The sequence below is a fragment of the Schistocerca gregaria genome, chromosome 6 (assembly GCF_023897955.1).
Source record: "Schistocerca gregaria isolate iqSchGreg1 chromosome 6, iqSchGreg1.2, whole genome shotgun sequence".
Classification (NCBI taxonomy): domain Eukaryota; kingdom Metazoa; phylum Arthropoda; class Insecta; order Orthoptera; family Acrididae; genus Schistocerca; species Schistocerca gregaria.
In genome coordinates, this window is record NC_064925.1 from 25,360,120 (window position 1) to 25,432,208 (window position 72,089).

Consider the following 72,089-nt stretch of genomic DNA (forward strand, 5'->3'; position numbering starts at 1 on the left):
CACATTCCTCCAAAAAAGTAATGTCTCAAACAGTCTACGCTTTGATCGTTCCCTGGAAGACCAGTAGTAGTTTCCGATGCAAATCTGGAGGCATTCTGTAATCTGTATACTATCGGAGTGTTAATGAGACACAGAAATTGCATCGGGATTGAATACAACAGTCACCATGCGCACATTCCTCCATGGGAGTAATGTCCCAAACAGTCTACGCTTTGATCGTTCCCTGGAAGACCAGTAGTAGTTTCCGATGCATATCTGGAGGCATTCTGTATTCTGTGGACTATCAGAGTGTTGATGAAACACAGAAATTGCATCGGGATTGAATACAACAGTCACCATGCGCACTTTCCTCCATGGGAGTAATGTCCCAAACAGTCTACGCTTTGATCGTTCCCTGGAAGACCAGTAGTAGTTTCCGATGCACATCGGGAGACATTCTGTAATCTGTGGACTTTCGGAGTGTTGATTAAACACAAAAATTGCATCGGGATTGAATACAACAATCACGATGCGCACTTTCCTCCATGGGAGTAATGTTTCATAGAGTTTACGATTTGATCGTTCCCTGGAAGGCCAGTAGCAGTTTCCGATGCACTTCTGGAGGCATTCTGTAATCTGTGGACTATCAGAGTGTTGATGAAACATAGAAATTGCATCGGGATTGAATACAACAATCACCATGAGCACATTCCTGCATAAAAGTAATGTCTCAAACAGTCTACGCTTTGATCGTACCCTGGAAGACCAACAGTAGTTTCCGATGTACATCTGGAGGCATTGTGTATTCTGTTTACTATCAGAGTGTTGATGAAACACAGAAATTGCATCGGGATTGAATACAACAGTCACCATGCGCACTTTCCGCCATGGGAGTAATGTCTGAAGGAGTTTACGATTTGATCGTTCCCTGGAAGACCAGTAGTAGTTTCCGATGCACATCTGGAGGTATTCTGTAATCTGTGGACTATCAGAGTGTTGATGAAACACAGAAATTGCATCGGGGTTGAATACAACAGTCACCATGCGCACTTTCCTCCACGCTAGTAATGTCTCAAACAGTCTGCGCTTTTATCGTTCCCTGGAAGACCAGTAGTAGTTTCCGATGAAAATCTGGAGGCATTCTGTAACCTGTGGACTATCAGAGTGTTGATGAAACATAGAAATTGCATCGGGATTGAATACAACAATCACCATGAGCACATTCCTGCATAAAAGTAATGTCTCAAACAGTCTACGCTTTAATCGTTCCCTGGAAGACCACTAGTAGTTTCCGATGCACATCTCGTGACATTCTGTAATCTGTGGACTATCAGAGGGTTGATGAGACACAGAAATTGCATCGGGATTGAATACAACAGTCACCATGCACACTTTCCACCATGGGAGTAATGTCCCAAACAGTCTACGCTTTGATCGTTCCCTGGAAGACCAGTAGTAGTTTCCGACGCATATCTGGAGGCATTCGGTATTCTGTGGACTATCAGAGTGTTGATGAAACACATAAATTGCATCGGGATTGAATACAACAGTCACCATGCGCACTTTCCTCCATGGGAGTAATGTCCCAAACAGTCTACGCTTTGATCGTTCCCTGGAAGACCAGTAGTAGTTTCCGATGCACATCGGGAGACATTCTGTAATCTGTGGACTTTCAGAGTGTTGATTAAACACAAAAATTGCATCGGGATTGAATACAACAATCACGATGCGCACTTTCCTCCATGGGAGTAATGTTTCATAGAGTTTACGATTTGATCGTTCCCTGGAAGGCCAGTAGCAGTTTCCGATGCACTTCTGGAGGCATTCTGTAATCTGTGGACTATCAGAGTGTTGATGAAACATAGAAATTGCATCGGGATTGAATACAACAATCACCATGAGCACATTCCTGCATAAAAGTAATGTCTCAAACAGTCTACGCTTTGATCGTACCCTGGAAGACCAACAGTAGTTTCCGATGTACATCTGGAGGCATTGTGTATTCTGTTTACTATCAGAGTGTTGATGAAACACAGAAATTGCATCGGGATTGAATACAACAGTCACCATGCGCACTTTCCTCCATGGGAGTAATGTCTCAAGGAGTTTACGATTTGATCGTTCCCTGGAAGACCAGTAGTAGTTTCCGATGCACATCTGGAGGCATTCTGTAATCTGTGGACTATCAGAGTGTTGATGAAACACAGAAATTGCATCGGGGTTGAATACAACAGTCACCATGCGCATTTTCCTCCACGCTAGTAATGTCTCAAACAGTCTGCGCTTTTATCGTTCCCTGGAAGACCAGTAGTAGTTTCCGATGAAAATCTGGAGGCATTCTGTAAGCTGTGGACTATCAGAGTGTTGATGAAACATAGAAATTGCATCGGGATTGAATACAACAATCACCATGAGCACATTCCTGCATAAAAGTAATGTCTCAAACAGTCTACGCTTTAATCGTTCCCTGGAAGACCAGTAGTAGTTTCCGATGCACATCTCGTGACATTCTGTAATCTGTGGACTATCAGAGGGTTGATGAGACACAGAAATTGCATCGGGATTGAATACAACAGTCACCATGCACACTTTCCACCATGGGAGTAATGTCCCAAACAGTCTACGCTTTGATCGTTCCCTGGAAGACCAGTAGTAGTTTCCGACGCATATCTGGAGGCATTCGGTATTCTGTGGACTATCAGAGTGTTGATGAAACACAGAAATTGCATCGGGATTGAATACAACAGTCACCATGCGCACTTTCCTCCACGCTAGTAATGTCTCAAAGAGTCTGCGCTTTTATCGTTCCCTGGAAGACCAGTAGTAGTTTCCGATGCACATCTGGAGGCTTTCTGTAATCTGTGGATTATCAGAGTGTTGATGAAACACAGAAATTGCATCGGGGTTGAATACAACAGTTACCATGCGCACTTTCCTCCATGGGAGTAATTCTCAAACAGTCTACTCTTTGATCGTTCCTGGGAAGACCAGTAGTAGTTTCCGATGCCCATTTCATGGCATTCTGTAGTCTGTGGACTATGAGAGTGTTGATGAAACACAGTAATTGCATCGGGATTGAATACAACAGTCACCATTTGCACTTTCCTCCATGGGAGTAATGTCCCAAACAGTCTACGCTTTGATCGTTCCCTGGAAGACCAGTAGTAGTTTCCGATGCACATCGGGAGGCATTCTGTAATCTGTTGACTTTCAGAGTGTTGATTAAACACAGAAATTGCATCGGGATTGAATACAACAGTCACCATGCGCACTTTCCTCCATGGGAGTAATGTTTCATAGGGTTTACGCTTTAATCGTTCCCTGGAAGGCCAGTAGCAGTTTCCAATGCACATCTGGAGGCATTCTGTAATCTGTGGACTATCAGAGTGTTGATGAAACACAGAAATTGCATCGGGGTTGAATACAACAGTTACCATGCGCACTTTCCTCCATGGGAGTTATTCTCAAACAGTCTACTCTTTGATCGTTCCCGGGAAGACCAGTAGTAGTTTCCAATGCCCATTTCATGGCATTCTGTAATCTCTGGACTATGAGAGTGTTGATGAAACACAGTAATTGCATCGGGATTGAATACAACAGTCACCATTTGCACTTTCCTCCATGGGAGTAATGTCCCAAACAGTCAACGCTTTGATCGTTCCCTGGAAGACCAGTAGTAGTTTCCGATGCACATCGGGAGGCATTCTGTAATCTGTGGACTTTCAGAGTGTTGATTAAACACAGAAAATGCATCGGGATTGATTACAACAGCTACCATGCGCACTTTCCTCCATGGGAGTAATGTCTTAAAAAGTTTACGCTTTGATCGTTCCCTGAAAGACCAGTAGTAGTTTCCGATGCACATCTGGAGGCATTCTGTAATCTGAGGACTATCAGAGTGTTGATGAAACACAGAAATTGCATCGGGAATGAATACAACAGTCTCCATGCGCAATTTCCTCCATGGGAGTAACGTCTTAAACAGTCTACGCTTTGATCGTTCCCTGGAAGACAAGAAGTAGTTTCAATTGCACATCTGGAGGCATTCTGTAATCTGTGGACTATCAGAGTGTTGATGAAACACAGAAATTGCATCGGGATTGAATACAACAGTCTCCATGCGCACTTTACTCCATGGGAGTAATGTCTCTAACAGTCTACGCTTTGATCGTTCCCGGGAAGACCAGTAGTAGTTTCCGATGCACATCTCGTGGCATTCTGTAATCTGTGGACTATCAGAGTGTTGATGAAACACAGAAATTGCATCGGGATTGAATACAACAGTCACCATGCGCACTTTCCTCCATGGGAGTAATGTCCCAAACAGTCTACGCTTTGATCGTTCCCTGGAAGTCCAGTAGTAGTTTCCGATTAACAACTGGAGGCATTCTTTAATCTGTGGACTATCAGAGTGTTGATGAAAAACAGAAATTGCATCGGGATTGAATACAACTGTCACCATGCGCACTTTCCTCCATGGGAGTAATGTTTCAAATAGTTCACGCTTTGATCGTTCCCTGGAAGACCAGTAGCAGTTTCCGATGCACATCTGGAGGCATTCTGTAATCTGAGGACTATCAGAGTGTTGATGAAACACAGAAATTGCATCGGGATTGAATACAACTGTCTCCATGCGCAATTTCCTCCATGGGAGTAACGTCTTAAACAGTCTACGCTTTGATCGTTCCCTGGAAGACCAGAAGTAGTTTCAATTGCACATCTGGAGGCATTCTGTAATCTGTGGACTATCAGAGTGTTGATGAAACACAGAAATTGCATCGGGATTGAATACAACAGTCTCCATGCGCACTTTACTCCATGGGAGTAATGTCTCTAACAGTCTACGCTTTGATCGTTCCCGGGAAGACCAGTAGTAGTTTCCGATGCACATCTCGTGGCATTCTGTAATCTGTGGACTATCAGAGTGTTGATGAAACACAGAAATTGCATCGGGATTGAAAACAACATTCACCATGCGCACTTTCCTCCAAGGTTGTAATTCTCAAACAGTCTATGATTTGATCGTTCCCTGGAAGACCAGTAGTAGTTATCGATGCACATCTGGTGCCATGCTGTAACCTGTGGACTATCAGAGTGTTGATGAAACACAGAAATAGCATCTGGATTGAATACAACAGTCACCATCCGCACTTTCCTCCATGGGAGTAATGTCTGAAACAGTCTACGGTTTGATCGTTCCCTGGAAGACCAGTAGTAGATTCCGATGCACCACGGGAGGCATTCTGTAATCTGTGGACTATCAGAGTGTTGATGAAACACAGAAATTGCATTGGGATTGAATACAACAGTCACCATGCGCACTTCCTCCATGGGAGTAATGTCCCAAACAGTCTACGTTTTGATCGTTCCCTGGAAGACCAATAGTAGTTTCCGATGCACATCGCGAGGCATTCTGTAATCTGTGGACTATCAGAGTGTTGATGAAACACAGAAATTGCATCGGGGTTGAATACAACAGTCACCATGCGCACTTTCCTCCACGCTAGTAATGTCTCAAACAGTCTGCGCTTTTATCGTTCCCTGGAAGACCAGTAGTAGTTTCCGATGAACATCTGGAGGCATTCTGTAACCTGTGGACTATCAGAGTGTTGATGAAACACAGAAATTGCGTCGGGATTGAATACAACAGTCACCATGCGCACTTTCCTCCTCGCTAGTAATGTCTCAAAGAGTCTGCGCTTTTATCGTTCCCTGGAAGACCAGTAGTAGTTTCCGATGAACATCTGGAGGCATACTGTAACCTGTTGACTATCAGAGTGTTGATGAAACATAGAAATTGCATCGGGATTGAATACAACAGGCACATGAGCACATTCCTGCATAAAAGTAATGTCTCAAACAGACAACGCTTTGATCGTTCCCTGGAAGACCAGTAGTAGTTTCCGATGCACATCTCGTGGCATTCTGTAATCTGTGGTCTATCAGGGTGTTGATGAGACACAGAATTTGCATCGGGATTGAATACAACAGTCTCCATGCGTACTTTCCTCCAAGCTAGTAATGTCTCAAACAGTCTGCGCTTTTATCGTTCCCTGGAAGACCAGTAGTAGTTTCCGATGCACATCTGGAGGCTTTCTGTAATCTGTGGATTATCAGAGTGTTGATGAAACACAGAAATTGCATTGGGGTTGAATACAACAGTTACCATGCGCACTTTCCTATATGGGAGTAATTCTCAAACAGTCTACTCTTTGATCGTTCCCGGGAAGACCAGTAGTAGTTTCCGATGCACATCTCATGGCATTCTGTAATCTGTGGACTATGAGAGTGTTGATGAAACACAGTAATTGCATCGGGATTGAATATAACAGTCACCATTTGCACTTTCCTCCATGGGAGTAATGTCCCAAACAGTCTACGCTTTGATCGTTCCCTGGAAGACCAGTAGTAGTTTCCGATGCACATCGGGAGGCATTCTGTAATCTGTGGACTTTCAGAGTGTTGATTAAACACAGAAATTGCATCGGGATTGAATACAACAGTCACCATGCGCACTTTCCTCCATGGGAGTAATGTTTCATAGGGTTTACGCTTTAATCGTTCCCTGGAAGGCCAGTAGCAGTTTCCAATGCACATCTGGAGGCATTCTGTAATCTGTGGACTATCAGAGTGTTGATGAAACATAGAAATTGCATCTGGATTGAATACAACAGTCAACATGAAAACATTCCTGCATAAAAGTAATGTCTCAAACAGTCTACGCTTTGATCGTTCCCCGGAAGACCAATAGTAGTTTCCGATGCACATCTGGAGGCATTCTGTAATCTGTGGACTATCAGAGTGTTGATGAAACACAGAAATTGCATCGGGGTTGAATACAACAGTTACCATGCGCACTTTCCTCCATGGGAGTAATTCTCAAACAGTCTACTCTTTGATCGTTCCCAGGAAGACCAGTAGCAGTTTCCAAAGCACATCTCATGGCATTCTGTAATCTGTGGACTATCAGAGTGTTGATGAAACACAGAAAATGCATCGGGATTGATTACAACAGCTACCATGCGCACTTTCCTCCATGGGAGTAATGTCTCAAGGAGTTTACGATTTGATCGTTCCCTGGAAGACCAGTAGTAGTTTCCGATGCACATCTGGAGGCATTCTGTAATCTGTGGACTATCAGAGTGTTGATGAAACACAGATATTGCATCGGGGTTGAATACAACAGTCACCATGCGCACTTTCCTCCACGCTAGTAATGTCTCAAACAGTCTGCGCTTTTATCGTTCCCTGGAAGACCAGTAGTAGTTTCCGATGAACATCTGGAGGCATTCTGTAACCTGTGGACTATCAGAGTGTTGATGAAACATAGAAATTGCATCGGGATTGAATACAACAATCACCATGAGCACATTCCTGCATAAAAGTAATGTCTCAAACAGTCTACGCTTTAATCGTTCCCTGGAAGACCAGTAGTAGTTTCCGATGCACATCTCATGACATTCTGTAATCTGTGGACTATCAGAGGGTTGATGAGACACAGAAATTGCATTGGGATTGAATACAACGGTCACCATGCACACTTTCCACCATGGGAGTAATGTCCCAAACAGTCTACGCTTTGATCGTTCCCTGGAAGACCAGTAGTAGTTTCCGACGCATATCTGGAGGCATTCGGTATTCTGTGGACTATCAGAGTGTTGATGAAACACAGAAATTGCATCGGGATTGAATACAACAGTCACCATGCGCACTTTCCTCCACGCTAGTAATGTCTCAAAGAGTCTGCGCTTTTATCGTTCCCTGGAAGACCAGTAGTAGTTTCCGATGAACATCTGGAGGCATACTGTAACCTGTTGACTATCAGAGTGTTGATGAAACATAGAAATTGCATCGGGATTGAATACAACAGTCACATGAGCACATTCCTGCATAAAAGTAATGTCTCAAACAGTCAACGCTTTGATCGTTCCCTGGAAGACCAGTAGTAGTTTCCGATGCACATCTCGTGGCATTCTGTAATCTGTGGTCTATCAGGGTGTTGATGAGACACAGAATTTGCATCGGGATTGAATACAACAGTCTCCATGCGTACTTTCCTCCACGCTAGTAATGTCTCAAACAGTCTGCGCTTTTATCGTTCCCTGGAAGACCAGTAGTAGTTTCCGATGCACATCTGGAGGCTTTCTGTAGTCTGTGGATTATCAGAGTGTTGATGAAACACAGAAATTGCATCGGGGTTGAATACAACAGTTACCATGCGCACTTTCCTCCATGGGAGTAATTCTCAAACAGTCTACTCTTTGATCGTTCCCGGGAAGACCAGTAGTAGTTTCCGATGCCCATTTCATGGCATTCTGTAATCTGTGGACTATGAGAGTGTTGATGAAACACAGTAATTGCATCGGTATTGAATACAACAGTCACCATTTGCACTTTCCTCCATGGGAGTAATGTCCCAAACAGTCTACGCTTTGATCGTTCCCTGGAAGACCAGTAGTAGTTTCCGATGCACATCGGGAGGCATTCTGTAATCTGAGGACTATCAGAGTGTTGATGAAACACAGAAATTGCATCGGGATTGAATACAACAGTCTCCATGCGCACTTTACTCCATGGGAGTAATGTCTCTAACAGTCTACGCTTTGATCGTTCCCGGGAAGACCAGTAGTAGTTTCCGATGCACATCTCATGGCATTCTGTAATCTGTGGACTATCAGAGTGTTGATGAAACACAGAAAATGCATCGGGATTGATTACAACAGCTACCATGCGCACTTTCCTCCATGGGAGTAATGTCTTAAAAAGTTTACGCTTTGATCGTTCCCTGAAAGACCAGTAGTAGTTTCCGATGCACATCTAGAGGCATTCTGTAATCTGAGGACTATCAGAGTGTTGATGAAACACAGAAATTGCATCGGGATTGAATACAACAGTCTCCATGCGCAATTTCCTCCATGGGAGTAACGTCTTAAACAGTCTACGCTTTGATCGTTCCCTGGAAGACCAGAAGTAGTTTCAATTGCACATCTGGAGGCATTCTGTAATCTGTGGACTATCAGAGTGTTGATGAAACACAGAAATTGCATCGGGATTGAAGACAACAGTCTCCATGCGCACTTTACTCCATGGGAGTAATGTCTCTAACGGTCTACGCTTTGATCGTTCCCGGGAAGACCAGTAGTAGTTTCCGATGCACATCTCGTGGCATTCTGTAATCTGTGGACTATCAGAGTGTTGATGAAACACAGAAATTGCATCGGGATTGAATACAACAGTCACCATGCGCACTTTCCTCCATGGGAGTAATGTCCCAAACAGTCTACGCTTTGATCGTTCCCTGCAAGACCAGTAGTAGTTTCCGATTAACATCTGGAGGCATTCTTTAATCTGTGGACTATCAGAGTGTTGATGAAAAACAGAAATTGCATCGGGATTGAATACATCTGTCACCATGCGCACTTTCCTCCATGGGAGTAATGTTTCAAATAGTTCACGCTTTGATCTTTCCCTGGAAGACCAGTAGCAGTTTCCGATGCACATCTGGAGGCATTCTGTAATCTGTGTACTATCAGAGTGTTGATGAAACACAGAAATTGCATCGGGATTGAATACAACAGTACCCATAGGCACATTCATCCATAAAAGTAATGTCTCAAACAGTCTACGCTTTGATCGTTCCCTGGAAGACCAGTAGTAGTTTCCGATGCTCATCTGGAGGCATTCTGTAATCTGTGGAGTATCATAGTGTTGATGAAACACAGAAATTGCATCGGGATTGAATACAACATTCACCATGCGCACTTTCCTCGATGGGAGTAATGTCTCTAACAGTCTACGCTTTGATCGTTCCCTGGAAGACCAGTAGTAGTTTCCGATGCACATCTGGAGGCTTTCTGTAATCTGTGGACTATCAGAGTGTTGATGAAACACAGAAATTGCATCGGGATTGAAAACAACATTCACCATGCGCACTTTCCTCCAAGGTTGTAATTCTCAAACAGTCTATGATTTGATCGTTCCCTGGAAGACCAGTAGTAGTTATCGATGCACATCTGGTGCCATGCTGTAACCTGTGGACTATCAGAGTGTTGATGAAACACAGAAATAGAATCTGGATTGAATACAACAGTCACCATCCGCACTTTCCTCCATGGGAGTAATGTCTGAAACAGTCTACGGTTTGATCGTTCCCTGGAAGACCAGTAGTAGTTTCCGATGCACCACGGGAGGCATTCTGTAATCTGTGGACTATCAGAGTGTTGATGAAACACAGAAATTGCATTGGGATTGGATACAACACTCACCATGCGCACTTTCCTCCATGGGAGTAATGTCCCAAACAGTCTACGTTTTGATCGTTCCCTGGAAGACCAATAGTAGTTTCCGATGCACATCGCGAGGCATTCTGTAATCTGTGGACTATCAGAGTGTTGATGAAACACAGAAATTGCATCGGGGTTGAATACAACAGTCACCATGCGCACTTCCCTCCACGCTAGTAATGTCTCAAACAGTCTGCGCTTTTATCGTTCCCTGGAAGACCAGTAGTAGTTTCCGATGAACATCTGGAGGCATTCTGTAACCTGTGGACTATCAGAGTGTTGATGAAACATAGAAATTGCATCGGGATTGAATACAACAATCACCATGAGCACATTCCTGCATAAAAGTAATGTCTCAAACAGTCTACGCTTTAATCGTTCCGTGGAAGACCAGTAGTAGTTTCCGATGCACATCTCGTGGCATTCTGTAATCTGTGGACTATCAGAGGGTTGATGAGACACAGAAATTGCATCGGGATTGAATACAACAGTCACCATGCACACTTTCCACCATGGTAGTAATGTCCCAAACAGTCTACGCTTTGATCGTTCCCTGGAAGACCAGTAGTAGTTTCCGACGCATATCTGGAGGCATTCGGTATTCTGTGGACTACCAGAGTGTTGATGAAACACAGAAATTGCGTCGGGATTGAATACAACAGTCACCATGCGCACTTTCCTCCTCGCTAGTAATGTCTCAAAGAGTCTGCGCTTTTATCGTTCCCAGGAAGACCAGTAGTAGTTTAAGATGAACATCTGGAGGCATACTGTAACCTGTTGACTATCAGAGTGTTGATGAAACATAGAAATTGCATCGGGATTGAATACAACAGTCACATGAGCACATTCCTGCATAAAAGTAATGTCTCAAACAGTCAACGCTTTGATCGTTCCCTGGAAGACCAGTAGTAGTTTCCGATGCACATCTCGTGGCATTCTGTAATCTGTGGTCTATCAGGGTGTTGATGAGACACAGAATTTGCATCGGGGTTGAATACAACAGTCTACATACGTACTTTCCTCCAAGCTAGTAATGTCTCAAACAGTCTGCGCTTTTATCGTTCCCTGGAAGACCAGTAGTAGTTTCCGATGCACATCTGGAGGCTTTCTGTAATCTGCGGATTATCAGAGTGTTGATGAAACACAGAAATTGCATCGGGGTTGAATACAACAGTTACCATGCGCACTTTCCTCCATGTGAGTAATTCTCAAACAGTCTACTCTTTGATCGTTCCCGGGAAGACCAGTAGTAGTTTCCGATGCACATCTCATGGCATTCTGTAATCTGTGGACTATGAGAGTGTTGATGAAACACAGTAATTGCATCGGGATTGAATATAACAGTCACCTTTTGCACTTTCCTCCATGGGAGTAATGTCCCAAGCAGTCTACGCTTTGATCGTTCCCTGGAAGACCAGTAGTAGTTTCCGATGCACATCGGGAGGCATTCTGTAATCTGTGGACTTTGAGAGTGTTGATTAAACACAGAAATTGCATCGGGATTGAATACAACAGTCACCATGCGCACTTTCCTCCATGGGAGTAATGTTTCATAGGGTTTACGCTTTAATCGTGCCCTGGAAGGCCAGTAGCAGTTTCCAATGCACATCTGGAGGCATTCTGTAATCTGAGGACTATCAGAGTGTTGATGAAACACAGAAATTGCATCGGGATTGAATACAACAGTCTCCATGCGCAGTTTACTCCATGGGAGTAATGTCTCTAACAGTCTACGCTTTGATCGTTCCCCGGAAGACCAATAGTAGTTTCCGATGCACATCTGGAGGCATTCTGTAATCTGTGGACTATCAGAGTGTTGATGAAACACAGAAATTGCATCGGGGTTGAATACAACAGTTACCATGCGCACTTTCCTCCATGGGAGTAATTCTCAAACAGTCTACTCTTTGATCGTTCCCAGGAAGACCAGTAGCAGTTTCCGAAGCACATCTCATGGCATTCTGTAATCTGTGGACTATCAGAGTGTTGATGAAACACAGAAAATGCATGGGGATTGATTACAACAGCTACCATGCGCACTTTCCTCCATGGGAGTAATGTCTTAAAAAGTTTACGCTTTGATCGTTCCCTGAAAGACCAGTAGTAGTTTCCGATGCACATCTGGAGGCATTCTGTAATCTGAGGACTATCAGAGTGTTGATGAAACACAGAAATTGCATCGGGATTGAATACAACAGTCTCCATGCGCAATTTCCTCCATGGGAGTAACGTCTTAAACAGTCTACGCTTTGATCGTTCCCTGGAAGAACAGAAGTAGTTTCAATTGCACATCTGGAGGCATTCTGTAATCTGTGAACTATCAGAGTGTTGATGAAACACAGAAATTGCATCGGGATTGAATACAACAGTCACCATGCGCACTTTACTCCATGGGAGTAATGTCACTAACAGTCTACGCTTTGATCTTTCCCGGGAAGACCAGTAGTAGTTTCCGATGCACATCTCGTGGCATTCTGTAATCTGTGGACTATCAGAGTGTTGATGAAACACAGAAATTGCATCGGGATTGAATACAACAGTCACCATGCGCACTTTCCTCCTTGGGAGTAATGTCCCAAACAGTCTACGCTTTGATCGTTCCCTGGAAGACCAGTAGTAGTTTCCGATTAACATCTGGTGGCATTCTTTAATCTGTGTACTATCAGAGTGTTGATGAAACACAGAAATTGCATCGGGATTGAATACAACAGTACCAATAAGCACATTCCTCCATAAAAGTAATGTCTCAAACAGTCTACGCTTTGATCGTTCCCTGGAAGACCAGTAGTAGTTTCCGATGCTCATCTGAAGGTATTCTGTAATCTCTGGAGTATTATAGTGTTGATGAAACACAGAAATTGCATCGGGATTGAATACAACATTCACCATGCGCACTTTCCTCGATGGGAGTAATGTCTCTAACAGTCCACGCTTTGATCGTTCCCTGGGAGACCAGTAGTAGTTTCCGATGCACATCTGGAGGCTTTCTGTAATCTGTGGACTATCAGAGTGTTGATGAAACACAGAAATTGCATCGGGATTGAAAACAACATTTACCATGCGCACTTTCCTCCAAGGTTGTAATTCTCAAACGGTCTATGATTTGATCGTTCCCTGGAAGACCAGTAGTAGTTATCGATGCACATCTGGTGCCATGCTGTAACCTGTGGACTATCAGAGTGTTGATGAAACACAGAAATTGCATTGGGATTGAATACAACAGTCACCATGCGCACTTTCCTCCATGGGAGTAATGTCCCAAACAGTCTACGTTTTGATCGTTCCCTGGAAGACCAGTAGTAGTTTCCGATGCACATCGCGAGGCATTCTGTAATCTGTGGACTATCAGAGTGTTGATGAAACACAGAAATTGCATCGGGGTTGAATACAACAGTCACCATGCGCACTTCCCTCCACGCTAGTAATGTCTCAAACAGTCTGCGCTTTTATCGTTCCCTGGAAGACCAGTAGTAGTTTCCGATGAACATCTGGAGGCATTCTGTAATGTGTGGACTATCAGAGTGTTGATGAAACACAGATATTGCATCGGGATTGAATACAACTCTCACCATGCGCACTTTACTCCATGGGAGTAATGTCTCTAACAGTCTACGCTTTGATCGTTCCCGGGAAGACCAGTAGTAGTATTTGATGCACATCTCGTGGCATTCTGTAATCTGTGGACTATCAGAGTGTTGATGAAACACAGAAATTGCATCGGGATTGAATACAACAGTCACCATGCGCACTTTCCTCCATGGGAGTAATGTCCCAAACAGTCTACGCTTTGATCGTTCCCTGGAAGACCAGTAGTACTTTCCGATTAACATCTGGAGGCATTCTGTAATCTGTGGACTATCAGAGTGTTAATGAAACACAGAAATTGCATCGGGGTTGAATACAACAGTTACCATGCGCACTTTCCTCCATGGGAGTAATTCTCAAACAGTCTACTCTTTGATCGTTCCCAGGAAGACCAGTAGCAGTTTCCGAAGCACATCTCATGGCATTCTGTAATCTGTGGACTATCAGAGTGTTGATGAAACACAGAAAATGCATCGGGATTGATTACAACAGCTACCATGCGCACTTTCCTCCATGGGAGTAATGTCTCAAGGAGTTTACGATTTGATCGTTCCCTGGAAGACCAGTAGTAGTTTCCGATGCACATCTGGAGGCATTCTGTAATCTGTGGACTATCAGAGTGTTGATGAAACACAGATATTGCATCGGGGTTGAATACAACAGTCACCATGCGCACTTTCCTCCACGCTAGTAATGTCTCAAACAGTCTGCGCTTTTATCGTTCCCTGGAAGACCAGTAGTAGTTTCCGATGAACATCTGGAGGCATTCTGTAACCTGTGGACTATCAGAGTGTTGATGAAACATAGAAATTGCATCGGGATTGAATACAACAATCACCATGAGCACATTCCTGCATAAAAGTAATGTCTCAAACAGTCTACGCTTTAATCGTTCCCTGGAAGACCAGTAGTAGTTTCCGATGCACATCTCATGACATTCTGTAATCTGTGGACTATCAGAGGGTTGATGAGACACAGAAATTGCATTGGGATTGAATACAACGGTCACCATGCACACTTTCCACCATGGGAGTAATGTCCCAAACAGTCTACGCTTTGATCGTTCCCTGGAAGACCAGTAGTAGTTTCCGACGCATATCTGGAGGCATTCGGTATTCTGTGGACTATCAGAGTGTTGATGAAACACAGAAATTGCATCGGGATTGAATACAACAGTCACCATGCGCACTTTCCTCCACGCTAGTAATGTCTCAAAGAGTCTGCGCTTTTATCGTTCCCTGGAAGACCAGTAGTAGTTTCCGATGAACATCTGGAGGCATACTGTAACCTGTTGACTATCAGAGTGTTGATGAAACATAGAAATTGCATCGGGATTGAATACAACAGTCACATGAGCACATTCCTGCATAAAAGTAATGTCTCAAACAGTCAACGCTTTGATCGTTCCCTGGAAGACCAGTAGTAGTTTCCGATGCACATCTCGTGGCATTCTGTAATCTGTGGTCTATCAGGGTGTTGATGAGACACAGAATTTGCATCGGGATTGAATACAACAGTCACCATGCGCACTTTCCTCCATGGGAGTAATGTCCCAAACAGTCTACGCTTTGATCGTTCCCTGGAAGACCAGTAGTAGTTTCCGATGCACATCTGGAGGCTTTCTGTAGTCTGTGGATTATCAGAGTGTTGATGAAACACAGAAATTGCATCGGGGTTGAATACAACAGTTACCATGCGCACTTTCCTCCATGGGAGTAATTCTCAAACAGTCTACTCTTTGATCGTTCCCGGGAAGACCAGTAGTAGTTTCCGATGCCCATTTCATGGCATTCTGTAATCTGTGGACTATGAGAGTGTTGATGAAACACAGTAATTGCATCGGTATTGAATACAACAGTCACCATTTGCACTTTCCTCCATGGGAGTAATGTCCCAAACAGTCTACGCTTTGATCGTTCCCTGGAAGACCAGTAGTAGTTTCCGATGCACATCGGGAGGCATTCTGTAATCTGAGGACTATCAGAGTGTTGATGAAACACAGAAATTGCATCGGGATTGAATACAACAGTCTCCATGCGCACTTTACTCCATGGGAGTAATGTCTCTAACAGTCTACGCTTTGATCGTTCCCGGGAAGACCAGTAGTAGTTTCCGATGCACATCTCATGGCATTCTGTAATCTGTGGACTATCAGAGTGTTGATGAAACACAGAAAATGCATCGGGATTGATTACAACAGCTACCATGCGCACTTTCCTCCATGGGAGTAATGTCTTAAAAAGTTTACGCTTTGATCGTTCCCTGAAAGACCAGTAGTAGTTTCCGATGCACATCTAGAGGCATTCTGTAATCTGAGGACTATCAGAGTGTTGATGAAACACAGAAATTGCATCGGGATTGAATACAACAGTCTCCATGCGCAATTTCCTCCATGGGAGTAACGTCTTAAACAGTCTACGCTTTGATCGTTCCCTGGAAGACCAGAAGTAGTTTCAATTGCACATCTGGAGGCATTCTGTAATCTGTGGACTATCAGAGTGTTGATGAAACACAGAAATTGCATCGGGATTGAAGACAACAGTCTCCATGCGCACTTTACTCCATGGGAGTAATGTCTCTAACAGTCTACGCTTTGATCGTTCCCGGGAAGACCAGTAGTAGTTTCCGATGCACATCTCGTGGCATTCTGTAATCTGTGGACTATCAGAGTGTTGATGAAACACAGAAATTGCATCGGGATTGAATACAACAGTCACCATGCGCACTTTCCTCCATGGGAGTAATGTCCCAAACAGTCTACGCTTTGATCGTTCCCTGCAAGACCAGTAGTAGTTTCCGATTAACATCTGGAGGCATTCTTTAATCTGTGGACTATCAAAGTGTTGATGAAAAACAGAAATTGCATCGGGATTGAATACATCTGTCACCATGCGCACTTTCCTCCATGGGAGTAATGTTTCAAATAGTTCACGCTTTGATCTTTCCCTGGAAGACCAGTAGCAGTTTCCGATGCACATCTGGAGGCATTCTGTAATCTGTGTACTATCAGAGTGTTGATGAAACACAGAAATTGCATCGGGATTGAATACAACAGTACCCATAAGCACATTCCTCCATAAAAGTAATGTCTCAAACAGTCTACGCTTTGATCGTTCCCTGGAAGACCAGTAGTAGTTTCCGATGCTCATCTGGAGGCATTCTGTAATCTGTGGAGTATCATAGTGTTGATGAAACACAGAAATTGCATCGGGATTGAATACAACATTCACCATGCGCACTTTCCTCGATGGGAGTAATGTCTCTAACAGTCTACGCTTTGATCGTTCCCTGGAAGACCAGTAGTAGTTTCCGATGCACATCTGGAGGCTTTCTGTAATCTGTGGACTATCAGAGTGTTGATGAAACACAGAAATTGCATCGGGATTGAAAACAACATTCACCATGCGCACTTTCCTCCAAGGTTGTAATTCTCAAACAGTCTATGATTTGATCGTTCCCTGGAAGACCAGTAGTAGTTATCGATGCACATCTGGTGCCATGCTGTAACCTGTGGACTATCAGAGTGTTGATGAAACACAGAAATAGAATCTGGATTGAATACAACAGTCACCATCCGCACTTTCCTCCATGGGAGTAATGTCTGAAACAGTCTACGGTTTGATCGTTCCCTGGAAGACCAGTAGTAGTTTCCGATGCACCACGGGAGGCATTCTGTAATCTGTGGACTATCAGAGTGTTGATGAAACACAGAAATTGCATTGGGATTGGATACAACACTCACCATGCGCACTTTCCTCCATGGGAGTAATGTCCCAAACAGTCTACGTTTTGATCGTTCCCTGGAAGACCAATAGTAGTTTCCGATGCACATCGCGAGGCATTCTGTAATCTGTGGACTATCAGAGTGTTGATGAAACACAGAAATTGCATCGGGGTTGAATACAACAGTCACCATGCGCACTTCCCTCCACGCTAGTAATGTCTCAAACAGTCTGCGCTTTTATCGTTCCCTGGAAGACCAGTAGTAGTTTCCGATGAACATCTGGAGGCATTCTGTAACCTGTGGACTATCAGAGTGTTGATGAAACATAGAAATTGCATCGGGATTGAATACAACAATCACCATGAGCACATTCCTGCATAAAAGTAATGTCTCAAACAGTCTACGCTTTAATCGTTCCGTGGAAGACCAGTAGTAGTTTCCGATGCACATCTCGTGGCATTCTGTAATCTGTGGACTATCAGAGGGTTGATGAGACACAGAAATTGCATCGGGATTGAATACAACAGTCACCATGCACACTTTCCACCATGGTAGTAATGTCCCAAACAGTCTACGCTTTGATCGTTCCCTGGAAGACCAGTAGTAGTTTCCGACGCATATCTGGAGGCATTCGGTATTCTGTGGACTACCAGAGTGTTGATGAAACACAGAAATTGCGTCGGGATTGAATACAACAGTCACCATGCGCACTTTCCTCCTCGCTAGTAATGTCTCAAAGAGTCTGCGCTTTTATCGTTCCCTGGAAGACCAGTAGTAGTTTAAGATGAACATCTGGAGGCATACTGTAACCTGTTGACTATCAGAGTGTTGATGAAACATAGAAATTGCATCGGGATTGAATACAACAGTCACATGAGCACATTCCTGCATAAAAGTAATGTCTCAAACAGTCAACGCTTTGATCGTTCCCTGGAAGACCAGTAGTAGTTTCCGATGCACATCTCGTGGCATTCTGTAATCTGTGGTCTATCAGGGTGTTGATGAGACACAGAATTTGCATCGGGGTTGAATACAACAGTCTCCATACGTACTTTCCTCCAAGCTAGTAATGTCTCAAACAGTCTGCGCTTTTATCGTTCCCTGGAAGACCAGTAGTAGTTTCCGATGCACATCTGGAGGCTTTCTGTAATCTGCGGATTATCAGAGTGTTGATGAAACACAGAAATTGCATCGGGGTTGAATACAACAGTTACCATGCGCACTTTCCTCCATGGGAGTAATTCTCAAACAGTCTACTCTTTGATCGTTCCCGGGAAGACCAGTAGTAGTTTCCGATGCACATCTCATGGCATTCTGTAATCTGTGGACTATGAGAGTGTTGATGAAACACAGTAATTGCATCGGGATTGAATATAACAGTCACCTTTTGCACTTTCCTCCATGGGAGTAATGTCCCAAGCAGTCTACGCTTTGATCGTTCCCTGGAAGACCAGTAGTAGTTTCCGATGCACATCGGGAGGCATTCTGTAATCTGTGGACTTTGAGAGTGTTGATTAAACACAGAAATTGCATCGGGATTGAATACAACAGTCACCATGCGCACTTTCCTCCATGGGAGTAATGTTTCATAGGGTTTACGCTTTAATCGTGCCCTGGAAGGCCAGTAGCAGTTTCCAATGCACATCTGGAGGCATTCTGTAATCTGAGGACTATCAGAGTGTTGATGAAACACAGAAATTGCATCGGGATTGAATACAACAGTCTCCATGCGCAGTTTACTCCATGGGAGTAATGTCTCTAACAGTCTACGCTTTGATCGTTCCCCGGAAGACCAATAGTAGTTTCCGATGCACATCTGGAGGCATTCTGTAATCTGTGGACTATCAGAGTGTTGATGAAACACAGAAATTGCATCGGGGTTGAATACAACAGTTACCATGCGCACTTTCCTCCATGGGAGTAATTCTCAAACAGTCTACTCTTTGATCGTTCCCAGGAAGACCAGTAGCAGTTTCCGAAGCACATCTCATGGCATTCTGTAATCTGTGGACTATCAGAGTGTTGATGAAACACAGAAAATGCATGGGGATTGATTACAACAGCTACCATGCGCACTTTCCTCCATGGGAGTAATGTCTTAAAAAGTTTACGCTTTGATCGTTCCCTGAAAGACCAGTAGTAGTTTCCGATGCACATCTGGAGGCATTCTGTAATCTGAGGACTATCAGAGTGTTGATGAAACACAGAAATTGCATCGGGATTGAATACAACAGTCTCCATGCGCAATTTCCTCCATGGGAGTAACGTCTTAAACAGTCTACGCTTTGATCGTTCCCTGGAAGAACAGAAGTAGTTTCAATTGCACATCTGGAGGCATTCTGTAATCTGTGAACTATCAGAGTGTTGATGAAACACAGAAATTGCATCGGGATTGAATACAACAGTCACCATGCGCACTTTACTCCATGGGAGTAATGTCACTAACAGTCTACGCTTTGATCTTTCCCGGGAAGACCAGTAGTAGTTTCCGATGCACATCTCGTGGCATTCTGTAATCTGTGGACTATCAGAGTGTTGATGAAACACAGAAATTGCATCGGGATTGAATACAACAGTCACCATGCGCACTTTCCTCCTTGGGAGTAATGTCCCAAACAGTCTACGCTTTGATCGTTCCCTGGAAGACCAGTAGTAGTTTCCGATTAACATCTGGTGGCATTCTTTAATCTGTGTACTATCAGAGTGTTGATGAAACACAGAAATTGCATCGGGATTGAATACAACAGTACCAATAAGCACATTCCTCCATAAAAGTAATGTCTCAAACAGTCTACGCTTTGATCGTTCCCTGGAAGACCAGTAGTAGTTTCCGATGCTCATCTGAAGGCATTCTGTAATCTCTGGAGTATCATAGTGTTGATGAAACACAGAAATTGCATCGGGATTGAATACAACATTCACCATGCGCACTTTCCTCGATGGGAGTAATGTCTCTAACAGTCCACGCTTTGATCGTTCCCTGGGAGACCAGTAGTAGTTTCCGATGCACATCTGGAGGCTTTCTGTAATCTGTGGACTATCAGAGTGTTGATGAAACACAGAAATTGCATCGGGATTGAAAACAACATTTACCATGCGCACTTTCCTCCAAGGTTGTAATTCTCAAACGGTCTATGATTTGATCGTTCCCTGGAAGACCAGTAGTAGTTATCGATGCACATCTGGTGCCATGCTGTAACCTGTGGACTATCAGAGTGTTGATGAAACACAGAAATTGCATTGGGATTGAATACAACAGTCACCATGCGCACTTTCCTCCATGGGAGTAATGTCCCAAACAGTCTACGTTTTGATCGTTCCCTGGAAGACCAGTAGTAGTTTCCGATGCACATCGCGAGGCATTCTGTAATCTGTGGACTATCAGAGTGTTGATGAAACACAGATATTGCATCGGGATTGAATACAACAGTCTCCATGCGCAGTTTCCTCTATGGGAGTAATGTCTTAAACAGCCTACGCTTTGATCGTTCCCTGGAAGACCAGAAGTAGTTTCAATTGCACATGTGGAGGCATTCTGTAATGTGTGGACTATCAGAGTGTTGATGAAACACAGATATTGCATCGGGATTGAATACAACTCTCACCATGCGCACTTTACTCCATGGGAGTAATGTCTCTAACAGTCTACGCTTTGATCGTTCCCGGGAAGACCAGTAGTAGTATTTGATGCACATCTCGTGGCATTCTGTAATCTGTGGACTATCAGAGTGTTGATGAAACACAGAAATTGCATCGGGATTGAATACAACAGTCACCATGCGCACTTTCCTCCATGGGAGTAATGTCCCAAACAGTCTACGCTTTGATCGTTCCCTGGAAGACCAGTAGTACTTTCCGATTAACATCTGGAGGCATTCTGTAATCTGTGGACTATCAGAGTGTTAATGAAACACAGAAATTGCATCGGGATTGAATACAACAGTCACCATGCGCACTTTCCTCCATGGGAGTAATGTTTCTAATAGTTCACGCTTTGATCGTTCCCTGGAAGACCAATAGCAGTTTCCGATGCTCATCTGGAGGCATTCTGTAATCTGTGTACTATCAGAGTGTTGATGAAACACAGAAATTGCGTCGGGATTGAATACAACAGTACCCATAAGCACATACCTCCATAAAATTAATGTCTCAAACAGTCTGCGCTTTGATCGTTCCCTGGAAGACCAGTAGTAGTTTCCGATGCACATCTGGAGGCTTTCTGTAATCTGTGGACTATCAGAGTGTTGATGAAACACAGAAATTGCATCGGGATTGAATACAACAGTCACCATGCGCACTTTCCTCCATGGGAGTAATTCTCAAACAGTCTACGCTTTGATCGTTCCCTGGAAGACCAGTAGTAGTTTCCGATGCACATCTGGTGGCATTCTGTAATCTGTGGACTATCAGAGTGTTGATGAAACACAGAAATTGCTTCGGGATTAAATACAACGGTCACCATGCGCACTTTCCTCCACGCGAGGTATGTCTCAAACAGTCGACGCTTTGATCGTTCCCTGGAAGACCAGTAGTAGTTTCCGATGCACATATGGTGGCATTCAGTAATCTGTGGACTATCAGAGTGTTGCTGAAACACAGAAATTGCATCGGGATTGAATACAACAGTCATCATGCGCACTTTCCTCCATGGGAGAAATGTCTCAAACAGTCTACGCTTTGATCGTTCCCTGGAACACCAGTTGTAGTTTCCGATGCACATCTGGAGGCATTCTGTAATCTGTGGAGTATCAGAGTGTTGATGAAACACAGAAATTGCATCGGGATTGAAAACAACATTCACCATGCGCACTTTCCTCCAAGGGAGTAATTCTCAAACAGTCTATGATTTGATCAATCCCTGGAAGACCAGTAGTAGTTTCCGATGCACATCTGTTGCCATTCTGTAATCTGTGGACTATCAGAGTGTTGATGAAACACAGAAATTGCATCGGGAATGAATACAACAGTCACCATGCGCTCTTTCCTCCACGGGAGATATGTCTCAAACAGTCTATGGTTTGATCGTTGACTGGAAGACTAGTAGTAGTTTCCGATGCACATCTGGTGGCAATCTGTAATCTGTGGACTATCAGAGTGTTGATGAAACACAGAAATTGCATCGGGATTGAATACGACAGTCACCATGCGCATTTTCCTCCATGGGAGTAATGTCCCAAACAGTCTACGTTTTGATCGTTCCCTGGAAGACCAGTAGTAGTTTCCGATGCACATCGCGATTCATTCTGTAATCTGTGGACTAACAGAGTGTTGATGAAACACAGAAATTGCATCGGGATTGAATACAACAGTCACCATGCGCACTTTCCTCCATGGGAGTAATGTTTCATAGAGTTTACGCTTTGATCGTTCCCTGGAAGACCAGTAGTAGTTTCCGATGCAAATCGCGAGGCATTCTGTAATCTGTGGACTATCAGAGTGTTGATGAAACACAGAAATTGCATCGGGATTGAATACAACAGTATCCATGCGCAGTTTCCTTCATGGGAGTAATGTCTGAAACAGTCTACGTTTTGATCGTTCCCTGGAAGACCAGTAGTAGTTTCCGATGCACATCTGGAGGCTTTCTGTAATCTGTGGACTATCAGAGTGTTGATGAAACACAGAAATTGCATCGGGATTGAAAACAACATTCACCATGCGCACTTTCCTCCATTGGAGTAATGTCCCAAACAGTCTACGATTTGATCGTTCCCTGGAAGACAAGTAGTAAATTCCGATTAACATCTGGAGGCATTCTGTAATCTGTGGAGTATCAGAGTGTTGATGAAACACAGAAATTGCATCGGGTTTTGAATACCACAGTTACATTGCGCACTTTCCTCCATGGGAGTAATGTCTCTAACAGTCTACGCTTTGATCGTTCCCCAGAAGACAAGTAGTAGTTTCCGATGCACATCTGGAAACTTTCTGTAATCTGTGGACTATCAGAGTGTTGATGAAACACAGAAATTGCATCGGGATTGAGTACAACAGTCACCATGCGCACTTTCATCCACGGGAGATATGTCTCAAACAGTCGACGTTTTGATCTTTCCCTGGAAGACCAGTAGTAGTTTCCGATGCACATCAGGTGGCATTCTGTAATCTATGGACTATCAGAGTGTTGATGAAACAAAGAAATTGCATCGGGATTGAATACAACAGTCACCATGCGCACTTTCCTCCATGGCAGTAATGTCTCAAACAGTCTACGCTTTGATCGTTCCCTGGAAGACCAGTAGTAGTTTCCGATGCACATCTGGAGGCATTCTGTAATCTGTGGAGTATCAGAGTGTTGATGAAACACAGATATTGCATCGGGATTGAATAGAACATTTACCATGCGCACTTTTCTCCATGGGAGTGATGTCTGAAACAGTCTACGCTTTGATCGTTCCCTGGAAGACCAGTAGTGGTTTCCGATGCACATCTGGAGGCTTTCTGTAATCTGTGGACTATCAGAGTGTTGATGAAACACAGAAATTTCATGGGATTGAAAACAACATTCACCATGCGCACTTTCCTCCATTGGAGTAATGTCCCAAACAGTCTACGTTTTGATCGTTCCCTGGAAGACCAGTAGTAGTTTCCGATTAACATCTCGAGGCATTCTGTAATCTGTGGACTATCAGAGTGTTGATGAAACACAGAAATTGCATCGGGATTGAGTACAACAGTCACCATGCGTACTTTCCTCCACGGGAGATATGTCTCAAACAGTCGACGTTTTGATCGTTCCCTGGAAGACCAGTAGTAGTTTCCGATGCACATCTGGTGGCATTCTGTAATCTATGGACTATCAGAGTGTTGATGAAACAAAGAAATTGCATCGGGATTGAATACAACAGTCACCATGCGCACTTTCCTCCATGGTAGTAATGTCTCAAACAGTCTACGATTTGATCGTTCCCTGGAAGACCAGTAGTAGTTTCCGATTAACATCTCGAGGTATTCTGTAATCTGTGGACTATCAGAGTGTTGATGAAATACAGAAATTGCATCGGGATTGAATACAACAGTCACCATGCGCACTTCCTCCATGGGAGTAATGTTTCAAAGAGTCCACGGTTTGATCGTTCCCTGGAAGACAAGTAGTAGTTTCCGATGCACATCTGGAGGCATTGTGTAATCTGTGTACTATCAGAGTGTTGATGAAACACAGAAGTTGCATCGGGATTGAATACAACAGTCACCATGAGCTCAGTCCTCCATAAAAGTAATGTCTCAATCAGTATACGCTTTGATCGTCCCCTGGAAGACCAGTAGTAGTTTCCGATGCACATCTGGAGGCATTCTGTAATCTGTGGACTATTAGAGTGTTGATGAAACACAGAAATTGCATCGGGATTGAATACAACAACCACCATGCGCACTTTCCTCCATGGGAGAAATGTCTCAAACAGTCTACGCTTTGATCGTTCCTGGAAAATCAGTAGTAGTTTTCGATGCACATCTTTAGGCATTCTGTATTCTGTGGACTATCAGAGTGTTGATGAATCACAGAAATTGCATCGGGATTGAATACAACAGTCACCATGCGCACTTTCCTCCATGGGAGTAATGGCTCAAACAGTCTACGCTTCGATCGTTCCCTGGAAGACCAGTAGTAGTTTCCGATGCACATCTGGAGGCATTCTGTAATCTGTGGACTATCAGAGTGTTGATGAAACACAGAAATTGCATCGGGGTTGAATACAACAGTCACCATGCGCACTTTCCTCCACTCTAGTAATGGCTCAAACAGTCTGCGCTTTTATCGTTCCCTGGAAGACCAGTAGTAGTTTCCGATGAACATCTGGAGGCATTCTGTAACCTGTGGACTATCAGAGTGTTGATGAAACATAGAAATTGCATCGGGATTGAATACAACAATCACCATGAGCACATTCCTGCATAAAAGTAATGTCTCAAACAGTCTACGCTTTAATCGTTCCGTGGAAGACCAGTAGTAGTTTCCGATGCACATCTCGTGGCATTCTGTAATCTGTGGACTATCAGAGGGTTGATGAGACACAGAAATTGCATCGGGATTGACTACAACAGTCACCATGCACACTTTCCACCATGGTAGTAATGTCCCAAACAGTCTACGCTTTGATCGTTCCCTGGAAGACCAGTAGTAGTTTCCGACGCATATCTGGAGGCATTCGGTATTCTGTGGACTACCAGAGTGTTGATGAAACACAGAAATTGCGTCGGGATTGAATACAACAGTCACCATGCGCACTTTCCTCCTCGCTAGTAATGTCTCAAAGAGTCTGCGCTTTTATCGTTCCCTGGAAGACCAGTAGTAGTTTAAGATGAACATCTGGATTCATACTGTAACCTGTTGACTATCAGAGTGTTGATGAAACATAGAAATTGCATCGGGATTGAATACAACAGTCACATGAGCACATTCCTGCATAAAAGTAATGTCTCAAACAGTCAACGCTTTGATCGTTCCCTGGAAGACCAATAGTAGTTTCCGATGCACATCTCGTGGCATTCTGTAATCTGTGGTCTATCAGGGTGTTGATGAGACACAGAATTTGCATCGGGGTTGAATACAACAGTCTCCATGCGTACTTTCCTCCAAGCTAGTAATGTCTCAAACAGTCTGCGCTTTTATCGTTCCCTGGAAGACCAGTAGTAGTTTCCGATGCACATCTGGAGGCTTTCTGTAATCTGTGGATTATCAGAGTGTTGATGAACCACAGAAATTGCATCGGGGTTGAATACAACAGTTACCATGCGCACTTTCCTCCATGGGAGTAATTCTCAAACAGTCTACTCTTTGATCGTTCCCGGGAAGACCAGTAGTAGTTTCCGATGCACATCTCATGGCATTCTGTAATCTGTGGACTATGAGAGTGTTGATGAAACACAGTAATTGCATCGGGATTGAATATAACAGTCACCATTTGCACTTTCCTCCATGGGAGTAATGTCCCAAGCAGTCTACGCTTTGATCGTTCCCTGGAAGACCAGTAGTAGTTTCCGATGCACATCGGGAGGCATTCTGTAATCTGTGGACTTTCAGAGTGTTGATTAAACACAGAAATTGCATCGGGATTGAATACAACAGTCACCATGCGCACTTTCCTCCATGGGAGTAATGTTTCATAGGGTTTACGCTTTAATCGTTCCCTGGAAGGCCAGTAGCAGTTTCCAATGCACATCTGGAGGCATTCTGTAATCTGTGGACTATCAGAGTGTTGATGAAACACAGAAATTGCATCGGGATTGAGTACAACAGTCACCATGCGTACTTTCCTCCACGGGAGATATGTCTCAAACAGTCGACGTTTTGATCGTTCCCTGGAAGACCAGTAGTAGTTTCCGATGCACATCTGGTGGCATTCTGTAATCTATGGTCTATCAGAGTGTTGATGAAACAAAGAAATTGCATCGGGATTGAATACAACAGTCACCATGCGCACTTTCCTCCATGGTAGTAATATCTCAAACAGTCTACGATTTGATCGTTCCCTGGAAGACCAGTAGAAGTTTCCGATGCACATGTGGAGACATTCTGTAATCTGTGGAGTATCAGAGTGTTGATGAAACACAGATATTGCATCGGGATTGAATAGAACATTTACCATGCGCACTTTTCTCCATGGGAGTGATGTCTGAAACAGTCTACGCTTTGATCGTTCCCTGGAAGACCAGTAGTGGTTTCCGATGCACATCTGGAGGCTTTCTGTAATCTGTGGACTATCAGAGTGTTGATGAAACACAGAAATTGCATCGGGATTGAAAACAACATTCACCATGCGCACTTTCCTCCATTGGAGTAATGTCCTAAACAGTCTACGTTTTGATCGTTCCCTGGAAGACCAGTAGTAGTTTCCGATTAACATCTCGAGGTATTCTGTAATCTGTGGACTATCAGAGTGTTGATGAAATACAGAAATTGCATCGGGATTGAATACAACAGTCACCATGCGCACTTCCTCCATGGGAGTAATGTTTCAAAGAGTCCACGGTTTGATCGTTCCCTGGAAGACAAGTAGTAGTTTCCGATGCACATCTGGAGGCATTGTGTAATCTGTGTACTATCAGAGTGTTGATGAAACACAGAAGTTGCATCGGGATTGAATACAACAGTCACCATGAGCACAGTCCTCCATAAAAGTAATGTCTCAATCAGTATACGCTTTGATCGTCCCCTGGAAGACCAGTAGTAGTTTCCGATGCACATCTGGAGGCATTCTGTAATCTGTGGACTATTAGAGTGTTGATGAAACACAGAAATTGCATCGGGATTGAATACAACAACCACCATGCGCACTTTCCTCCATGGGAGAAATGTCTCAAACAGTCTACGCTTTGATCGTTCCTGGAAAATCAGTAGTAGTTTTCGATGCACATCTTTAGGCATTCTGTAATCTGTGGACTATCAGAGTGTTGATGAATCACAGAAATTGCATCGGGATTGAATACAACAGTCACCATGCGCACTTTCCTCCATGGGAGTAATGGCTCAAACAGTCTACGCTTCGATCGTTCCCTGGAAGACCAGTAGTAGTTTCCGATGCACATCTGGAGGCATTCTGTAATCTGTGGACTATCAGAGTGTTGATGAAACACAGAAATTGCATCGGGGTTGAATACAACAGTCACCATGCGCACTTTCCTCCACTCTAGTAATGGCTCAAACAGTCTGCGCTTTTATCGTTCCCTGGAAGACCAGTAGTAGTTTCCGATGAACATCTGGAGGCATTCTGTAACCTGTGGACTATCAGAGTGTTGATGAAACATAGAAATTGCATCGGGATTGAATACAACAATCACCATGAGCACATTCCTGCATAAAAGTAATGTCTCAAACAGTCTACGCTTTAATCGTTCCGTGGAAGACCAGTAGTAGTTTCCGATGCACATCTCGTGGCATTCTGTAATCTGTGGACTATCAGAGGGTTGATGAGACACAGAAATTGCATCGGGATTGAATACAACAGTCACCATGCACACTTTCCACCATGGTAGTAATGTCCCAAACAGTCTACGCTTTGATCGTTCCCTGGAAGACCAGTAGTAGTTTCCGACGCATATCTGGAGGCATTCGGTATTCTGTGGACTACCAGAGTGTTGATGAAACACAGAAATTGCGTCGGGATTGAATACAACAGTCACCATGCGCACTTTCCTCCTCGCTAGTAATGTCTCAAAGAGTCTGCGCTTTTATCGTTCCCTGGAAGACCAGTAGTAGTTTAAGATGAACATCTGGAGGCATACTGTAACCTGTTGACTATCAGAGTGTTGATGAAACATAGAAATTGCATCGGGATTGAATACAACAGTCACATGAGCACATTCCTGCATAAAAGTAATGTCTCAAACAGTCAACGCTTTGATCGTTCCCTGGAAGACCAGTAGTAGTTTCCGATGCACATCTCGTGGCATTCTGTAATCTGTGGTCTATCAGGGTGTTGATGAGACACAGAATTTGCATCGGGGTTGAATACAACAGTCTCCATGCGTACTTTCCTCCAAGCTAGTAATGTCTCAAACAGTCTGCGCTTTTATCGTTCCCTGGAAGACCAGTAGTAGTTTCCGATGCACATCTGGAGGCTTTCTGTAATCTGTGGATTATCAGAGTGTTGATGAAACACAGAAATTGCATCGGGGTTGAATACAACAGTTACCATGCGCACTTTCCTCCATGGGAGTAATTCTCAAACAGTCTACTCTTTGATCGTTCCCGGGAAGACCAGTAGTAGTTTCCGATGCACATCTCATGGCATTCTGTAATCTGTGGACTATGAGAGTGTTGATGAAACACAGTAATTGCATCGGGATTGAATATAACAGTCACCATTTGCACTTTCCTCCATGGGAGTAATGTCCCAAGCAGTCTACGCTTTGATCGTTCCCTGGAAGACCAGTAGTAGTTTCCGATGCACATCGGGAGGCATTCTGTAATCTGTGGACTTTCAGAGTGTTGATTAAACACAGAAATTGCATCGGGATTGAATACAACAGTCACCATGCGCACTTTCCTCCATGGGAGTAATGTTTCATAGGGTTTACGCTTTAATCGTTCCCTGGAAGGCCAGTAGCAGTTTCCAATGCACATCTGGAGGCATTCTGTAATCTGTGGACTATCAGAGTGTTGATGAAACATAGAAATTGCATCTGGATTGAATACAACAGTCAACATGAGCACATTCCTGCATAAAAGTAATGTCTCAAACAGTCTACGCTTTGATCGTTCCCCGGAAGACCAATAGTAGTTTCCAATGCACATCTGGAGGCATTCTGTAATCTGTGGACTATCAGAGTGTTGATGAAACACAGAAATTGCATCGGGGTTGAATACAACAGTTACCATGCACACTTTCCTCCATGGGAGTAATTCTCAAACAGTCTACTCTTTGATCGTTCCCAGGAAGACCAGTAGCAGTTGCCGAAGCACATCTCATGGCATTCTGTAATCTGTGGACTATCAGAGTGTTGATGAAACACAGAAAATGCATGGGGATTGATTACAACAGCTACCATGCGCACTTTCCTCCATGGGAGTAATGTCTTAAAAAGTTTACGCTTTGATCGTTCGCTGAAAGACCAGTAGTAGTTTCCGATGCACATCTGGAGGCATTCTGTAATCTGAGGACTATCAGAGTGTTGATGAAACACAGAAATTGCATCGGGATTGAATACAACAGTCTCCATGCGCAATTTCCTCCATGGGAGTAACGTCTTAAACAGTCTACGCTTTGATCGTTCCCTGGAAGAACAGAAGTAGTTTCAATTGCACATCTGGAGGCATTCTGTAATCTGTGCACTATCAGAGTGTTGATGAAACACAGAAATTGCATCGGGATTGAATACAACAGTCACCATGCGCACTTTACTCCATGGGAGTAATGTCTCTAACAGTCTACGCTTTGATCTTTCCCGGGAAGATCAGTAGTAGTTTCCGATGCACATCTCGTGGCATTCTGTAATCTGTGGACTATCAGAGTGTTGATGAAACACAGAAATTGCATCGGGATTGAATACAACAGTCACCATGCGCACTTTCCTCCATGGGAGTAATGTCCCAAACAGTCTACGCTTTGATCGTTCCCTGGAAGACCAGTAGTAGTTTCCGATTAACATCTGGTGGCATTCTTTAATCTGTGTACTATCAGAGTGTTGATGAAACACAGAAATTGCATCGGGATTGAATACAACAGTACCCATAAGCACATTCCTCCATAAAAGTAATGTCTCAAACAGTCTACGCTTTGATCGTTCCCTGGAAGACCAGTAGTAGTTTCCGATGCTCATCTGAAGGCATTCTGTAATCTGTGGAGTATCATAGTGTTGATGAAACACAGAAATTGCATCGGGATTGAATACAACATTCACCATGCGCACTTTCCTCGATGGGAGTAATGTCTCTAACAGTCCACGATTTGATCGTTCCCTGGGAGACCAGTAGTAGTTTCCGATGCACATCTGGAGGCTTTCTGTAATCTGTGGACTATCAGAGTGTTGATGAAACACAGAAATTGCATCGGGATTGAAAACAACATTTACCATGCGCACTTTCCTCCAAGGTTGTAATTCTCAAACAGTCTATGATTTGATCGTTCCCTGGAAGACCAGTAGTAGTTATCGATGCACATCTGGTGCCATGCTGTAACCTGTGGACTATCAGAGTGTTGATGAAACACAGAAATAGCATCTGGATTGAATACAGCAGTCACCATCCGCACTTTCCTCCATGGGAGTAATGTCTGAAACAGTCTACGGTTTGATCGTTCCCTGGAAGACCAGTAGTAGTTTCCGATGCACCACGGGAGGCATTCTGTAATCTGTGGACTATCAGAGTGTTGATGAAACACAGAAATTGCATTGGGATTGAATACAACAGTCACCATGCGCACTTTCCTCCATGGGAGTAATGTCCCAAACAGTCTACGTTTTGATCGTTCCCTGGAAGACCAGTAGTAGTTTCCGATGCACATCGCGAGGCATTCTGTAATCTGTGGACTATCAGAGTGTTGATGAAACACAGATATTGCATCGGGATTGAATACAACAGTCTCCATGCGCAGTTTCCTCTATGGGAGTAATGTCTTAAACAGCCTACGCTTTGATCGTTCCCTGGAAGACCAGAAGTAGTTTCAATTGCACATCTGGAGGCACTCTGTAATGTGTGGACTATCAGAGTGTTGATGAAACACAGGTATTGCATCGGGATTGAATACAACTGTCACCATGCGCACTTTACTCCATGGGAGTAATGTCTCTAACAGTCTACGCTTTGATCGTTCCCGGGAAGACCAGTAGTAGTATTTGATGCACATCTCGTGGCATTCTGTAATCTGTGGACTATCAGAGTGTTGATGAAACACAGAAATTGCATCGGGATTGAATACAACAGTCACCATGCGCACTTTCCTCCATGGGAGTAATGTCCCAAACAGTCTACGCTTTGATCGTTCCCTGGAAGACCAGTAGTACTTTCCGATTAACATCTGGAGGCATTCTGTAATCTGTGGACTATCAGAGTGTTAATGAAACACAGAAATTGCATCGGGATTGAATACAACAGTCACCATGCGCACTTTCCTCCATGGGAGTAATGTTTCTAATAGTTCACGCTTTGATCGTTCCCTGGAAGACCAATAGCAGTTTCCGATGCTCATCTGGAGGCATTCTGTAATCTGTGTACTATCAGAGTGTTGATGAAACACAGAAATTGCGTCGGGATTGAATACAACAGTACCCATAAGCACATACCTCCATAAAATTAATGTCTCAAACAGTCTGCGCTTTGATCGTTCCCTGGAAGACCAGTAGTAGTTTCCGATGCACATCTGGAGGCTTTCTGTAATCTGTGGACTATCAGAGTGTTGATGAAACACAGAAATTGCATCGGGATTGAATACAACAGTCACCATGCGCACTTTCCTCCATGGGAGTAATTCTCAAACAGTCTACGCTTTGATCGTTCCCTGGAAGACCAGTAGTAGTTTCCGATGCACATCTGGTGGCATTCTGTAATCTGTGGACTATCAGAGTGTTGATGAAACACAGAAATTGCTTCGGGATTAAATACAACAGTCACCATGCGCACTTTCCTCCACGCGAGGTATGTCTCAAACAGTCGACGCTTTGATCGTTCCCTGGAAGACCAGTAGTAGTTTCCGATGCACATATGGTGGCATTCAGTAATCTGTGGACTATCAGACTGTTGATGAAACACAGAAATTGCATCGGGATTGAATACAACAGTCACCATGCGCACTTTCCTCCATGGGAGAAATGTCTCAAACAGTGTACGCTTTGATCGTTCCCTGGAAGACCAGTTGTAGTTTCCGATGCACATCTGGAGGCATTCTGTAATCTGTGGAGTATCAGAGTGTTGATGAAACACAGAAATTGCATCGGGATTGAAAACAACATTCACCATGCGCACTTTCCTCCAAGGGAGTAATTCTCAAACAGTCTATTATTTGATCAATCCCTGCAAGACCAGTAGTAGTTTCCGATGCACATCTGTTGCCATTCTGTAATCTGTGGACTATCAGAGTGTTGATGAAACACAGAAATTGCATCGGGAATGAATACAACAGTCACCATGCGCTCTTTCCTCCACGGGAGATATGTCTCAAACAGTCTATGGTTTGATCGTTGACTGGAAGACTAGTAGTAGTTTCCGATGCACATCTGGTGGCAATCTGTAATCTGTGGACTATCAGAGTGTTGATGAAACACAGAAATTGCATCGGGATTGAATACGACAGTCACCATGCGCATTTTCCTCCATGGGAGTAATGTCCCAAACAGTATACGTTTTGATCGTTCCCTGGAAGACCAGTAGTAGTTTCCGATGCACATCGCGATTCATTCTGTAATCTGTGGACTATCAGAGTGTTGATGAAACACAGAAATTGCATCGGGATTGAATACAACAGTCACCATGCGCACTTTCCTCCATGGGAGTAATGTTTCATAGAGTTTACGCTTTGATCGTTCCCTGGAAGACCAGTAGTAGTTTCCGATGCAAATCGCGAGGCATTCTGTAATCTGTGGACTATCAGAGTGTTGATGAAACACAGAAATTGCATCGTGATTGAATACAACAGTCACCATCCGCACTTTCCTGAATGGGAGTAATGTCTGAAACAGTCTACGCTTTGTTCGTTCCCGGGAAGACCAGTAGTAGTTTCCGATGCACATCTGGAGGCATTCTGTAATCTGTGGACTATCGGAGCGTTGATGAAACACAGAAAATGCATCGGGATTGATTACAACAGTTACCATGCGCACTTTCCTCCATGGGAGTAATGTCTCAACGAGTTTACGCTTTGATCGTTCCCTGAAAGGCCAGTAGTAGTTTCCGATGCACATCTGGAGGCATTCTGTGATCTGTGGACTATCAGAGTGTTGATGAAACACAGAAATTGCATCGGGATTGAATACAACAGTCACCATGCGCACTTTCCTCCATGGGAGTAATTCTCAATCAGTCTACGCTTTGATCGTTCCCTGGAAGACCAGTAGTAGTTTCCGATGCACATCTGGTGGCATTCTGTAATCTGTGGACTATCAGAGTGTTGGTGAAACACAGAAATTGCTTCGGGATTAAATACAACAGTCACCATGCGCACTTTCCTCCACGCGAGGTATGTCTCAAACAGTCGACGCTTTGATCGTTCCCTGGAAGACCAGTAGTAGTTTCCGATGCACATATGGTGGCATTCAGTAATCTGTGGACTATCAGACTGTTGCTGAAACACAGAAATTGCATCGGGATTGAATACAACAGTCACCATGCGCACTTTCCTCCATGGGAGAAATGTCTCAAACAATCTACGCTTTGATCGTTCCCTGGAATACCAGTTGTAGTTTCCGATGCACATCTGGAGGCATTCTGTAATCTGTGGAGTATCAGAGTGTTGATGAAACACAGAAATTGCATCGGGATTGAAAACAACATTCACCATGCGCACTTTCCTCCAAGGGATTAATTCTCAAACAGTCTATGATTTGATCAATCCCTGGAAGACCAGTAGTAGTTTCCGATGCACATCTGTTGCCATTCTGTAATCTGTGGACTATCAGAGTGTTGATGAAACACAGAAATTGCATCGGGAATGAATACAACAGTCACCATGCGCTCTTTCCTCCACGGGAGATATGTCTCAAACAGTCTATGGTTTGATCGTTGACTGGAAGACTAGTAGTAGTTTCCGATGCACATCTGGTGGCAATCTGTAATCTGTGGACTATCAGAGTGTTGATGAAACACAGAAATTGCATCGGGATTGAATACGACAGTCACCATGCGCATTTTCCTCCATGGGAGTAATGTCCCAAACAGTCTACGTTTTGATCGTTCCCTGGAAGACCAGTAGTAGTTTCCGATGCACATCGCGATTTATTCTGTAATCTGTGGACTATCAGAGTGTTGATGAAACACAGAAATTGCATCGGGATTGAATACAACAGTCACCATGCGCACTTTCCTCCATGGGAGTAATGTTTCATAGAGTTTACGCTTTGATCGTTCCCTGGAAGACCAGTAGTAGTTTCCGATGCAAATCGCGAGGCATTCTGTAATCTGTGGACTATCAGAGTGTTGATGAAACACAGAAATTGCATCGGGATTGAATACAACAGTCACCATCCGCACTTTCCTGAATGGGAGTAATGTCTGAAACAGTCTACGCTTTGTTCGTTCCCGGGAAGACCAGTAGTAGTTTCCGATGCACATCTGGAGGCATTCTGTAATCTGTGGACTATCGGAGCGTTGATGAAACACAGAAAATGCATCGGGATTGATTACAACAGTTACCATGCGCACTTTCCTCCATGGGAGTAATGTCTCAACGAGTTTACGCTTTGATCGTTCCCTGAAAGGCCAGTAGTAGTTTCCGATGCACATCTGGAGGCATTCTGTAATCTGTGGACTATCAGAGTGTTGATGAAACACAGAAATTGCATCGGGATTGAATACAACAGTATCCATGCGCAGTTTCCTTCATGGGAGTAATGTCCCAAACAGTCTACGTTTTGATCGTTCCCTGGAAGACCAGTAGTAGTTTCCGACGCACAACTGGAGGCTTTCTGTAATCTGTGGACTATCAGAGTGTTGATGAAACACAGAAATTGCATCGGGATTGAAAACAACATTCACCATGCGCACTTTCCTCCATTGGAGTAATGTCCCAAACAGTCTACGATTTGATCGTTCCCTGGAAGACAAGTAGTAAATTCCGATTAACATCTGGAGGCATTCTGTAATCTGTGGAGTATCAGAGTGTTGATGAAACACAGAAATTGCATCGGGTTTTGAATACCACAGTTACATTGCGCACTTTCCTCCATGGGAGTAATGTCTCTAACAGTCTACGCTTTGATCGTTCCCCAGAAGACAAGTAGTAGTTTCCGATGCACATCTGGAAACTTTCTGTAATCTGTGGACTATCAGAGTGTTGATGAAACACAGAAATTGCATCGGGATTGAGTACAACAGTCACCATGCGCACTTTCATCCACGGGAGATATGTCTCAAACAGTCGACGTTTTGATCTTTCCCTGGAAGACCAGTAGTAGTTTCCGATGCACATCTGGAGGCATTCTGTAATCTGTGGAGTATCAGAGTGATGATGAAACACAGATATTGCATCGGGATTGAATAGAACATTTACCATGCGCACTTTTCTCCATGGGAGTGATGTCTGAAACAGTCTACGCTTTGATCGTTCCCTGGAAGACCAGTAGTGGTTTCCGATGCACATCTGGAGGCTTTCTGTAATCTGTGGACTATCAGAGTGTTGATGAAACACAGAAATTCCATGGGATTGAAAACAACATTCACCATGCGCACTTTCCTCCATTGGAGTAATGTCCCAAACAGTCTACGTTTTGATCGTTGCCTGGAAGACCAGTAGTAGTTCCGATTAACATCTCGAGGCATTCTGTAATCTGTGGACTATCAGAGTGTTGATGAAACACAGAAATTGCATCGGGATTGAGTACAACAGTCACCATGCGTACTCTCCTCCACGGGAGATATGTCTCAAACAGTCGACGTTTTGATCGTTCCCTGGAAGACCAGTAGTAGTTTCCGATGCACATCTGGTGGCATTCTGTAATCTATGGACTATCAGAGTGTTGATGAAACAAAGAAATTGCATCGGGATTGAATACAACAGTCACCATGCGCACTTTCCTCCATGGTAGTAATGTCTCCAACAGTCTACGATTTGATCGTTCCCTGGAAGACCAGTAGAAGTTTCCGATGCACATGTGGAGACATTCTGTAATCTGTGGAGTATCAGAGTGTTGATGAAACACAGATATTGCATCGGGATTGAATAGAACATTTACCATGCGCACTTTTCTCCATGGGAGTGATGTCTGAAACAGTCTACGCTTTGATCGTTCCCTGGAAGACCAGTAGTGGTTTCCGATGCACATCTGGAGGCTTTCTGTAATCTGTGGACTATCAGAGTGTTGATGAAACACAGAAATTGCATCGGGATTGAAAACAACATTCACCATGCGCACTTTCCTCCATTGGAGTAATGTCCTAAACAGTCTACGTTTTGATCGTTCCCTGGAAGACCAGTAGTAGTTTCCGATTAACATCTCGAGGTATTCTGTAATCTGTGGACTATCAGAGTGTTGATGAAATACAGAAATTGCATCGGGATTGAATACAACAGTCACCATGCGCACTTCCTCCATGGGAGTAATGTTTCAAAGAGTCCACGGTTTGATCGTTCCCTGGAAGACAAGTAGTAGTTTCCGATGCACATCTGGAGGCATTGTGTAATCTGTGTACTATCAGAGTGTTGATGAAACACAGAAGTTGCATCGGGATTGAATACAACAGTCACCATGAGCACAGTCCTCCATAAAAGTAATGTCTCAATCAGTATACGCTTTGATCGTCCCCTGGAAGACCAGTAGTAGTTTCCGATGCACATCTGGAGGCATTCTGTAATCTGTGGACTATTAGAGTGTTGATGAAACACAGAAATTGCATCGGGATTGAATACAACAACCACCATGCGCACTTTCCTCCATGGGAGAAATGTCTCAAACAGTCTACGGTTTGATCGTTCCCTGGAAAATCAGTAGTAGTTTTCGATGCACATCTTTAGGCATTCTGTAATCTGTGGACTATCAGAGTGTTGATGAATCACAGAAATTGCATCGGGATTGAATACAACAGTCACCATGCGCACTTTCCTCCATGGGAGTAATGGCTCAAACAGTCTACGCTTCGATCGTTCCCTGGAAGACCAGTAGTAGTTTCCGATGCACATCTGGAGGCATTCTGTAATCTGTGGACTATTAGAGTGTTGACGAAACACAGAAATTGCATCGGGATTGAATACAACAGCCACCATACGCACTTTCCTCCATGGGAGTAATTTCTCAAACAGTCTACGCTTTGATCGTTAACTGGAAGACCAGTAGTAGTTTCCGATGCACATCTGGAGGCATTGTGTAATCTGTGTACTATCAGAGTGTTGATGAAACACAGAAATTGTATCGGGATTGAATACAACAGTCACCATGAGCACAGTCCTCCATAAAAGTAATGTCTCAATCAGTATACGCTTTGATCGTCCCCTGGAAGACCAGTAGTAGTTTCCGATGCACATCTGGAGGCATTCTGTAATCTGTGGACTATTAGAGTGTTGATGAAACACAGAAATTGCATCGGGATTGAATACAACAACCACCATGCGCACTTTCCTCCATGGGAGTAATGTCTCAAACAGTCTACGCTTTGATCGTTCCCTGGAAGTCCAGTAGTAGTTTCCGATGCTCATCTGGAGGCATTCTGTAATCTGTGGAGTATCAGAGTGTTGATGAAACACAGAAATTGCATCAGGTTTTGAATACCACAGTTACCATGCGCACTTTCCTCCAAGGGAGTAATTCTCAAACAGTCTATGCTTTGATCGTTCCCTGGAAGACCAGTAGTAGTTTCCGATGCACATCGGGAGGCATTCTGTAATCTGTGGACTATCAGAGTGTTGATGAAACACAGAAATTGCATCGGGATTGAATACAACAGTCACCATGCGCACTTTCCTCCTTGGGAGTAATGTCCCAAACAGGCTACGATCTGATCGTTCCCTGGAAGACCAGTAGTAGTTTCCGATGCACATCGGGAGGCATTCTGTAATCTGTGGACTATCAGAGTGTTGATGAAACACAGAAATTGCATCGGGATTGAATACAACAGTCACCATGCGCTCTTACCTACATGGGAGTAATGTTTCATTGAGTTTACGCTTTGATCGTTCCCTGGATGACCAGTAGCAGTTTCTGATGCACATCTGGAGGCATTCTGTAATCTGTGGACTATAAGAGTGTTGATGAAACATAGAAATTGCATCGGGATTGATTACAAAAGTCACCATGAGCACATTCCTCCATAAAAGTATTTTTCCAAACAGTCTACGCTTTGATCGTTCCCTGGAAAACCAGTAGTAGTTTTCGATGCACATCTTAAGGCATACTGTAATCTGTGGACTATCAGAGTGTTGATGAATCACAGAAATTGCATCGGGATTGAATACAACAGTCACCATGCGCACTTTCCTCCATGGGAGTAATGGCTCAATCAGTCTACGCTTCGATCGTTCCCTGGAAGACCAGTAGTAGTTTCCGATGCACATCTGGAGGCATTCTGTAATCTGTGGACTATTAAAGTGTTGATGAAACACAGAAATTGCATCGGGATTGAATACAACAGCCACCATGCGCACTTTCCTCCATGGGAGTAATTTCTCAAACAGTCTACGCTTTGAACGTTAACTGGAAGACCAGTAGTAGTTTCCGATGCACATCTGGTGGCATTCTGTAATCTGTGGACTATCAGAGTGTTGATGAAACACAGAAAATGTATCGGGATTGATTACAACATTTACCATGCGCACTTTCCTCCGTGGGAGTAATGTCCCAAAGAGTTTACGATTTGATCGTTTCCTGAAAGGCCAGTAGTAGCTTCCGATGCACATCTGGAGGCATTCTGTAATCTGTGGACTATCAGAGTGTTGATGAATCACAGAAATTGCTTCGGGATTGAATACAACAGTCTCCATGCGCAGTTTCCTCCATGGGAGTAATGTCTTAAACAGTCTACGCTTTGATCGTTCCCTGGAAGAACAGAAGTAGTTTCAATTGCAAATCTGGAGGCATTCTGTAATCAGTTGACTATCAGAGTATTGATGAAACACAGAAATTGCATCGGGATTGAATACAACAGTCACCATGCGTACTTTCCTCCATGGGAGTAATGGTTCAAAGAGTTCACGCTTTGATCGTTAACTGGAAGACCAGTAGCAGTTTCCGATGCACATCTGGAGGCATTCTGTAATCTGTGTGCTATCAGAGTGTTGATGAAACACAGAAATTGCATCGGGATTGAATACAACAACCACCATGCGCACTTTCCTCCATGGGAGTAATGTCTCAAACAGTCTACGCTTTGATCGTTCCCTGGAAGACCAGTAGTAGTTTCAGATGCTCATCTGGAGGCATTCTGTAATCTGTGGAGTTTCAGAGTGTTGATGAAACACAGAAATTGCATCGGGATTCAATACAACAATTTCCATGCGCACTTTCCTCCATGGGAGTAATGTCTCAATCAGTCTACGCTTTGACCGTTCCCTGAAAGACCAGTAGTAGTTTCCGATGCTCATCTGGAGGCATTCTGTAATCTGTGGAGTTTCAGAGTGTTGATGAAACTTAGAAATTGCATCGGGTTTTGAATACCACAGTTACCATGCGCACTTTCCTCTAAGGGAGTAATGTCTCAAACAGTCTAGGCTTTGATCGTTAACTGGAAGACCCGTAGTAGTTTCCGATGCACATCTGGAGGCTTTCTGTAATCTGTTGACTATCAGAGTGTTGATGAAACACAGAAATTGCATCGGGATTGAATACAACAGTTACCATGCGCACTTTCCTCCATGGCAGTAATTCTCAAACAATCTACTATTTGATCGTTCCCTGGAAGACCAGTAGTAGTTTCCGATGCACAATTGCTGGCATTCTGTAATCTGTGGACTATCAGAGTGTTGATGAAACACAGAAATTGCTTCGGGATTATATACAACAGTCACCATGCGCACTTTCCTGCAATTGAGTAATGTCTGAAACAGTCTACGCTTTGATCGTTTCCGGGAAGACCAGTAGTAGTTTCCGATGCACATCTCGTGGCATTCTGTAATCTGTGGACTATCAGAGTGTTGATGAAACACAGAAAATGCATCGGGATTGATTACAACAATTACCATGCGCACTTTCCTCCATGGGAGTAATGTCTCAAAGAGTTTACGCTTTGATCGTTCCCTGAAAGACCAGTAGTAGTTTCAGATGCACATCTGGAGGCATTCTGTAATCTGTGGACTATAAGAGTGTTGATGAAACACAGAAATTGCATCGGGATTGAATACAACAGTTACCATGCGCACTTTCCTCCATGGGAGTAATTCTCAAACAGTCTACGCTTTGATCGTTCCCTGGGAGACCAGTAGTAGTTTCCGATGCACATCTGGTGGCATTCAGTAATCTGTGGACTATCAGAGTGTTGATGAAACACAGACAATGCATCGGGATTAATTACAACAGTTACCATGCGCACTTTCCTCCATGGGAGTAATGTCACAAAGAGTTTACGCTTTGATCGTTCCCTGAAATACCAGTAGTAGTTTCCGATGCACATCTGGTGGCAATCTGTAATCTGTGGACTATCAGAGTGTTGATGAATCACAGAAATTGCATCGGGATTGAATACAACAGTCTCCATGCGCAGTTTCCTCCATCGGAGTAATGTCTTAAACAGTCTACGCTTTGATCGTTCCCTGGAAGAACAGAAGTAGTTTCAATTGCACATCTGGAGGCATTCTGTAATCTGTGGACTATCAGAGTATTGATGAAACACAGAAATTGCATCGGGATTGAATACAACAGTTACCATGCGCACTTTCCTTCATGTGAGTAATGTCTCAAAGAGTTTACGCTTTGATCGTTCCCTGAAAGACCAGTAGTAGTTTCCGATGCACATCTGGAGGCTTTCTGTAATCAGTGGACTATCAGAGTGTTGATGAAACACAGAAATTGCATCGGGATTGAATACAACAGTCACCATGCGCTCTTTCCTCCATAGGAGTAATGTCTCAAACAGTCTACGCTTTGATCGTTCCCTGGAAGACCAGTAGCAGTTTCCGATGCACATCTGTAGGCATTCTGTAATCGGTGTACTATCAGAGTGTTGATGAAACACCGAAATTGCATCGGGATTGAATACAACAGTCACCGTGAGCACATTCCTCCATAAAAGTAATGTCTCAAACGGTCTACGCTTTGATCGTTCCCTGGAAGACCGGTAGTAGTTTCCGATGAACATCTGGAGGCATTCTGTAATCTGTGGACTATTAGAGTTTTAATGAAACACAGATATTGCATGGGGATTGAATACAACAGCCACCATGCGCACTTTCCTCCATGGGAGTAATGTCTCAAACAGTCTACGCTTTGATCGTTCCCTGGAAGACCAGTAGTAGTCTCCGATGCACATCTGGAGGCTTTCTGTAATCTGTGGACTACCAGAGTGTTGATGAAACAAAGAAATTGCATCGGGATTGAATACAACAGTCACCATGCGCACTTTCTTTCATGGAAGTAATTCTCAAACAGTCTACGCTTTGATCGTTCCCTGGAAGACCAGTAGTAGTTTCCGATGCACATCTGGAGGCATTCTGTAATCTGTGGACTATCAGAGTGTTGATGAAACACAGAAATTGCATCGGGATTGAATACAGCAGTCACCATGCACACTTTCCTCCATGGGAGTAATGTCTCTAAGAGTCTACGCTTTGATCGTTCCCTGGAAGACCAGTAGTAGTTTGCGATGCACATCTGGAGGCTTTCCGTAATCAGTGGACTATCAGAGAGTTGATGAAACACTGATATTGCATCGGGATTGAATACAACAGTCACCATGCGCACTTTCCTCCATGGGAGTAATGTCTCAAAGAGTTTACGCTTTGATCGTTCCCTGAAAGACCAGTAGTAGTTTCCGATGCACATCTGGAGGCATTCTGCATTCTGTGGACTAACAGAGTGTTGATGAAACACAGAAATTGCATCGGGATTGAATACAACAGTCACCATGCGCTTATTCCTCCATAAAAGTAATATCTCAAACAGTCTACGCTTTGATCGTTCCCTGTAAGACCAGTAGTAGTTTCCGACGCACATCTGGAGGCATTCTGTAATCTGTGGGCTATCAGAGTGTTGATAAAACACAGAAATTGCATCGGGATTGAATACAACAGTCACCATGAGAACTTTCCTCCATGGGAGTAATGTCTCAAACAGTCTACGCTTTGATCGTTCCCTGGAAGACCAGTAGAAGTTTCCGATACACATCTGGAGGCATTCTGTAATCTGTGGACTATCAGAGTGTTGATGAAACACAGAAATTGCATCGGGATTGAATACAGCAGTCAGCATGCACACTTTCCTCCATGGGAGTAATGTCTCTAACAGTCTACGCTTTGATCGTTTACTGGAAGACCAGTAGTAGTTGCCGATGCACATCTGGAGGCTTTCTGTAATCAGTGGACTATCAGAGTGTTGATGAAACACAGAAATTGCATCGGGATTGAATACAACAGTCACCATGCGCACTTTCCTCCATAGGAGTAATGTCTCAAACAGTCTACGCTTTGATCGTTCCCTGGAAGACCAGTAGTAGTTTCCGATGCACATCTGGAGGTATTCTGTAATCTGTGGATTATCAGAGTGTTGATGAAACACAGAAATTGCATCGGGATTGAATACAATAGTCACCAAGTGCACATTCCTGCATAAATGTAATGTATCAAACAGTCTACGCTTTGATCGTTACCTGGAAGACCAGTAGAAATTTCCGATGAACATCTGGAGGCATTCTGTAATCTGTGGACTATCAGAGTGTTGATGAAACACAGAAATTGCTTCGGGATTGAATACAACAGTCACCATGCGCACTTTCCTCCACAGCTGTAATGTCTCAAACAGTCTACGCTTTGATCGTTCCCTGGAAGACCAGTAGTAGTTTCCGATGCACATCTGGAGGCTTTCTGTAATCTGTGGACTATCAGAGTGTTGATGAAACACAGAAATTGCATCGGGATTGAATACAACAGTCACCATGAGCACGTTCCTCCATAAAAGTAATGTCTCAAACGGTCTACGCTATGATCGTTCCCTGGAAGACCGGTAGCTGTTTCCGATGAACATCTGGAGGCATTCTGTAATCTGTGGACTATTACAGTGTTGATGAAACACAGATATTTCATCGGGATTGAATACAACAGCCACCATGCGCACTTTCCTCCATGGGAATAATTCTCAAAGAGTGTACGCTTTGATCGTTCACTGGAAGACCAGTAGTAGTTTCCGATGCACATCTGGGGGCATTCTGTAATCTGTGGACTATCAGAGAGTTGATGAAACACAGAAATTGCTTCGGGATTGAATACAACAGTCACCATGCACACTTTCCTGCATGGGAGTAATGTCTGAAACAGTCTACGCTTTGATCGTTCCCGGGAAGACCAGTAGTAGTTTGTGATGCACATCTCGTGGCATTCTGTAATCTGTGGACTATCAGAGTGTTGATGAAACACAGAAAATGCCACAGGATTGAATACAACAGTTACCATGCGCACTTTCCTTCATGTGAGTAATGTCTCAAAGAGTTTACGCTTTGATCGTTCCCTGAAAGACCAGTAGTAGTTTCCGATGCACATCTGGAGGCATTCTGTAATCTGTGGACTATCAGAGTGTTGATGACACACAGAAATTGCATCGGGATTGAATACAACAGTCACCATGCGCTTATTCCTCCATAAAAGTAATATCTCAAACAGTCTACGCTTTGATCGTTCCCTGTAAGACCAGTAGTAGTTTCCGATGCATATCTGGAGGCATTCTGTAATCTGTGGGCTATCAGAGTGTTGATGAAACACAGAAATTGCATCGGGATTAAAAACAACAGTCACCATGAGAACTTTCCTCCATGGGAGTAATGTCTCAAACAGTCTACGCTTTGATCGTTCCCTGGAAGACCAGTAGAAGTTTCCGATACACATCTGGAGGCATTCTGTAATCTGTGGACTATCAGAGTGTTGATGAAACACAGAAATTGCATCGGGATTGAATACAGCAGTCACCATGCGCACTTTCCTCCATGGGAGTAATGTCCCTAACAGTCTACGCTTTGATCGTTCCCTGGAAGACCAGTAGTAGTTCCCGATGCACATCTGGAGGCTTTCTGTAATCAGTGGACTATCATGGTGTTGATGAAACAAAGAAATTGCATCGGGATTGAATACAACAGTCACCATGCGCACTTTCCTCCATAGGAGTAATGTCTCAAACAGTCTACGCTTTGATCGTTCCCTGGAAGACCTGTACCAGTTTGCGATGCACATCTGGAGGCATTCTGTAATCGGTGTACTATCAGAGTGATGATGAAACACCGAAATTGCATCGGGATTGAATACAACAGTCACCGTGAGCACATTCCTCCATAAAAGTAATGTCTCAAACGGTCTACGCTTTGATCGTTCCCTGGAAGACCGGTAGTAGTTTCCGATGAACATCTGGAGGCATTCTGTAATCTGTCGACTATTAGAGTTTTAATGAAACACAGATATTGCATCGGGATTGAATACAACAGCCACCATGCGCACTTTCCTCCTTGGGAGTAATGTCTCAAACAGTCTACGCTTTGATCGTTCCCTGGAAGACCAGTAGTAGTCTCCGATGCACATCTGGAGGCTTTCTGTAATCTGTGGACTACCAGAGTGTTGATGAAACACAGAAATTGCATCGGGATTGAATACAACAGTCACCATGCGCACTTTCTTTCATGGGAGTAATTCTCAAACAGTCTACGCTTTGATCGTTCCCTGGAAGACCAGTAGTAGTTTCCGATGCACTTCTGGAGGCATTCTGTAATCTGTGGACTATCAGAGTGTTGATGAAACACAGAAATTGCATCGGGATTGAATACAACAGTCACCATGCACACTTTCCTCCATGGGAGTAATGTCTCTAACAGTCTACGCTTTGATCGTTCCCTGGAAGACCAGTAGTAGTTTGCGATGCACATCTGGAGGCTTTCCGTAATCAGTGGACTATCAGAGTGTTGATGAAACACTGATATTGCATCGGGATTGAATACAACAGTCACCATGCGCACTTTCCTCCATGGGAGTAATGTCTCTAACAGTCTACGCTTTGATCGTTCCCTGGAAGACCAGTAGTAGTTTCCGATGCACATCTGGAGGCTTTCTGTAATCTGTGGACTATCAGAGTGTTGATGAAACACAGAAATTGCATCGGGATTGAATACAACAATCACCATGAGCACGTTCCTCCATAAAAGTAATGTCTCAAACGGTCTACGCTTTGATCGTTCCCTGGAAGACCGGTAGTAGTTTCCGATGAACATCTGGAGGCATTCTGTAATCTGTGGACTATTACAGTGTTGATGAAACACAGATATTTCATCGGGATTGAATACAACAGTTACCATGCGCACTTTCCTCCATGGGAGTATTTCTCAAACAGTCTACGCTTTGATCGTTCCCTGGAAGTCCAGTAGTAGTTTCCGATGCACATCTGGGGGCGTTCTGTAATCTGTGGACTATCAGAGAGTTGATGAAACACAGAAATTGCTTCGGGATTGAATACAACAGTCACCATGCGCACTTTCCTGCATGGGAGTAATGTCTGAAACAGTCTACGCTTTGATCGTTCCCGGGAAGACCAGTAGTAGTTTCTGATGCACATCTCGTGGCTTTCTGTAATCTGTGGACTATCAGAGTGTTGATGAAACACAGAAAATGCCACGGGATTGAATACAACAGTTACCATGCGCACTTTCCTTCATGTGAGTAACGTCTCAAAGAGTGTAGGCTTTGATCGTTCCCTGAAAGACCAGTAGTAGTTTCCGATGCACATCTGGAGGCATTCTGCAATCTGTGGACTAACAGAGTGTTGATGAAACACAGAAATTGCATCGGGATTGAATACAACAGTAACCATGCGCTTATTCCTCCATAAAAGTAATATCTCAAACAGTCTACGCTTTGATCGTTCCCTGTAAGACCAGTAGTAGTTTCCGATGCATATCTGGAGGCATTCTGTCATCTGTGGGCTATCAGAGTGTTGATGAAACACAGAAATTGCATCGGGATTAAATACAACAGTCACCATGAGAACTTTCCTCCATGGGAGTAATGTCTCAAACAGTCTACGCTTTGATCGTTCCCTGGAAGACCAGTAGAAGTTTCCGATACACATCTGGAGGCATTCTGTAATCTATGGACTATCAGATTGTTGATGAAACACAGAAATTGCATCGGGATTGAATACAGCAGTCACCATGCGCACTTTCCTCCATGGGAGTAATGTCCCTAACAGTCTACGCTTTGATCGTTCCCTGGAAGACCAGTAGTAGTTCCCGATGCACATCTGGAGGCTTTCTGTAATCAGTGGACTATCAGAGTGTTGATGAAACAAAGAAATTGCATCGGGATTGAATACAACAGTTACCATGCGCACTTTCCTTCATGTGAGTAATGTCTCAAAGAGTGTAGGATTTGATCGTTCCCTGAAAGACCAGTAGTAGTTTCCGATGCACATCTGGAGGCATTCTGCAATCTGTGGACTAACAGAGTGTTGATGAAACACAGAAATTGCATCGGGATTGAATACAACAGTAACCATGCGCTTATTCCTCCATAAAAGTAATATCTCAAACAGTCTACGCTTTGATCGTTCCCTGTAAGACCAGTAGTAGTTTCCGATGCACATCTGGAGGCATTCTGTAATCTGTGGGCTATCAGAGTGTTGATGAAACACAGAAATTGCATCGGGATTGAATACAACAGTCACCATGAGAACTTTCCTCCATGGGAGTAATGTCCAAACAGTCTACGCTTTGATCGTTCAGTGGAAGACCAGTAGAAGTTTCCGATACACATCTGGAGGCATTCTGTAATCTGTGGACTATCAGAGTGTTGATGAAACACAGAAATTGCATCGGGATTGAATACAACAGTCACCATCCGCACTTTCCTCCATGGGAGTAATGTCCCAAACAGTCTACGCTTGGATCGTTCCCAGGAAGACCAGTAGTAGTTTCCGATGCACATCTCGCGGCATTCTGTAATCTGTGGACTATCAGAGTGTTGATGAAACACAGAAAATGCATCGTGATTGAATACAACAGTCACCATGCGCGCTTTCCTCCGTGGGAGTAATTCTCAAACAGTCTACGCTTTGATCGTTCCCTGGAATACCAATAGTAGTTTCCGATGCACATCTGGTGCCATTCTGTAATCTGTGGTCTATCAGAGTGTTGATGAAACACAGATATTTCATCGGGATTGAATACAACAGTCACCATGCGCACTTTCCTCCACGGGAGGTATGTCTCCAACAGTCTACGCTTTGATCGTTCCCTGGAAGACCAGTAGTAGTTTCCGATGCACATCTGGAGGTATTCTGTAATCTGTGGATTATCAGAGTGTTGATGAAACACAGAAATTGCATCGGGATTGAAACAATAGTCACCAAGTGCACATTCCTGCATAAATGTAATGTATCAAACAGTCTACGCTTTGATCGTTACCTGGAAGACCAGTAGAAATTTCCGATGAACATCTGGAGGCATTCTGTAATCTGTGGACTATCAGAGTGTTGATGAAACACAGAAATTGCTTCGGGATTGAATACAACAGTCACCATGCGCACTTTCCTCCACAGCTGTAATGTCTCAAACAGTCTACGCTTTGATCGTTCCCTGGAAGACCAGTAGTAGTTTCCGATGAACTTCTGGAGGCATTCTGTAATCTGTGGACTATCAGAGTGTTAATGAAACACAGAAATTGCATCGGGATTGAATACAACAGTCACCATCCGCACTTTCCTGAATGGGAGTAATGTCTGAAACAGTCTACGCTTTGATCGTTCCCGGGAAGACCAGTAGTAGATTCCGATGCACATTTCTGGCATTCTGTAATCTGTGGGCTATCGGAGTGTTGATGAAACAAAGAAAATGCATCGGGATTGATTACAACTGTTACCATGCGCACTTTCCTCAATGGGAGTAATGTCTCAAAGAGTTTACGCTTTGATCGTTCCCTGAAAGACCAGTAGTTGTTTCCGATGCACATCTGGAGGCATTCTGTAATCTGTGGACTATCAGAGTTTTGATGAAACACAGAAATTGCATCGGGATTGAAAACAACATTCACCATGCGCACTTTCCTCCATTGGAGTAATGTCCCAAACAGTCTACGCTTTGATCGTTCCCTGGAAGACAAGTAGTAAACTCCGATTAACATCTGGAGGCATTCTGTAATCTGTGGACTATCAGAGTGTTGATGAAACACAGAAATTGCATCGGGATTGAATACAACAGTCACCATGCGCACTTTCCTCCATGGGAGTAATGTTTCAAAGAGTCCACGCTTTGATCATTCGCTGGAAGACCAGTAGTAGTTTCCGATGCACATCTGGAGGCATTGTATAATCTGTGTACTATCAGAGTGTTGATGAAACACAGAATGTGCATCGGGATTGAATACAACAGTCACCATGAGCACATTCCTCCATAAAAGTAATGTCTCAAACAGTCTACGCTTTGATCGTTTTCTGGAAGACCAGTAGTAGTTTCCGATGCACATCCGGAGGCATTCTGTAATCTGTGGAGTATCAGAGTGTTGATGAAACACAGAAATTGCATCGGGTTTTGAACACCACAGTTACATTGCGCACTTTCCTCCATGGGAGTAATGTCTCTAACAGTCTACGCTTTGATCGTTTCCCGGAAGACAAGTAGTAATTTCCGATGCATATCTGGAGGCTTTCTGTAATCTGTCGACTATCAGAGTGTTGATGAAACACAGAAATTGCATCGGGATTGAGTACAATAGTCACCATGCGCGCTTTCCTCCACGGGAGATATGTCTCAAACAGTCGACGTTTTGATCGTTCCCTGGAAGACCAGTTGTAGTTTCCGATGCACATCTGGTGGCATTCTGTAATCTATGGACTATCAGAGTGTTGATGAAACAAAGAAATTGCATCGGGATTGAATACAACAGCCACCATGCGCACTTTCCTCCATGGGAGTAATGTCTCAAACAGTCTACGCTTTGATCGTTCCCTGGAAGACCAGTAGTAGTTTCCGATGCACATCTGGAGGCAATCTGTAATCCGTGGAGTATCAGAGTGTTGATGAAACACAGATATTGCATCGGGATTGAATAGAACATTTACCATGCGCACTTTTCTCCATGGGAGTGATGTCTGAAACAGTCTACGCTTTGATCGTTCCCTGGAAGACCAGTCGTAGTTTCCGATGCACATCTGGAGGCTTTCTGTAATCTGTGGACTATCAGTGTGTTGATGAAAAACAGAAATTGCATCGGGATTGAAAACAACATTCACCATGCGCACTTTCCTCCATTGGAGTAATGTCCCAAACAGTCTACGCTTTGATCGTTACCTGGAAGACCAGTAGTAGTTTCCGATTAACATCTGGAGGCATTCTGTAATCTGTGGAGTATCAGAGTGTTGATGAAACACAGAAATTGCATCAGGTTTTGAATACCACATTTACCATGCGCACTTTCCTCCATGGGAGTAATGTCTCTAACAGTCTACGCTTTGATCGTTCCCCAGAAGACAAGTAGTAGTTTCCGATGCACATCTGCATGCTTTCTGTAATCTGTGGACTATCAGAGTGTTGATGAAACACAGAAATTGCATCGGGATTGAATACAACTTTTACCATGCGCACTTTCCTCCATGGGAGTAATGTCTCTAACAGTCTATGCTTTGATCGTCCCCTGGAAGACCAGTAGTAGTTTCCGATGCACATCGGGAGGCATTCTGTAATCTGTGGACTATCAGAGTGGTGATGAAACACAGAAATTGCATCGGGATTGAATACAACAGTCACCATGCGCACTTTCCTCCATGGGAGTAATGTCCCAAAGAGTCTACGATCTGATCGTTCCCTGGAAGACCAGTAGTAGTTTCCGATGCACATCGGGAGGCATTCTGTAATCTGTGAACTATCAGAGTGTTGATGAAACACAGAAATTGCATCGGGATTGAATACAACAGTCACCATGCGCACTTTCCTCCATGGGAGTAATGTTTCATAGAGTTTACGCTTTGATCGTTCCCTGGATGACCAGTAGCAGTTTCCGATGCACATCTGGAGGCATTCTGTAATCTGTGGACTATAAGAGTTTTGATGAAACATAGAAATTGCATCGGGATTGAATACAACAGTCACCATGAGCACATTCCTCCATAAAAGTAATTTCTCAAACAGTCTACGCTTTGATCGTTCCCTGGAAAACCAGTAGTAGTTTCCGATGCACATCTTTAGGCATTCTGTAATCTGTGGACTATCAGAGTGTTGATGAATCACAGAAATTGCTTCGGGATTGAATACAACAGTCTCCATGCGCAGTTTCCTCCATGGGAGTAATGTCTTAAACAGTCTACGCTTTGATCGTTCCCTGGAAGAACAGAAGTAGTTTCAATTGCAAATCTGGAGGCATTCTGTAATCTGTGGACTATCAGAGTATTGATGAAACACAGAAATTGCATCGGGATTTAATACAACAGTCACCATGCGCACTTTCCTCCATGGGAGTAATGTTTCAAAGAGTTCACGCTTTGATCGTTCCCTGGAAGACCAGTAGCAGTTTCCGATTTACATCTGGAGGCATTCTGTAATCTGTGTACTATCAGAGTGTTGATGAAACACAGAAATTGCATCGGGATTGTATACAACAACCACCATGCGCACTTTTCTCCATGGGAGTAATGTCTCAAACAGTCTACGCTTTGATCGTTCCCTGGAAGAGCAGTAGTAGTTTCAGATGCTCATCTGGAGGCATTCTGTAATCTGTGGAATTTCAGAGTGTTGATGAAACACAGAAATTGCATCGGCATTGAACACAACAATTTCCATGCGCACTTTCCTCCATGGGAGTAATGTCTCAAACAGTCTACGCTTTGATCGTTCCCTGGAAGACCAGTAGTAGTTTCCGATGCTCATCTGGAGGCATTCTGTAATCTGTGGAGTTTCAGAGTGTTGATGAAACACAGAAATTGCGTCGGGTTTTGAATTCCACAGTTACCATGCGCACTTTCCTCCAAGGGAGTAATGTCTCAAAGAGTCTACGCTTTGATCGTTAACTGGAAGACCAGTAGTAGTTTCCGATGCACATCTGGAGGCTTTCTGTAATCTGTGGACTATCAGAGTGTTGATGAAACACAGAAATTGCATCGGGATTGAATACAACAGTTACCATGTGCACTTTCCTCCATGGCAGTAATTCTCAAACAATCTACTATTTGATCGTTCCCTGGAAGACCAGTAGTAGTTTCCGATGCACAATTGCTGGCATTCTGTAATCTGTGGACTATCAGAGTGTTGATGAAACACAGAAATTGCTTCGGGATTAAATACAACAGTCACCATGCGCAGTTTCCTCCATGGGAGGAATGTCTCAAACAGTCGACGATTTGATCGTTCCCTGGAAGACCAGTAGTAGTTTCCGATGCACATCTGGTGGCATCCTGTAATCTGTGGACTATCAGAGTGTTGATGAAACACAAAAAATGCATCGGGATTGAATACAACAGTCACCATCCGCACTTTCCTGCAAGGGAGTAATGTCTGAAACAGTCTACGCTTTGATCGTTCCCGGGAAGACCAGTAGTAGTTTCCGATGCACATCTCGTGGCATTCTGTAATCTGTGGACTATCAGAGTGTTGATGAAACACAGAAAATGCATCGGGATTGATTACAACAATTACCATGCGCACTTTCCTCCATGGGAGTAATGTCTCAAAGAGTTTACGCTTTGATCGTTCACTGAAAGACCAGTAGTAGTTTCCGATGCAAATCTGGAGGCATTCTGTAATCTGTGGACTATCAGAGTGTTGATGAAACACAGAAATTGCTTCGGGATTGAATACAACAGTCTCCATGCGCAGTTTCCTCCATGGGAGTAATGTCTTAAACAGTCTAGTTTTTGATCGTTCCTTGGAAGACCAGAAGTAGTTTCAATTGCACATCTGGAGGCATTCTGTAGCCTGTGGACTATGAGAGTGTTGATGAAACACAGAAATTGAATCGGGATTGAATACTACAGCCTCCATGCGCACTTTCCTCCATGGGAGTAATGTCTCAAAGAGTTTACGCTTTGATCGATCCCTGGAAGATCAGTAGTAGTTTCCGATGCTCATCTGGAGGCATTCTGTAATCTGTGGAGTATCAGAGTGTTGATGAAACACAGAAATTTCATCGGGTTTTGAATACCACAATTACCATGCGCACTTTCTTCCATGGGAGTAATGTCTCTAACAGTCTACACTTTGATCGTTCCCCGGAAGACCAGTGGTAATTTCCGATGCACATCTGGAGGCATTCTGTAATCTGTGGATTATCAGAGTGTTGATGAAACACAGAAATTGCATCGGGATTGAATACAACATTTACCATGTGCACTTTCCTCCATGGGAGTAATGTCTCTAACAGTCTACGCTTTGATCGTTCCCTGGAAGACCAGTAGTAGTTTCCGATGCACATCTGGAGGCTTTCTGTAATCTGTGGACTATCAGAGTATTGATGAAACACAGAAATTGCATCGGGATTGAATACAACAGTCACCATGCACACTTTCCTCCATGGGAGTAATGTTTCAAAGAGTTCACGCTTTGATCGTTCCCTGGAAGACCAGTAGCAGTTTCCGATGCACTTCTGGAGGCATTCTGTAATTGGTGTACTATCAGAGTGTTGATGAAACACCGAAATTGCATCGGGATTGAATACAACAGTCACCATGAGCACATTCCTCCATAAAAGTAATGTCTCAAACGGTCTACGCTTTGATCGTTCCCTGGAAGACCGGTAGTAGTTTCCGATGAACATCTGGAGCCATTCTGTAACCTGTGGACTATTAGAGTTTTAATGAAACACAGATATTGCATCGGGATTGAATACAACAGCCACCATGCGCACTTTCCTCCATGGGAGTAATGTCTCAAACAGTCTACGCTTTGATCGTTCCCTGGAAGACCAGTAGTAGTCCCCGATGCACATCTGGAGGCTTTCCGTAATCTGTGGACTACCAGAGTGTTGATGAAACACAGAAATTGCATCGGGATTGAATACAACAGTCACCATGCGCACTTTCTTTCATGGGAGTAATTCTCAAACAGTCTACGCTTTGGTCGTTCCCTGGAAGACCAGTAGTAGTTTCCGATGCACATCTGGAGGCATTCTGTAATCTGTGGACTATCAGAGGTTTGATGAAACACAGAAATTGCATCGGGATTGAATACAGCAGTCACCATGCGCACTTTCCTCCATGGGAGTAATGTCTCTAACAGTCTACGCTTTGATCGTTCCCTGGAAGACCAGTAGTAGTTTGCGATGCACATCTGGAGGCTTTCCGTAATCAGTGGACTATCAGAGTATTGATGAAACACTGAAATTGCATCGGGATTGAATACAACAGTCACCATGCGCACTTTCCTCCATGGCAGTAATGTCTCTAACAGTCTACGCTTTGATCGTTCCCTGGAAGACCAGTAGTAGTTTCCGATGAACATCTGGAGGCATTCTGTAATCTGTGGACTATTAGAGTGTTGATGAAACACAGATATTTCTTCGGGATTGAATACAACAGCCACCATGCGCACTTTCCTCCATGGGAGTAATGTCTCAAACAGTCTACGTTTTGATCGTTCCCTGGAAGACCAGTAGTAGTTTCCGATGCACATCTGGGGGCATTCTGTAATCTGTGGACTATCAGAGAGTTGATGAAACACAGAAATTGCTTCGGGATTGAATACAACAGTCACCATGCGCACTTTCCTGGATGGGAGTAATGTCTGAAACAGTCTACGCTTTGATCGTTCCCGGGAAGACCAGTAGTAGTTTCTGATGCACATCTCGTGGCATTCTGTAATCTGTGGACTATCAGAGTGTTGATGAAACACAGAAAATGCCACGGGATTAAATACAACAGTTACCATGTGCACTTTCCTTCACGTGAGTAATGTCTCAAAGAGTTTACGCTTTGATCGATCCCTGAAAGACCAGTTGTAGTTTCCGATGCACATCTGGAGGCATTCTGTAATCTGTGGACTATCAGAGTGTTGATGAATCACAGAAATTGCATCGGGATTGAATACAACAGTCACCATGCGCTTATTCCTCCATAAAAGTAATATCTCAAACAGTCTACGCTTTGATCGTTCCCTGTAAGACCAGTAGTAGTTTCCGATGCACATCTGCATGCTTTCTGTAATCTGTGGGCTATCAGAGTGTTGATGAAACACAGAAATTGCACCGGGATTGAATACAACAGTCACCATGAGAACTTTCCTCCATGGGAGTAATGTCTCAAACAGTCTACGCCTTGATCGTTCCCTGGAAGACCAGTAGAAGTTTCAGATACACATCTGGAGGCATTCTGTAATCTGTGGACTATCAGAGTGTTGATGAAACACAGAAATTGCATCGGGATTGAATACAGCAGTCACCATGCGCACTTTCCTCCATGGGAGTAATGTCTCTAACAGTCTACGCTTTGATCGTTCCCTGGAAGACCAGTAGTAGTTGCCGATGCACATCTGGAGGCTTTCTGTAATCAGTGGACTATCAGAGTGTTGATGAAACACAGAAATTGCATCGGGATTGAATACAACAGTCACCATGCGCACTTCCTCCATGGGAGTAATGTCTCAAACAGTCTACGCTTTGATCGTTCCCTGGAAGACCAGTAGTAGTTTCCGATTAACATCTGGAGGCATTCTGTAATCTGTGGACTATCAGAGTGTTTATGAATCACAGAAATTGCATCGGGATTGAATACAACAGTCACCATGCGCACTTTCCTCCATGGGAGTAATGTCCCAAACAGTCTACGCTTTGATCGTTCCCTGGAAGACCAGTAGTAGTTTCCGATGCACATCGGGAGGCATTCTGTAATCTCTGGACTATCAGAGTGTTGATGAAACACAGAAATCGCATCGGGATTGAATACAACAGTCACCATCCCCACTTTCCTCCATGGGAGTTATGTCCCAAACAGTCTACGTTTGGATCGTTCCCAGGAAGACCAGTAGTAGTTTCCGATGCACATCTCGCGGTATTCTGTAATCTGTTGACTATCAGAGTGTTGATGAAACACAGAAAATGCATCGTGATTGAATACAACAGTCACCATGCGCACTTCCTCCATGGTAGTAATGTCTCAAGGAGTTTACGCTTTGATCGTTCACTGGAAGTCCAGTAGTAGTTTCCGATGCACATCTGGATGCATTCTGTAATCTGCGGAGTATCAGAGTGTTGATGAAACACAGAAATTGCACCGGGATTGAATACAACAGTCACCATGCGCCCTTTCCTCCGTGGGAGTAATTCTCAAACAGTCTACGCTTTGATCGTTCCCTGGAAGACCAATAGTAGTTTCCGATGCTCATCTGGTGGCATTCTGTAATCTGTGGTCTATCAGAGTGTTGATGAAACACAGATATTTAATCGGGATTGAATACAACAGTCACCATGCGCACTTTCCACCACAGGAGGTATGTCTCCAACAGTCTACGCTTTGATCGTTCCCTGGAAGACCAGTAGTAGTTTACGATGCACATCTGGAGGTATTCTGTAATCTGTGGATTATCAGAGTGTTGATGAAACACAGAAATTGCATCGGGATTGAATACAACAGTCACCAAGTGCACATTCCTGCATAAAAGTAATGTATCAAACAGTCTACGCTTTGATCGTTACCTGGAAGACCAGTAGAAATTTCCGATGACCATCTGGAGGCATTCTGTAATCTGTGGACTATCAGAGTGTTGATGAAACATAGAAATTGCATCGGGATTGAATACAACAACCACCATGCGCACTTTCCTCCATGGGAGTAATGTCTCAAACAGTCTACGCTTTGATCGTTCCCTGGAAGACCAGTAGTAGTTTCCGATGCTCATCTGGAGGCATTCTGTAATCTGTGGAGTATCAGAGTGTTGATGAAACACAGAAATTGCATCGGGTTTTGAACACCACAATTACATTGCGCACTTTCCTCCATGGGAGTAATGTCTCTAACAGTCTACGCTTTGATCGTTCCCGGGAAGACCAGTAGTAGTTTCCGATGCACATCTGGAGGCTTTCTGTAATCTGTGGACTATCAGAGTGTTGATGAAACACAGAAATTGCATCGGGATTGAAAACAACATTCACCATGCGCACTTTCCTCCATTGGAGTAATGTCCCAAACAGTCTACGCTTTGATCGTTTCCTGGAAGACCAGTAGTAGTTTCCGATTAACATCTGGAGGCATTCTGTAATCTGTGGACTATCAGAGTGTTGATGAAATACAGAAATTGCATAGGGATTGAATACAACAGTCACCATGCGCACTTCCTCCATGGGAGTAATGTTTCAAAGAGTCCACGCTTTGATCGTTCCCTGGAAGACCAGTAGTAGTTTCCGATGCACATCTGGAGGCATTGTGTAATCTGTGTACTATCAGAGTGTTGATGAATCACAGAAATTGCATCGGGATTGAATGCAACAGTCACCATGAGCACAGTCCTCCATAAAAGTAATGTCTCAATCAGTATACCCTTTGATCGTTCCCTGGAAGACCAGTAGTAGTTTCCGATGCACATCTGGAGGCTTTCTGTAATCTGTGGACTATCAGAGTATTGATGAAACACAGAAATTGCATCGGGATTGAATACAACAGTCACCATGCACACTTTCCTCCATGGGAGTAATGTTTCAAAGAGTTCACGCTTTGATCGTTCCCTGGAAGACCAGTAGCAGTTTCCGATGCACTTCTGGAGGCATTCTGTAATCGGTGTACTATCAGAGTGTTGATGAAACACCGAAATTGCATCGGGATTGAATACAACAGTCACCATGAGCACATTCCTCCATAAAAGTAATGTCTCAAACGGTCTACGCTTTGATCGTTCCCTGGAAGACCGGTAGTAGTTTCCGATGAACATCTGGAGCCATTCTGTAATCTGTGGACTATTAGAGTTTTAATGAAACACAGATATTGCATCGGGATTGAATACAACAGCCACCATGCGCACTTTCCTCCATGGGAGTAATGTCTCAAACAGTCTACGCTTTGATCGTTCCCTGGAAGACCAGTAGTAGTCCCCGATGCACATCTGGAGGCTTTCTGTAATCTGTGGACTACCAGAGTGTTGATGAAACACAGAAATTGCATCGGGATTGAATACAACAGTCACCATGCGCACTTTCTTTCATGGGAGTAATTCTCAAACAGTCTACGCTTTGGTCGTTCCCTGGAAGACCAGTAGTAGTTTCCGATGCACATCTGGAGGCATTCTGTAATCTGTGGACTATCAGAGGTTTGATGAAACACAGAAATTGCATCGGGATTGAATACAGCAGTCACCATGCGCACTTTCCTCCATGGGAGTAATGTCTCTAACAGTCTACGCTTTGATCGTTCCCTGGAAGACCAGTAGTAGTTTGCGATGCACATCTGGAGGCTTTCCGTAATCAGTGGACTATCAGAGTGTTGATGAAACACTGAAATTGCATCGGGACTGAATACAACAGTCACCATGCGCACTTTCCTCCATGGGAGTAATGTCTCTAACAGTCTACGCTTTGATCGTTCCCTGGAAGACCAGTAGTAGTTTCCGATGCACATCTGAAGGCTTTCTGTAATCTGTGGACTATCAGAGTGTTGATGAAACACAGAAATTGCATCGGGATTGAATACAACAGTCACCATGTGCACGTTCCTCCATAAAAGTAATGTCTCAAACTGTCAACGCTTTGATCGTTCCCTGGAAGACCGGTAGTAGTTTCCGATGAACATCTGGAGGCATTCTGTAATCTGTGGACTATTAGAGTGTTGATGAAACACAGATATTTCTTCGGGATTGAATACAACAGCCACCATGCGCACTTTCCTCCATGGGAGTAATGTCTCAAACAGTCTACGTTTTGATCGTTCCCTGGAAGACCAGTAGTAGTTTCCGATGCACATCTGGGGGCATTCTGTAATCTGTGGACTATCAGAGAGTTGATGAAACACAGAAATTGCTTCGGGATTGAATACAACAGTCACCATGCGCACTTTCCTGGATGGGAGTAATGTCTGAAACAGTCTACGCTTTGATCGTTCCCGGGAAGACCAGTAGTAGTTTCTGATGCACATCTCGTGGCATTCTGTAATCTGTGGACTATCAGAGTGTTGATGAAACACAGAAAATGCCACGGGATTAAATACAACAGTTACCATGCGCACTTTCCTTCATGTGAGTAATGTCTCAAAGAGTTTACGCTTTGATCGATCCCTGAAAGACCAGTTGTAGTTTCCGATGCACATCTGGAGGCATTCTGTAATCTGTGGACTATCAGAGTGTTGATGAATCACAGAAATTGCATCGGGATTGAATACAACAGTCACCATGCGCTTATTCCTCCATAAAAGTAATATCTCAAACAGTCTACGCTTTGATCGTTCCCTGTAAGACCAGTAGTAGTTTCCGATGCACATCTGCATGCTTTCTGTAATCTGTGGGCTATCAGAGTGTTGATGAAACACAGAAATTGCATCGGGATTGAATACAACAGTCACCATGAGAACTTTCCTCCATGGGAGTAATGTCTCAAACAGTCTACGCCTTGATCGTTCCCTGGAAGACCAGTAGAAGTTTCAGATACACATCTGGAGGCATTCTGTAATCTGTGGACTATCAGAGTGTTGATGAAACACAGAAATTGCATCGGGATTGAATACAGCAGTCACCATGCGCACTTTCCTCCATGGGAGTAATGTCTCTAACAGTCTACGCTTTGATCGTTCCCTGGAAGACCAGTAGTAGTTGCCGATGCACATCTGGAGGCTTTCTGTAATTAGTGGACTATCAGAGTGTTGATGAAACACAGAAATTGCATCGGGATTGAATACAACAGTCACCATGCGCACTTCCTCCATAGGAGTAATGTCTCAAACAGTCTACGCTTTGATCGTTCCCTGGAAGACCAGTAGTAGTTTCCGATTAACATCTGGAGGCATTCTGTAATCTGTGAACTATCAGAGTGTTTATGAATCACAGAAATTGCATCGGGATTGAATACAACAGTCACCATGCGCACTTTCCTCCATGGGAGTAATGTCCCAAACAGTCTACGCTTTGATCGTTCCCTGGAAGACCAGTAGTAGTTTCCGATGCACATCGGGAGGCATTCTGTAATCTGTGGACTATCAGAGTGTTGATGAAACACAGAAATCGCATCGGGATTGAATACAACAGTCACCATCCGCACTTTCCTCCATGGGAGTAATGTCCCAAACAGTCTACGTTTGGATCGTTCCCAGGAAGACCAGTAGTAGTTTCCGATGCACATCTCGCGGTATTCTGTAATCTGTGGACTATCAGAGTGTTGATGAAACACAGAAAATGCATCGTGATTGAATACAACAGTCACCATGCGCACTTTCCTCCATGGGAGTAATGTCTCAAGGAGTTTACGCTTTGATCGTTCCCTGGAAGACCAGTAGTAGTTGCCGATGCACATCTGGAGGCTTTCTGTAATTAGTGGACTATCAGAGTGTTGATGAAACACAGAAATCGCATCGGGATTGAATACAACAGTCACCATCCGCACTTTCCTCCATGGGAGTAATGTCCCAAACAGTCTACGTTTGGATCGTTCCCAGGAAGACCAGTAGTAGTTTCCGATGCACATCTCGCGGTATTCTGTAATCTGTGGACTATCAGAGTGTTGATGAAACACAGAAATTGCACCGGGATTGAATACAACAGTCACCATGCGCCCTTTCCTCCGTGGGAGTAATTCTCAAACAGTCTACGCTTTGATCGTTCCCTGGAAGACCAATAGTAGTTTCCGATGCTCATCTGGTGGCATTCTGTAATCTGTGGTCTATCAGAGTGTTGATGAAACAGATATTTAATCGGGATTGAATACAACAGTCACCATGCGCACTTTCCTCCACAGGAGGTATGTCTCCAACAGTCTACGCTTTGATCGTTCCCTGGAAGACCAGTAGTAGTTTACGATGCACATCTGGAGGTATTCTGTAATCTGTGGATTATCAGAGTGTTGATGAAACACAGAAATTGCATCGGGATTGAATACAACAGTCACCAAGTGCACATTCCGGCATAAAAGTAATGTATCAAACAGTCTACGCTTTGATCGTTACCTGGAAGACCAGTAGAAATTTCCGATGACCATCTGGAGGCATTCTGTAATCTGTGGACTATCAGAGTGTTGATGAAACATAGAAATTGCATCGGGATTGAATACAACAACCACCATGCGCACTTTCCTCCATGGGAGTAATGTCTCAAACAGTCTACGCTTTGATCGTTCCCTGGAAGACCAGTAGTAGTTTCCGATGCTCATCTGGAGGCATTCTGTAATCTGTGGAGTATCAGAGTGTTGATGAAACACAGAAATTGCATCGGGTTTTGAACACCACAGTTACATTGCGCACTTTCCTCCATGGGAGTAATGTCTCTAACAGTCTACGCTTTGATCGTTCCCGGGAAGACCAGTAGTAGTTTCCGATGCACATCTGGAGGCTTTCTGTAATCTGTGGACTATCAGAGTGTTGATGAAACACAGAAATTGCATCGGGATTGAAAACAACATTCACCATGCGCACTTTCCTCCATTGGAGTAATGTCCCAAACAGTCTACGCTTTGATCGTTTCCTGGAAGACCAGTAGTAGTTTCCGATTAACATCTGGAGGCATTCTGTAATCTGTGGACTATCAGAGTGTTGATGAAATACAGAAATTGCATAGGGATTGAATACAACAGTCACCATGCGCACTTCCTCCATGGGAGTAATGTTTCAAAGAGTCCACGCTTTGATCGTTCCCTGGAAGACCAGTAGTAGTTTCCGATGCACATCTGGAGGCATTGTGTAATCTGTGTACTATGAGAGTGTTGATGAATCACAGAAATTGCATCGGGATTGAATGCAACAGTCACCATGAGCACAGTCCTCCATAAAAGTAATGTCTCAATCAGTATACCCTTTGATCGTTCCCTGGAAGACCAGTAGTAGTTTCCGATGCACATCTGGAGGCATTCTGTAATCTGTGGACTATTAGAGTGTTGATGAAACACAGAAATTTCATCGGGATTGAATACAACAACCACCATGCGCACTTTGCTCCATGGGAGTAATGTCTCAAACAGTCTACGCTTTGATCGTTCCCTGGTTGACCAGTAGTAGTTTCCGATGCTCATCTGGAGGCATTCTGTAATCTGTGGAGTATCAGAGTGTTGATGAAACACAGAAATTGCATCAGGTTTTGAATACCACATTTACCATGCGCACTTTCCTCCATGGGAGTAATGTCTCTAACAGTCTACGCTTCGATCGTTCCCCAGAAGACAAGTAGTAGTTTCCGATGCACATCTGCATGCTTTCTGTAATCTGTGGACTATCAGAGTGTTGATGAAACACAGAAATTGCATCGGGATCGAATACAACTTTTACCATGCGCACTTTCCTCCATGGGAGTAATGTCTCTAACAGTCTATGCTTTGATCGTCCCCTGGAAGACCAGTAGTAGTTTCCGATGCACATCTGGAGGCTTTCTGTAATCTGTGAACTATCAGAGTGTTGATGAAACACAGAAATTAGATCGGGATTGAAAACAACATTCACCATGCGCACTTTCCTCCATTGGAGTAATGTCCCAAACAGTCTACGCTTTGATCGTTTCCTGGAAGACCAGTAGTAGTTTCCGATTAACATCTGGAGGCATTCTGTAATCTGTGGTCTATCAGAGTGTTGATGAAATACAGAAATTGCATAGGGATTGAATACAACAGTCACCATGCGCACTTCCTCCATGGGAGTAATGTTTCAAAGAGTCCACGCTTTGATCGTTCCCTGGAAGACCAGTAGTAGTTTCCGATGCACATCTGGAGGCATTGTGTAATCTGTGTACTATCAGAGTGTTGATGAATCACAGAAATTGCATCGGGATTGAATGCAACAGTCACCATGAGCACAGTCCTCCATAAAAGTAATGTCTCAATCAGTATACGCTTTGACCGTTCCCTGGAAGACCAGTAGTAGTTTCCGATGCACATCTGGAGGCATTCTGTAATCTGTGGACTATTAGAGTGTTGATGAAACACAGAAATTTCATCGGGATTGAATACAACAACCACCATGCGCACTTTGCTCCATGGGAGTAATGTCTCAAACAGTCTACGCTTTGATCGTTCCCTGGTAGAACAGTAGTAGTTTCCGATGCTCATCTGGAGGCATTCTGTAATCTGTGGACTATTAGAGTGTTGATGAAACACAGAAATTTCATCGGGATTGAATACAACAACCACCATGCGCACTTTGCTCCATGGGAGTAATGTCTCAAACAGTCTATGCTTTGATCGTCCCCTGGAAGACCAGTAGTAGTTTCCGATGCACATCTGGAGGCTCTCTGTAATCTGTGAACTAGCAGAGTGTTGATGAAACACAGAAATTGCATCGGGATTGAAAACAACATTCACCATGCCCACTTTATTCCAAGGGAGTAATTCTAGAACAGTCTATGCTTTGATCGTTCCCTGGAAGACCAGTAGTAGTTTCCGATGCACATCGGGGGGCATTCTGTAATCTGTGGACTATCAGAGTGGTGATGAAACACAGAAATTGCATCGGGATTGAATACAACAGTCAAAATGCGCACTTTCCTCCATGGTAGTAATGTCCCAAACAGTCTACGATCTGATCGTTCCCTGGAAGACCAGTAGTAGTTTCCGATGAACATCGGGAGGCATTCTGTAATCTGTGGACTATCAGAGTGTTGATGAAACACAGAAATTGCATCGGGATTGAATACAACAGTCACCATGAGCACGTTCCTCCATAAAAGTAATGTCTCAAACTGTCTACGCTTTGATCGTTCCCTGGAAGACCGGTAGTAGTTTCCGATGAACATCTGGAGGCATTCTGTAATCTGTGGACTATTAGAGTGTTGATGAAACACAGATATTTCTTCGGGATTGAATACAACAGCCACCATGCGCACTTTCCTCCATGGGAGTAATGTCTCAAACAGTCTACGTTTTGATCGTTCCCTGGAAGACCAGTAGTAGTTTCCGATGCACATCTGGGGGCATTCTCTAATCTGTGGACTATCAGAGAGTTGATGAAACACAGAAATTGCTTCGGGATTGAATACAACAGTCACCATGCGCACTTTCCTGGATGGGAGTAATGTCTGAAACAGTCTACGCTTTGATCGTTCCCGGGAAGACCAGTAGTAGTTTCTGATGCACATCTCGTGGCATTCTGTAATCTGTGGACTATCAGGGTGTTGATGAAACACAAAAAATGCCACGGGATTAAATACAACAGTTACCATGCGCACTTTCCTTCATGTGAGTAATGTCTCAAAGAGTTTACGCTTTGATCGATCCCTGAAAGACCAGTTGTAGTTTCCGATGCACATCTGGAGGCATTCTGTAATCTGTGGACTATCAGAGTGTTGATGAATCACAGAAATTGCATCGGGATTGAATACAACAGTCACCATGCGCTTATTCCTCCATAAAAGTAATATCTCAAACAGTCTACGCTTTGATCGTTCCCTGTAAGACCAGTAGTAGTTTCCGATGCACATCTGCATGCTTTCTGTAATCTGTGGGCTATCAGAGTGTTGATGAAACACAGAAATTGCATCGGGATTGAATACAACAGTCACCATGAGAACTTTCCTCCATGGGAGTAATGTCTCAAACAGTCTACGCCTTGATCGTTCCCTGGAAGACCAGTAGAAGTTTCAGATACACATCTGGAGGCATTCTGTAATCTGTGGACTATCAGAGTGTTGATGAAACACAGAAATTGCATCGGGATTGAATACAGCAGTCACCATGCGCACTTTCCTCCATGGGAGTAATGTCTCTAACAGTCTACGCTTTGATCGTTCCCTGGAAGACCAGTAGTAGTTGCCGATGCACATCTGGAGGCTTTCTGTAATCAGTGGACTATCAGAGTGTTGATGAAACACAGAAATTGCATCGGGATTGAATACAACAGTCACCATGCGCACTTCCTCCATAGGAGTAATGTCTCAAACAGTCTACGCTTTGATCGTTCCCTGGAAGACCAGTAGTAGTTTCCGATTAACATCTGGAGGCATTCTGTAAGCTGTGGACTATCAGAGTGTTTATGAATCACAGAAATTGCATCGGGATTGAATACAACAGTCACCATGCGCACTTTCCTCCATGGGAGTAATGTCCCAAACAGTCTACGATTTGATCGTTCCCTGGAAGACCAGTAGTAGTTTCCGATGCACATCGGGAGGCATTCTGTAATCTGTGGACTATCAGAGTGTTGATGAAACACAGAAATTGCATCGGGTTTTGAACACCACAGTTACATTGCGCACTTTCCTCCATGGGAGTAATGTCTCTAACAGTCTACGCTTTGATCGTTCCCGGGAAGACCAGTAGTAGTTTCCGATGCACATCTGGAGGCTTTCTGTAATCTGTGGACTATCAGAGTGTTGATGAAACACAGAAATTGCATCGGGATTGAAAACAACATTCACCATGCGCACTTTCCTCCATTGGAGTAATGTCCCAAACAGTCTACGATTTGATCGTTTCCTGGAAGACCAGTAGTAGTTTCCGATTAACATCTGGAGGCATTCTGTAATCTGTGGACTATCAGAGTGTTGATGAAATACAGAAATTGCATAGGGATTGAATACAACAGTCACCATGCGCACTTCCTCCATGGGAGTAATGTTTCAAAGAGTCCACGCTTTGATCGTTCCCTGGAAGACCAGTAGTAGTTTCCGATGCACATCGGGAGGCATTCTGTAATCTGTGGACTATCAGAGTGTTGATGAAACACAGAAATTGCATCAGGTTTTGAATACCACATTTACCATGCGCACTTTCCTCCATGGGAGTAATGTCTCTAACAGTCTACGCTTCGATCGTTCCCCAGAAGACAAGTAGTAGTTTCCGATGCACATCTGCATGCTTTCTGAAATCTGTGGACTATCAGAGTGTTGATGAAACACAGAAATTAGATCGGGATTGAAAACAACATTCACCATGCGCACTTTCCTCCATTGGAGTAATGTCCCAAACAGTCTACGCTTTGATCGTTTCCTGGAAGACCAGTAGTAGTTTCCGATTAACATCTGGAGGCATTCTGTAATCTGTGGTCTATCAGAGTGTTGATGAAATACAGAAATTGCATAGGGATTGAATACAACAGTCACCATGCGCACTTCCTCCATAGGAGTAATGTTTCAAAGAGTCCACGCTTTGATCGTTCCCTGGAAGACCAGTAGTAGTTTCCGATGCACATCTGGAGGCATTGTGTAATCTGTGTACTATCAGAGTGTTGATGAATCACAGAAATTGCATCGGGATTGAATGCAACAGTCACCATGAGCACAGTCCTCCATAAAAGTAATGTCTCAATCAGTATACGCTTTGACCGTTCCCTGGATGACCAGTAGTAGTTTCCGATGCACATCTGGAGGCATTCTGTAATCTGTGGACTATTAGAGTGTTGATGAAACACAGAAATTTCATCGGGATTGAATACAACAACCACCATGCGCACTTTGCTCCATGGGAGTAATGTCTCAAACAGTCTACGCTTTGATCGTTCCCTGGTAGACCAGTAGAAGTTTCCGATGCTCATCTGGAGGCATTCTGTAATCTGTGGACTATTAGAGTGTTGATGAAACACAGAAATTTCATCGGGATTGAATACAACAACCACCATGCGCACTTTGCTCCATGGGAGTAATGTCTCAAACAGTCTATGCTTTGATCGTCCCCTGGAAGACCAGTAGTAGTTTCCGATGCACATCTGGAGGCTTTCTGTAATCTGTGAACTATCAGAGTGTTGATGAAACACAGAAATTGCATCGGGATTGAAAACAACATTCACCAAGCCCACTTTATTCCAAGGGAGTAATTCTCAAACAGTCTATGCTTTGATCGTTCCCTGGAAGACCAGTAGTAGTTTCCGATGCACATCGGGAGGCATTCTGTAATCTGTGGACTATCAGAGTGGTGATGAAACACAGAAATTGCATCGGGATTGAATACAACAGTCACCATGCGCACTTTCCTCCATGGGAGTAATGTCCCAAACAGTCTACGATCTGATCGTTCCCTGGAAGACCAGTAGTAGTTTCCGATGAACATCGGGAGGCATTCTGTAATCTGTGGACTATCAGAGTGTTGATGAAACACAGAAATTGCATCGGGATTGAATACAACAGTCACCATGCGCACTTTCCTCCATGGGAGTAATGTTTCATAGAGTTTACGATTTGATCGTTCCCTGGATGACCAGTAGCAGTTTCCGATGCACATCTGGAGGCATTCTGTAATCTGTGGACTATAAGAGTGTTGATGAAACATAGAAATTGCATCGGGATTGAATACAACAGTCACCATGAGCACATTCCTCCATAAAAGTAATTTCTCAAACAGTCTACGCTTTGATCGTTCCCTGGTAAACCAGTAGTTGTTTCCGATGCACATCTTTAGACATTCTGTAATCTGTGGACTATCAGAGTGTTATTGAATCACAGAAATTGCATCGGGATTGAATACAACAGTCACCATGCGCACTTTCCTCCATGGGAGTAATGGCTCAAACAGTCTACGCTTCGATCGTTCCCTGGAAGACCAGTAGTAGTTTCCGATGCACATCTGGAGGCATTCTGTAATCTGTGGACTATTAGAGTGTTGATGAAACACAGAAATTGCATCGGGATTGAATACAACAGCCACCATGCGCACTTTCCTCCATGGGAGTAATTTCTCAAACAGTCTACGCTTTGATCGTTCCCTGAAAGGCCAGTAGTAGTTTCCGATGCACATCTGGAGGCATTATGTAATCTGTGGACTATCAGAGTGTTGATGAATCACAGAAATTGCTTCGGGATTGAATACAACAGTCTCCATGCGCAGTTTCCTCCATGGGAGTAATGTCTTAAACAGTCTACACTTTGATCGTTCCCTGGAAGAACAGAAGTAGTTTCAGTTGCAAATCTGGAGGCATTCTGTAATCTGTGGACTATCAGAGTATTGATGAAACACAGAAATTGCATCGGGATTTAATACAACAGTCACCATGCGCACTTTCCTCCATGGGAGTAATGTTTCAAAGAGTTCACGCTTTGATCGTTCCCTGGAAGACCAGTAGCAGTTTCCGATGCACATCTGAAGGCATTCTGTAATCTGTGTACTATCAGAGTGTTGATGAAACACAGAAATTGCATCGGGATTGTATACAACAACCACCATGCGCACTTTCCTCCATGGGAGTAATGTCCCAAACAGTCTACGCTTTGATCGTTCCCTGGAAGACCAGTAGTAGTTTCAGATGCTCATCTGGAGGCATTCTGTAATCTGTGGAGTTTCAGAGTGTTGATGAAACACAGAAATTGCATCGGGATTGAACACAACAATTTCCATGCGCACTTTCCTCCATGGGAGTAATGTCTCAAACAGTCTACGCTTTGATCGTTATCTGGAAGACCAGTAGTTTCCGATGCTCATCTGGAGGCATTCTGTAATCTGTGGAGTTTCAGAGTGTTGATGAAACACAGAAATTGCGTCGGGTTTTAAATACCACAGTTACCATGCGCACTTTCCTTCAAGGGAGTAATGTCTCAAACAGTCTACGATTTGATCGTTAACTGGAAGACCAGTAGTAGTTTCCGATGCACATCTGGAGGCTTTCTGTAATCTGTGGACTATCAGAGTGTTGATGAAACACAGAGATTGCATCGGGATTGAATACAACAGTTACCATGCGCACTTTCCTCCATGGGAGTAATTCTCAAACAATCTACTATTTGATCGTTCCCTGGAAGACCAGTAGTAGTTTCCGATGCACAATTGCTGGCATTCTGTAATCTGTGGACTATCAGAGTGTTGATGAAACACAGAAATTGCTTCGGGATTAAATACAACAGTCACCATGCGCAGTTTCCTCCATGGGAGGAATGTCTCAAACAGTCGACGATTTGATCGTTCCCTGGAAGACCAGTAGTAGTTTCCGATGCACATCTGGTGGCATCCTGTAATCTGTGGACTATCAGAGTGTTGATGAAACACAAAAAATGCATCGGGATTGAATACAACAGTCACCATCCGCACTTTCCTGCAAGGGAGTAATGTCTGAAACAGTCTACGCTTTGATCGTTCCCGGGAAGAGCAGTAGTAGTTTGCGATGCACATCTCGTGGCATTCTGTAATCTGTGGACTATCAGAGTGTTGATGAAACACAGAAAATGCATCGGGATTGATTACAACAATTACCATGCGCACTTTCCTCCATGGGAGTAATGTCTCAAAGAGTTTACGCTTTGATCGTTCCCTGAAGGACCAGTAGTAGTTTCCGATGCACATCTGGAGGCTTTCTGTAATCTGTGGACTATCAGAGTGTTGATGAAACACAGAAATTGCTTCGGGATTGAATACAACAGTCTCCATGCGCAGTTTCCTCCATGGGAGTAATGTCTTAAACAGTCTACGTTTTGATCGTTCCTTGGAAGACCAGAAGTAGTTTCAATTGCACATCTGGAGGCATTCTGTAGCCTGTGGACTATTAGAGTGTTGATGAAACACAGAAATTGAATCGGGATTGAATACAACAGCCACCATGCGCACTTTCCTCCATGGGACTAATGTCTCAAAGAGTTTACGCTTTGATCGATCCCTGGAAGATCAGTAGTAGTTTCCGATGCTCATCTGGAGGCATTCTGTAATCTGTGGAGTATCAGAGTGTTGATGAAACACAGAAATTTCATCGGGTTTTGAATACCACAATTACCATGCGCACTTTCCTCCATGGGAGTAATGTCTCTAACAGTCTACGCTTTGATCGTTCCCTGGAAGACCAGTAGTAGTTTCCGATGCACATCTGGAGGCTTTCTGTAATCTGTGGACTATCAGAGTGTTGATGAAACACAGAAATTGCATCGGGATTGAATACAAAAGTTACCATGCGCACTTTCCTCCATGGGAGTAATTCTCAAACAGTCTACGATTTGATCGTTCCCTGGAAGACCAGTAGTAGTTTCCGATGCACATCTGGTGGCATTCTGTAATCTGTGGACTATCAGAGTGTTGATGAAACACAGACAATGCATCGGGATTGATTACAACAGTTACCATGCGCACTTTCCTCCATGGGAGTAATGTCCCAAAGAGTTTACGCTTTGATCGTTCCCTGAAATACCAGTAGTAGTTTCCGATGCACATCTGGAGGCAACCTGTAATCTGTGGACTATCAGAGTGTTGATGAATCACAGAAATTGCATCGGGATTGAATACAACAGTCTCCATGCGCAGTTTCCTCCATCGGAGTAATGTCTTAAACAGTCTACGCTTTGATCGTTCCCTGGAAGAACAGAAGTAGTTTCAATTGCACATCTGGAGGCATTCTGTAATCTGTGGACTATCAGAGTATTGATGAAACACAGAAATTGCATCGGGATTGAATACAACTGTCACCATGCACACTTTCCTCCATGGGAGTAATGTTTCAAAGAGTTCACGCTTTGATCGTTCCCTGGAAGACCAGTAGCAGTTTCCGATGCACTTCTGGAGGCATTCTGTAATCGGTGTACTATCAGAGTGTTGATGAAACACCGAAATTGCATCGGGATTGAATACAACAGTCACCGTGAGCACATTCCTCCATAAAAGTAATGTCTCAAACGGTCTACGCTTTGATCGTTCCCTGGAAGACCGGTAGTAGTTTCCGATGAACATCTGGAGCCATTCTGTAATCTGTGGACTATTAGAGTTTTAATGAAACACAGATATTGCATCGGGATTGAATACAACAGCCACCATGCGCACTTTCCTCCATGGGAGTAATGTCTCAAACAGTCTACGCTTTGATCGTTCCCTGGAAGACCAGTAGTAGTCCCCGATGCACATCTGGAGGCTTTCTGTAATCTGTGGACTACCAGAGTGTTGATGAAACACAGAAATTTCATCGGGATTGAATACAACAGTCACCATGCGCACGTTCTTTCATGGGAGTAATTCTCAAACAGTCTACGCTTTGGTCGTTCCCTGGAAGACCAGTAGTAGTTTCCGATGCACATCTGGAGGCATTCTGTAATCTGTAGACTATCAGAGTGTTGATGAAACACAGAAATTGCATCGGGATTGAACACAGCAGTCACCATGCGCACTTTCCTCCATGGGAGTAATGTCTCTAACAGTCTACGCTTTGATCGTTCCCTGGAAGACCAGTAGTAGTTTGCGATGCACATCTGGAGGCTTTCCGTAATCAGTGGACTATCAGAGTGTTGATGAAACACAGAAATTGCATCGGGATTGAATACAACAGTCACCATGAGCACGTTCCTCCATAAAAGTAATGTCTCAAACCGTCTACGCTTTGATCGTTCCCTGGAAGACCGGTAGTAGTTTCCGTTGAACATCTGGAGGCATTCTGTAATCTGTGGACTATTAGAGTGTTGATGAAACACAGATATTTCTTCGGGATTGAATACAACAGCCACCATGCGCACTTTCCTCCATGGGAAAAATGTCTCAAACAGTCTACGTTTTGATCGTTCCCTGGAAGACCAGTAGTAGTTTCCGATGCACATCTGGGGGCATTCTGTAATCTGTGGACTATCAGAGAGTTGATGAAACACAGAAATTGCTTCGGGATTGAATACAACAGTCACCATGCGCACTTTCCTGGATGGGAGTAATGTCTGAAACAGTCTACGCTTTGATCGGTCCCGGGAAGACCAGTAGTAGTTTCTGATGCACATCTCGTGGCATTCTGTAATCTGTGGACTATCAGAGTGTTGATGAAACACAGAAAATGCCACGGGATTAAATACAACAGTTACCATGCGCACTTTCCTTCATGTGAGTAATGACTCAAAGAGTTTACGCTTTGATCGATCCCTGAAAGACCAGTAGTAGTTTCCGATGCACATCTGGAGGCATTCTGTAATCTGTGGACTATCAGAGTGTTGATGAAACACAGAAATTGCATCGGGATTGAATACAACAGTCACCATGCGCTTATTCCTCCATAAAAGTAATATCTCAAACAGTCTACGCTTTGATCGTTCCCTGTAAGACCAGTAGTAGTTTCCGATGCACATCTGGAGGCATTCTGTAATCTGTGGGCTATCAGAGTGTTGATGAAACACAGAAATTGCATCGGGATTGAATACAACAGTCACCATGAGAACTTTCCTACATGGGAGTAATGTCTCAAACAGTCTACGCCTTGATCGTTCCCTGGAAGACCAGTAGAAGTTTCAGATACACATCTGGAGGCATTCTGTAATCTGTGGACTATCAGAGTGTTGATGAAACACAGAAATTGCATCGGGATCGAATACAACT